The sequence below is a fragment of the Oncorhynchus keta genome, chromosome 35, assembly GCF_023373465.1.
Source record: "Oncorhynchus keta strain PuntledgeMale-10-30-2019 chromosome 35, Oket_V2, whole genome shotgun sequence".
Classification (NCBI taxonomy): Eukaryota; Metazoa; Chordata; class Actinopteri; order Salmoniformes; family Salmonidae; genus Oncorhynchus; species Oncorhynchus keta.
In genome coordinates, this window is record NC_068455.1 from 64,764,655 (window position 1) to 64,836,712 (window position 72,058).

A 72,058-nucleotide genomic window follows, 5' to 3' on the forward strand; every position below is an offset into this window, starting at 1 on the left:
CAGACCCCTTGACTTTCCTGATCAATCTACACACAATACCCCATAATGACAAACCAAAAATAGTTTTTATTTTTTGTATTTAGTAAAAATAAAAAACAGATATCTTATTTACATACAGTTGAAGTCGGAACTTTACGTACACCTTAGCCAAATGCATTTAAACTCAGTTTTTCACAATTCCTGACATTTAATCAAGAGTAAAAATACCCTGTCTTAGGTCAGTTAGGATCACCACTTTATTTTAAGAATGTGAAATGTCAGAATAATAGTAGAGAGAATTATTTATTTCAGCTTTTATTTCTTTCATCACATTCCCAGTGGGTCAGAAGTTGACATACACTCAGTTAGTATTTAGTAGCATTGCCTTTAAATTGTTTAACTTGGGTCAAACGTTTCGTGAAGCCTTCCACAAACTTCCCACAATAAGTTGGATGAATGTTGGCCCATTCCTCCTGACAGAGCTGGTGTAACAGAGTCAGGTTTGTAGACCTCTTTGCTCGCACACGCTTTTTAAGTTCTGCCCACACATTTTCTAGGTCAGGGCTTTGTGATGGCCACTCTAATACCTTGACTTTGTCGTCCTGAAACCATTTTGCCACAACTTTGGAAGTATTCTTGGGGTCATTGTCCATTTGGAAGACCCATTTGTGACCAAGCTTTAACTTCCTGACTGATGTCTTGAGATGTTGCTTCAATGTATGCACAGACTTTTCCAGCCTCATGAAGCCATCTATTTTGTGAAGTGCACCAGTCCCTCCTGCAGCAAAGCACCCCACAACATGATGCTACCACCCCCGTGCTTCACGGTTGGGATGGTGTTCTTCGACTTGCAAGCCTCCCTCTTTTTCCTTCAAACATTATGGCCAAACAGTTCTACTTTTGTTTCATCAGGCCAGAGGACATTTCTCCAAAAAGTACGATCTTTGTCCCCATGTGCAGTTGCAAACCGTAGTCTGGCTTTTTTATGGCAGTTTTGGAGCAGTGCCTTCTTCCTTGCTGAGTGGCCTTTCAGGTTATGTCGATATGGGACTCATTGTACTGTGGATATAGATACTTCTGTGCCTGTTTCCTCCAGCATCTTCATAAGGCCCTTTGCTGTTGTTGATTTGCACTTTTCGCACCAAAATACGTTTATCTCTAGGAGACAGAACGCGTTTCCTTCCTGAGTGGTATGACGACTGCGTGGTCCCATGGTGTTTATACTTGCGTACTATTGTTTGTACAGATGAACGTGGTACCTTCAGGCATTTGTAAATTGCTCCCAAGGATGAACCAGACTTGTAGAGGTCCACCATTTGTTTTCAGAGGTCTTGGCTGATTTCTTTAGATTTTCCCATGATGTCAAGTAAAGAGGCACTGAGTTTGAAGGTAGGCTGTGAAATACATCCACAGGTACACCTCCAATTGACTCAAATGATGTCAATTAGCCTATCAGAAGCTTCTAATGTTAAATAATCTGTCTGTAAACAATTGTTGGAACAATTACTTGTGTCATGCACAAAGTAGATGTCCTAACCAACTTGCCAAAACTATAGTTTGTTAATGTAAAGTTCCTGACTTCATCTTTAAGTATTCAGACCATTTGCTATGAGACTTGAAATTGAGCTCAGGGGCATCCTGTTTCCATTGATCACCCTTGAGATGTTTCTACAACTTGCCTACACACTTGTCTATATAAGGTCCCACAGTTGGCAGTGCATGTCAGAGCAAACACCAAGTAATGAGGTTGACGAAAGATTTCAGAGACAGGATTGTGTCGAGGCACAGATATGGGTAAGGGTACCAAAACATTTCTGCACCATTGAAGGTCCCCAAGAACACAGCGGCCTCCGTCATTCTTAAATGGAAGAAGTTTGGAACCACCAAGACTCTTCCTAGAGCTGGCCAACTGGCCAAACTGAGTAATTGGGGGTGAAGGGCCATGGTCAGGGAGGTGACCAAGAACCCGATTGTCACTCTGACAGAGCTCCAGAGTTCCTCTGTGGAGATGGGAGAACCTTCCAGAAGGACAACCATCTCTGCACCAATCCACCAGTCAGGTGTTTGTGGTAGAGTGGCCAGACGAAAGCCACTCTTCAGTAAAAATTCCCCGCTTGGAGTTCCCCAAAAGGCACATAAAGGACTCAGAATGCCAAGTTTCACATCTGGAGGAAACCTGGCACCATCCCTACTGTGAAGCATGATGGTGGCAGCATCATGCTGTGGGGATGTTTTCAGCTTCGGGACAAGTCTCTGAATGTCTTTGAGCCCAGACTTGAACCCGATCAAACATCTCTGGAGACCTGAAAACAGCAGTTCAGTGACGCTCCCCATCTAACCTGACAGAGCTTGAGAGGATCTGCAGAGAAGAATGGGAGAAACTCACCAAATACAGGTGTGCCAAGCTTGTTGCGTTATACCCAGAGAGATTCAAGGCTGTAATCACTGCCAAAGATGCTTCAACAAAGTACTGAATAAAGGGTCTGAATACTTATGTAAATGTGATGTCATGATGTTGCCCTCTTTGGGTATAGCAAGCCCCATCCCCCTCTCCCTGCCTCCCCCTTGCCTCCTTCAACTAGGCTGCTGTGGAGAGAGGTCGTAAATTCCTGAGAAGATCCTGCCACACTTGGCCGCATAGTATAAGAGGCAGAGTAAATTTTCATAGAGCACAAAGGAATTTCTTCCACCTCACAGAACTTAAAGTACGAACAAATGTCATGTTCCGGAGAAAGTATAAAAGATCGGTGAAGAATCCAGCTGCGGACTGGTCCGTTTGTTACAACTTGGGGAAGCTCATGGGAGACGGTGTGGCCACATTACCATAACGCTGTTTATATAATAGCCTCAGATATTAGGATTACATCTAATTGTTGTATAAGATGAATGAGTGAGTATGATACTGTTTGTAAAATTGTGTAATATGATTTTGGTGTTTAATGTCAATTCAATTCAATTTAATGATAGTAAAGACACGACAGTGATTTCAGTTTTTTTTCATAAGTTTGCAAATATGTCTAAACCTGTTTTTGGTTTGTCATTATGAGATATTGTGTGTAGATTGATGAGGGGGGGAAAACAATTTAATCCATTTTAGAATAAAGCTGTAAAGTAACAAAATGTGGAAAAAGTGAAGGGGTGTGAATACTTTCTAAATGTACTGTATAGGACCTTGAATAGAGAAATCACAGAATTTAAAATGTTCACATAATTGAGCCAGCATTTTAAGAGTATTGACAACAATTTGATTGGATGTGTATTGCGAAGCTGTAAGTGGAAATTGGAGGTGACTACAGCTGACGAAGAGGAAGAGAAACAGGAGTTGGCTTCTGGTTGACACCAGTCAGTTACTGGGGTGCGAAGCCAGTAAACAATCTTTTGTATATTCGCTGTCCATTAATAATACATGCAGTTATGAAGGTCTAGTCCTCCATGTGTTTTCTCTCTCTGGAGAATTGCTTTACGTATTCTTGGACTCCCACCGCCCCATAAAAGTCACACTTATCCACTAAAGTGATCAAAGACTTTGGTAGAAAAAGAGGAAGACATTGGAACAAATACAGAAATCTGGGCAATACATTCATCTTGACACAATTTATTAGCTAAAGTCAAATGGAGAATACTCCATCTCTGAAAGTCCAGTTTAAGTTTGCTTATCAGGGGAATAGTTATCCTCATGGAGAGAAGACATGGTACGGGTGATATTGATCCCTACATATTTAAAGCCAGACTTGGACATAGGAAATGGAATAGTTTCCCGTGGAATGTGTAAAGCTAATTCATTAATAGGAAAACATTAACCTTAAAACTAGAAAACACACCAAACCTACGCAGTAGGTCTACTATATCAGGGACACACACTTCAGGGTCTGAGATGTATAAAAGCAAGTCATCTGCGTACAAGAAAACGTTGTGTTCCAGTCCCCATCTGTAGATACCACGTATTGAGGGTGTGGCCTTTAGCATAATAAAAGGGGTGTCTATCGCCAGGGCAAATAACAGAGGGGACATTGGACATTATTGGCATCTGGCCCTTGATAATGAGAAATACTGTGAACAAAGTTTATTTTTAAGTACTGATGCCTTGGGTGATGAGTACAACAGTCGGACACAGGAAATGAAGTTTGCACCAAAGCCACATTTTCCCCGTACAGAGCATAAATATTCACATTCTACCCTGTCAAATGCCTTCTCCGCATCTAAAGAGATATTTACTGCAGGAGAGTGTATGACATTAAGCAGACGTTGAATGTTAGAAAAGGAGTGGTGACCCTTAATAGACCCATTCTGAGCCGTTGAGATGATGTCTGTCATAGTAAACTCTATTCGAGAGGTGAGCAATTTCACTCAAATTTGTACATCTGCATTTAACAGTGAGATCGGTCTGTATGAGGCAGACTCAGATGCATCTGTACCGGGTTTTAACAAAAGCGTGACCGACACCTCTGTCAGGGTTTGGGGTAAAACCACCCTGGTCCAGGGCGTTTTCAAACATTTCAAGCAGGAGGGGTGCCAGTTTGTAAGAAAACTCGATTGCGTAGCCATTTAGGCCAGGGGATTTCCCACTTTGCATTGCTGTAATATAATGAATAATCTCCTCTAACTGCAAAGGTTGATCAATTTCCTCTCTCTTCTCTATACTAAATGGTAGAAGTTTCCAAATTGTAAAAAAAATAATTCAAAATGGAATCGCCTTCAGGTGATTCTGATGTGTAAAAATAATTTCAATGGGACAACCTGGGGCGGCAGGGTAGCCTAGTGGTTAGAGCGTTGGACTAGTAATCTGAAGGTTGCAAGTTCAAACCCCTGACCTGACAGGGTCTCTGTCTTTCTGCCCCTGAACAGGAAGTTAACCCACTTTTCCTAGGCTGTCATTGAAAACAAGAATTTGTTCTTAACTGACTTGCCTAGTTAAATAAAGGTAAAAATAAAAACACCTGAGGTTTTGTGAATTTGAGGGAGTGAGGCAGATTTGCACTTGATTGATGAGTTAGAAGTCAACCAGCATTTTTTCCATGCTCGTAAACAAAACCGCGCTTGCGGAGGAGCTGCTGCTCAGCCTTATCTGTGGATAGTAAATTCTACTGAGTTTGAAGCCTATCTCTGTAAAGTCCTGGTGATGGAGAGGCGGAGTATTGGTAGTCTAATTCCAGAATGGCGTCGTTGTTTATTGAGAGTTTCCCAAAGTGTCAATGGAAAAATGTAATCTGTTATTTGTCTCAATAAAGACATCATTTGCATTCGATAGAACGGTGCAGAATGAATTGTTCAAAAGTGAAGATGTATTAAGTCTCCTCAGGGGGGAGCATGTTTATTAATCAGAAACAACTACAAAGTCCCTCCTCATCATGAGTCGCGACTGAGCTGAGCCAAACTACCTTTTGACGTCCCCTTGCCTGAGCCATGGAGGAAATAATAATATGGGGTGAAAACATACGGTTTTTTTTTACCAGAAATGTTTTGAGTTAGTCTGTATATATATATACATCAAGAAACTTGTGAGAACCTCTGTTTTTATATTACTTTGAGGTATTAACAGACACTGGTAAATATTCCTATAATATTATTAAGTACTACTTTCTTACAGAGAAACAAACAGACAAGCATACTTGAGTAAGTTTATTTTCATTAAATGAAATGTGTAAGTACGTTATAATCTAAGAGAACATTGCCATTTCAATGATGATCCTTTTCAACACTTGACTGAGTCACATCAGTAATAGGGTAACAATGTGTGGTTTGATCCGTAACAAAATTAAAGGAAAATGTTAACCCTATTCACCACATAAGAACCAAAATATATATATTTTGAAATATATATAGGAACATTTTGACTCCCAAAACGTATAAGGCATGAATAAAATGCAATGAACATGTACAATTGAAACTTGAATTATTTTTACTTACAGAAGTGAAGTTCTTAAGCATTTAAAAACAGATTTAGCCTCAGAGCCTAGTACCCTAGGTAGACTGATTCACAGTAGGATTCATTATTTAATCAATTGCTTTCCAGCAGAGCAAATAAAACCCACAATATGGCCAGACAAGTATCTAAGGCCAAGTGCAGGACAGATTACCACACCAGCCACAAAAGCCACATGGCTTCTTTTTTTATTGGTAGATTTCAAGGGCCCATGTCTTGACTGAAAACTAAGAACACTTGTTTGGTGTTTAATCTAAGAATGTTCCATGCAGTCTCTTGAGACGTATTGATGTGTCGGGACTCAGTCAAACCAAGTTAAGGCTATTGCTCTTTGAGGCAATTTAGAGAATCTCACTTGATGCTAAAAGACTCTTTTATGCTTCTTTCTGCCTGTTCCTTTGAGATCCATTTCCAGGCAGGGGGAATATCTGCAGGCAGTGCACCATACTCTTCGGCAAAGTGCTTGTTGAATTTTGCCATCACAAATTTCCAGTAGTCCGAGGCCTGTATGCTGGAATCCGCAGGAATAAGCCAGTCAGGGTAAATGTCCCGGTATTTCTTGTAAGGATGCCACTGTCCACGTGTTTCATAGCATCTGAAGGAGGTATCATTGAACACTGAAGAGGAGCAGATGTCCGTGACAAGATTTCTTGAGCCCTCAAACCTAACACGACCAAGTCCCTTTGGTCGATGTATTGAGGCACAGTGGTCTGTGTGGGCCTCTCCTCCTGCCTCGCACGGTGCCTTGCAGAATGGACACTGCTTCCCACAGCCAAACACTTTTGTGAACAACTCGTTCTGTGGCTTGATGTTCTGTCTTTCCAATTTCATTTTCACATCCTTTGCTCTTTGGAACTCTTCTCTCAGCGACTGTTCCATCTCCACTACAGATATTTTAAGCCAGTGGACAAACGATTCCTGGTTGGAATTGTTCAGGATCATGGTGGCTTCCAACGTATCTTGGGGAAGCACCAGCTTCTCTCCTAGGAGGCTGCATATGTCCTTAATGAATTCCTTTATGTTGCCCTTCTCATTCATCTGTGCTTTTGTGATTGCCTCAGTGATGACACTGATGATCCCTTTGAGTTGACAGTCTTCCAAATCAAACATTTTGTTTCCTTGTGAGAAGCGCTTCAAGATTTCATCCAAAATCCAATTCTTGACAAAGCCTTCGTAGTCACAAATGTAGCTCACATAGTTAGCAAAGTTGAATTCTGACAGTAGTTGCTTCAAGATAGAGGACTGGAAAAATGTCCGAGAGCTGAATTGAAAGGCATTCTGCCCCGTCAGCATTACATCAACAATTTCCAGACCCAGGGAACTGGCAACATAGGCTTTTACTGCTGGTTTAAGACACAGGGTGGTGAACTGCTCAGCTTTCTTCTGACACTGATCTTGTCCACTGATCAAGTCTTTGAAGTCTTCCAAGTATTTATCTTTGAACTGTTCAAGGCACAAACGAGGATTATTGTCAGTTATGAACTTTTCATGCAGATTCTGGAAGGTCCTGGCTGCAAACCCACAAATGTGCAATTTGATGTTCAGTTCAAATTTGAGGCTTGTGTCAAGTTCTTTGTTGGCATCCAGCTTCTCTTCAATCATGTGCAGAATCTCTTGTATGTATGTTTCATGGTAGTCTGTTTTCTTTTGGACCTTCTCGAACACAAACTCTTTGCATTTGGCTATCAGTTTGTCTGCCATGGCCTGGGTTTTTCTTGTGTGCTCATCCATGTAAAACTCCTTTACTAGTTTCTTGAAAAACCCCTCTGGAGTGACTATGAAGGGTTCTTCTCCATGATCTTTAAGTTTCACTTGGTTCAGCTTTTCATTCACTGAACCTCCCTTCTGCACCATGTTAGACCGAAGCTGGTTGAAAACATCACTCAAAACATCTCGTGGCCTCAATCCTTCAAAGTTGGATAGCTCATACACGGTTTCCTCCCATACCTTTTCAAATTCTCTATCAAGGTCCTGCTCAGACCACTGAGATTGACTCTTTCTGCAGTCCTCAAGCAACCCCAGCACTTTTTTCTCCATCACGGCTGTGTGGTTCTTCTTTATTGTGTCAAGCTTGATCATTCCTTTTCGAATCTCAAAAGCAGCTTCCAGTTTACTCATTATAGAGTTTTCCATCTCCCTTTTCATACCTTTGGTGCTGTTTGCAAAATCCTCTCTGTATCTCTCCACAAGATGGACATGGCCCTCTGTCTGTTCGAAGTACTTGGTCAGGTTGTCAAGAATGGTCTTCTCCCATTTGACAAGTTCCGTTGAGGCTTCCATTTTCAATTTGCTGTGAAAATCCCTCATGTTGTCCATCTGGTATTTCATTGCAACTGTCCCAAAGTTGGAGATCCTTGTTTCAGCATTTGTTGTCCATGTGTGCATGTGCTTTTTGAATGACCATTCCCACTTACTGAACTCAACGCACAACTTCATGTAGGCATCAGCCACCAGGCTGTTTCTGAAGCTGAAGATGAAGTTTTCATACTTCACAGCATTCCAAAGGCTTTTTGTCCACTCCAGAAAGTCCATGATGTTCCCAGGGGCCTTACAGTCCTGGAAAACCTTGATCATGTTCTTTTTGAACTCGTAGACGGACTCGCTGTACCCGGCGCTGACAGGTGCCATTGGAGGGTTACCATGCCAAAGTCCAGGGATGTACCAGTTACCAGACTCTGGGTTGTACTCCATCACATCTGTGAAGATCTTGTTCTCTTCCTTTTTTTCCATTCTGGCTGCTGCCTGGGTCATCTCGTTCAATTGCTCCAAGAGCATCTTCCGGTCTCTCATGTTCTTGTCGTGTGCTGAGACATCTGCCACATTCTGGTGGACGAACTGACACTTGGGCTTCTTTCCCACCTCTTTCATCCGGAGAAAAGCATGGACAACAATTTGAAGGATGTCCTTCATGTCGGTCGAATTCTCCATGGCAATATTGACAATTGTGACATCACTCAGCCCAACAACTAGAGTGGCTAGCTCATTGTCGTGCTCATAGCTGTCATTCAGCTGTGCCAGCTCTGGCGACTTCAGTCCTTCTGTGTCGATGATCACTAAAAAATCGCAGTTCAGCTCCTTTTTGAAGTCGTCTTTGACTTTGATGAGAAGCATGAAGGCTCCTCTTGTGCATCTGCCGCTACTGACTGCGAACTGCACTCCAAACATAGTGTTCAGTAGAGTGGACTTTCCTGTGCTCTGAACACCTAGAACAGTTACCACCAGGATCTTGTTCTTCGGCTGCACCAAGACATTGAGCTGATGCAGCACATCACTCACCCATCTCAGAGGTATGTTAGACGCGTCTCCGTCTACCAGCTCCAGAGGAAACCCATCCAGAAGCAGCTCAGCACATAGTCTGGGCAGGTGCTGCATTTGTTGCCGTGACACATCAGTTTCTCTGAGTAAGACAGAAGACTCATAAAGTTGACCCATTTCACGTAGGAAATGCTCGGTTCCCAAAGAACTGCTTGAAATCTGTCTGTCAAGGTCTGCAATTTCTTCTTTGTTTTCAGAAGAGTTCTGGCACTTCTCTTTGTACTGCTCTCTGAGGCCAGACAAGTTTCTACGAGACAGATTGTCCAGGTTCATTCGCATCCATTTCAAGAAGTAGGACCTTTCTAGCCCTGTCCTTGACATTGCATTTATGAAGCAAGACATTGCACCTGATATGTCATAGTTTCTCTGCTTTTTCCTGAGTTGTATCTTCTGTGATTGGAGATCACTTTTATACATCTCTATGTTCTGATTCCTAGCTTTCCGCAGTCTGCATTCCTCCTTCTCTAGACGTGCCAGCTCCTTCCAGACCTGTCCTTGCAAGGGAAGCTGACTTTCCTTATACTGTGGTATGTCATGTATGTTTGAAGTAATTGCATCAGCATTTTGCTTTGCACTTTGACATTCTTGGCAGTCCTCGTCAACCAAGATCCCAAGATTGTGTGCCACTTCAGCCATCTGATCCAATGGCATTTTGGACATTGAACTCTTGATCACCTGACCAACTGCGTTTTGCAGCTTCTTCACAAAGTCTGCATCATTCATCTGTTTGTTCTTCAGGATGACGTTGCTCGTCTTCAAGTTTAGCTCTTTGGCGGTTTTCTTCAAAGCATCAATGCTGAAGCTCTTGCTCTGTAGGTTACCCACTAAAAACAGCTGTGCCTTGGTGTTTTGGCTGGTCAGTAGCTTGTACTTGTTGTCCAGGTTGTCAAAGAACACAAAGACTGCTGCGGAAGTCTGACAAAGAAAGGAGTACTGGGTCTCAAACAAACTGATGTCCCCTCTCAGATTAGCTACAGCGACAGGTTCACCAAAGATGTCAATGTTCTTGTTCCCACAGGGAAGGTACCAGCTTATCTCAACTAATCCATTGGATATCCTCCTTGGACTATCACCACATTCCATGTCATGGTGGACAAACGTGTCGTGATACTGTTGGGGATTACTCAGAAGCTTGTTCAGAATCTGTGACTTGGACAGAGAGCACTCACCCAATCTAACAAAAGAGACCATGGGGAGGTCAGAGAGAACAATCCTGTCTTCAACAAATCCTCTTGGGTCTGACAATGAATGAGGTCTAAACTTCTTGACAATGTCTCGCATTGCCCAAAGCATCAGAATGCACTGTTTTGTGTCACAATTGGGTAGAAGTAGGGGCACAGAAAACTGACACATTGACATTTTCAAGACCATCTCTTGCTGCAGAAAACCATTAGAGCACAGAAAGAGAGCAGTAACAACGTCTAAGGGGTTTACAAAATTACTAGAATCCAGGTTATCAACAAGATTATCCAGATCTAGGTCTATGTTGCAAAATTAAGCATCGCAACTTTCCTCGCCTCCTGATGAGGTACATTTCACACTCCTAGCTGTTACATTAACCATCATTAACCTCTTCAAGAAAGTCCATGGTAGGGCTGAGAGAGTCTGAGCGGGTTCATCTGTGACGGTCTTCTCATCGATCTGCAGCACGGTGCTCAGGGCGAGCTTCTCTGTGTAGTGTTGCTCCAACCCCAGGTTCAGCAGCAAGCTCTCCAGGTGGGTTTCTGTGGGGGGAAAGATAGAGATATTTAATCAGGTGAATTTAATAAATCTTTTTTTTATTAAATCTGTGAAGCACAAACCTTATTTTATAGATGACATATCAGAACAGGCGTAGACTGGCCATCTGCCATTTCGAGAAAATGGCAGCTGGTCCATTTTGAGCTCAGTAGGCCGGTCTAATTATCATTATCTGGCTTATACTGTGAGCCTCAAAGAATTATGAAAAAGAAAACACTAATATATCTTAATTAGATAAGTATTCACCCCCGAGTAAATACCATGTTAGAAACACATTTGGCAGCATTTACAGCTGTGAGTCTTTTTGGATAAGTCTATGGGCTTTGCACACCTGGGTTGTACAATATTTGCCCATTCTTCAAGCTCTGTCAAGTTGGTTGTTGATAATTGCTAGACAGTCATTTTCAAGTATTGCCAATGATTTTCAAATAGATTTAAGTCAAAACTTTAAGTTGGCCATTTTGGAACATTCAACGTCGTCTTGACGTTGTCTTGATGTTGAATGTGGCCTTGTGTTTTAGATTATTGTCCTGCTGAAAGGTCTATTTGTCTCCCAGTGTCTGTTGGAAAGCAGACTGAACATGCTTTTCCTTTAGGATTTTGTACGTGCTTAGCTCCATTCTGTTTCTTTTTATCCTGAAAAACTCCCCAGTCCTAGCCGATGACAAGCATACCCAAACAGGATGCATGTTTTGGAATATTTGTCTTCTGTAAAGACTTCTTTCTTTTCACTTTGTCATTTAGTTGAGTATTGTGGAGTAACTAGAATGTTGTTGATCCATCCTCAGTAGTCTCCTATCACTGCCATTAAACTGTTTTAAAGTCACCATTGTCCTTATCGTGAAATCCCTGAGTGGTTCCCTTCTTCTCTGGCAACTAAGTTAGGAAGGACGCCTGTATCTGTGTAGTGACTGGGTGTATTGTACACCATCCAAAGCCAAATTAATAATTTTAGGCTCATGTTAACCACTATTATTGCACACAGAGTGAGTCCTAGTTAAAACTTTTATATGAAGAACAATTCTCATTTAGAAGGCTAACATCACGTAAAAAAAAAATCACAAATAGTTTAATATTTACTCATTCATTTTATCCAACATCTATATGTAAATCTGATCATTGAAAAGTGTACACAAACAGATACAGTAATGTGGGTTTCCTGTCCTTCATGAGATCACCAAATGAAACACTCATCATGACTGTCCTTTAAGTGTCCACACCACTCCCACATTCTCAAAAATAGAAATATTGTTTAATTATTCAAACTTTTGATGTCCAAAGTTCTCTCTGTGTTCCACAGTTTACACTCCAATCTCAAACACTACAGAGCATAGGGGCAGCGTATTTTACGACCGGCAACAGCCGACTTCCTGCTCTCCCCCTCTATGAGAGAGAGCACGCTGTAGAGCAGACCCACTGTAACCTGATCCTTCTAACAGTCACAGGAGAGTTATGACAAGTACCGACAGGATGCACTGTGTCACTGTGTGTAGACAGCCTGGTCTCATAAACTGGATTCACTGTGTCACTGTGTGTGACGAATGCAGAGAAGAGCTCAAACCAAGTTCTCACCCCACTGGATTCTGCATTTATATGCCATAGCTTGCACATAACCAACAATCATTTATATGTCAAGACAAGGTTTAGGGTGTGACTTCTCATAAATGTTCATCTGTTTCCCAGAACTGCCTGTTGGTCTATTGTTGAGCGGCTGGTAGCACCCCCCTCCATTATTGCTTAACACATTGCATTGGTGTCAACCATACTTTTATTCAGTCAAATCCAGCTGAACCCAGTTATATCTGTTGTAAATGTTTTTTTAATCGTAACAAACTGTGTCTGAAGTTTCATGACATGTATTTGAGACTTTAACAGTTAACATGGACATGGGAGGAGATCCTGGATGGTAAGAGACCCTGGAGGCAGGCTGGGGAGTATCGCCGTCCACGGGAGGAACTGGAGGCAGGCTGGGGAGTATCGCCGTCCACAGGAGGAACTGGAGGCAGGCTGGGGAGTATCGCCGTCCACGGGAGGAACTGGAGGCAGGCTGGGGAGTATCGCCGTCCACAGGAGGAACTGGAGGCAGGCTGGGGAGTATCGCCGTCCACGGGAGGAACTGGAGGCAGGCTGGGGAGTATCGCCGTCCACGGGAGGAACTGGAGGCAGGCTGGGGAGTATCGCCGTCCACGGGAGGAACTGGAGGCAGGCTGGGGAGTATCGCCGTCCACGGGAGGAACTGGAGGCAGGCTGGGGAGTATCGCCGTCCACGGGAGGAACTGGAGGCAGGCTGGGGAGTATCGCCGTCCACGGGAGGAACTGGAGGCAGGCTGGGGAGTATCGCTGTCCACGGGAGGAACTGGAGGCAGCTAAGGCGGAGCGGCAACAGTATGAGGGAACACGGCTGGCAAGGAATCCCGAGAGGCAGCCCCCAAAACATTTTTGGGGGGGCACACGGGGAGTGTGGCTGAGTCAGGGTGGAGACCTGAGCCAACTCTCTGTGCTTACCGAGCATTGACTGGTCCTTGGTTCTCCGGTACCCCGGTACCCCCTGTATATAGCCTCGCTGCTGTTATTTTACTGCTGCTCTTTAATGATTTGTTATTTACATTTTTTACTTTTCTATGTTTTACTTAACACTTATTTTTCTTAAAACTGCATTGTTGGTTAAGGTCTTGTAAGTAAGCATTTCAATGTAAGGTCTACACTTGTTGTATTCGGCGCATGTGACAAATACATTTTGCTTTGATACAAGAGACGAAGGCGAGCCTTGAAATTAGTGTTGAGAAAGCCGCAACAGTTGAAAAATAAACTAAAAAGTTTAAGGGTACAGGTAATGTTATCGAAGCTGACGATAATGAACCTAAAAAAAGAGAGCTGTTGTTAAGAGAACTTGTTATACAGACTAGATCAATGCACGAAAATCAGGTGAATTCATGATTAAAGCGGTGCAGATCCCAGGCGATACTGTTGACCAAATTTAGGGCATCGATACAAGTGCCAATCATTGCCAAATTCGCACCCATTAAAGATAAAATATTGGTTAAAAGCCGGGGCAAAAAACTTGCCGGCTTTCAAAAAGGCCTGAACGATCCGTTCCCAAAGGGAATAGCAGAACGACGCAAAGTACTGTACCCATCTTCAAGGACAATAGACTAAAAGGCAGACGAGTAGCTCTCATAGTCAACAAGCTATACATACATTGATAACTGTTTCAAGAAACCAAAACCACTCCATGGCTATTCAAAATGAAATGGAAATCAAAACCTATCAATGGTAGGGATTGTAATATAGAAAAATAAATATTTAAAAAATACAATTTATAAAGAAACTACACAGTGCATTCAGAAAGTATTCAGGCCCCTTCACTTTTTCCATATTTTGTTAAGTTACAGCTTTATTCTAAAATGGATTAAATAGTTTTTTCTCCCTCATCAATCTACACACAATAACACATAATGAAAAAGCAAAAACAGGTTCATTTTTATACATTCACAAATGTAAAAAATGAAATAGCACATTTACATTCAGTCCCTTTACTCGGTACGTTGTTAAAGGCACACCTGTATTTGGTGTGCCTTTATCACTGCAGATCCTCACAAGCTCTGTCAGGGTGGATGGGGGGGCATCGCTGCAGAGCTTTTTTCAGGTCTCTCCAGAGATGGGCCATTCAAGGATATTCAGAGACTTGTCATGAAGCCACTCCCGTGTTGTCTCGGCTGTATAATTATGGTCGCTATCCTGTTGGAAGGTGAACATTGGCCCCAGTCTGAGGTCCTGAGCGCAGAGGAGCAGATGTTCATCAAGGATCTCTCTGTACTTTGCTCTGTTCATCTTTGCCTTGATCCTGACTAGTCTCCCAGTCTATGCCACTGAAAAACATGCCCACAGCATGATGCTGCCACCACCATGCTTCACCGTAGGGATGGTGCCAGATTTCCTCCAGACATGAAGCTTGGCATTCAGGCCAAAGAGTTCAATCTTGGTTTTATCAGACCAGAGAATCTTGTTTTTCATGGTTTGAGAGTATTTAGGTGCCTTTTGACAAACCCCAAGTGAGCGGTCATGTGCCTTTTACTGAGGAGTGGCTTCAGCCTGGCCGCTCCACCATAATGGCCTCATTGGTGGAAAGCTGCAGAGGAACTCTAGAGCTCTGTCAGAGTGAACATCGGGGTTCTTGGCCACATCCCTGACCATGACCCTTCTCCCCCGATTGTTCAGTTTGGCTGGGGAGCCAGCTCTAGGATGATTCTTGGTGGTTCCAAACTTCTTCCATTTCAGAATGATGGAGGCCTCTGTGTTCTTGGGGAAATTCAATGCTGCAGAATTCTTTTTGGTACCGTTCCCCAGATCTGTGCCTTGACACAATCCTGTCTCGTAGCTCTGTGGACAATTCCTTCGACCTCATGGCTTGGTTTTTGCTTTGACATGCACTGTCAACGGTGGGACTTTTTATAGACAGGTGTGTGCCTTTCCCCCAAAAAATTATGGAAACCCAAAGGAATCATACCTATCTGCCCCAGTGACTTTCCATGTCACCTTTACACATACAGTTGAAGTCGGAAGTTTACATACACTTAGGTTGGAGTCATTAAAACACGTTTTTCAACCACTCCACAAATGTCTTGTTAATAAACTATAGTTTTGGCAAGTTAGGACATCTACTTTATTTTCCAACAATTGTTTAATGACAGATAATTTCATTTATAATTCACTGTATCACAATTCCAGTGGGTCAGAAGTTTACATACACTAAGTTGAATGTGCCTTTAAACAGCTTGGAAAATTCCAGAAAATTATGGCATGGCTTTAGAAGCATCTGATAGGCTAATTGACATAATTTGAGTCAATTGGAGGTGTGTGACTTGCTATAGACCACCCTCTGCCCCCAGCTGTACCCTGGACACCATATGTGAATTGATTGCCCCTATCTATCTTCAGAGCTTGTGCTGCTACATGACCTAAACTGGGACATGCTTAACACCCCGGCCATTCATCAATCTAATCTTGATGTCCTCAATCTCACACAAATTATCAATGAACCTACCAGGTACAACCCCAAATCCGTAAACATGGGCACCCTCATAGATATCATCCCAACCAATTTGCCCTCCAAATACACCTCTGCTGTTTTCAACCAAGATCTCAGCGATTACTGCCTCATTGCCTGCTTCCATAATGGGTCTGCAGTCAAACTACCACCCCTTATCACTGTCAAACTCTCCCTAAAACACTTCAGCGAGCGGGCCTTTCTAATCGACCTGGCCCGGGTATCCTGGAAGGATATTGACCTCATCCCGTCAGTAGAGGATGCCTGGTTATTCTTTAAATGTGCCTTCATCACCATCTTAAATAAACATGCCCCATTCAAAAAATGTAGAACCCTTCATTCACTCCAGACCTGACTGCCCTTGACCAGCACAAAAACATCCTGTGGCGTACTGCATTAGCATCGAATAGCCCCTGTGATATGGAACTTTTCAGGGAGGTTAGGAACCAATATGCACAGGCACTTAGGAAAGCACAGGCTAGCCTTTTCAAACAGAAATTTGCAGCCTGTAGCACAAACTCAAAAGAGTTCTGGGACACTAAAGTCCATGGAGAAAAAGAGCACCTCCTCCCAGCTGCCCACAGCTCTGAGAGTAGGAAACACTGTCATTTATCTACAATAATTGAGCATTTCAATAAGCATTTTTCTACGGCTGGCCATGCCTTCCACCTGGCTACCCCTACCCCGGTCAACTGCGCTGCACCCCCCACAGCAACTCGCCCAAGCATTTTACATTTACATTTAAGTCATTTAGCAGACGCTCTTATCCAGAGCGACTTACAAATTGGTGCATTCACCTTATGACATCCAGTGGAACAGCCACTTTACAATAGTGCAGCCACTTTACAATAGTGCAATAATAATAATAATAGTGCAATAATAATACAAGCCTCACCCATTTCTCCTTCACCCAAATCCAGTTAGCTGATGTTCTGAAAGAGCTGCAAAATCTGGACCCCTACAAATCAGCTGGACTAGACAATCTGGACCCTCTCTTTCTAAAATGATCTGCCGAAATTGTTGCAACCCCTATTACTAGCCTGTTCAACCTCTCTTTCGTATTGTCTGAGATTCCCAAAGATTGGAAAGCTGCCGTGATCATCCCCAGCTTCAATTCCATACAACTCTCTTTCCGTGGCCTCCAACTGCTCTTAAATGCAAGTAAAACTAAATGCATGATCTTCAACCGATCGGGGCCGCACCTGCCCGCCCGTCCAGCATCACGACTCTGGATTGTTCTGACTAAGAAAATGCGGACAACTACAAATACCTAAGTGTCTGGTTAGACTGTAAACTCTCCTTCCAGACTCACATTAAGCATCTCCAATCCTAAATTAAATCTAGAATCGGCTTCCTATTTCATAACAAAGTCTCCTTCACTAATGCTGCCAAACATACCCTCGTAAAAATGACCATCCTACCAATCCTCGACTTCGGCGATGTCATTTGCAAAATAGCCCCCAACACGCTACTCAACAAATTTGATGCAGTCTATCACAGTGCCATCCGTTTTGTCAGCAAAGCCCCATATACTACACACCACTGTGACCTGTACGCTCTCGTTGGCTGGCCCTCGCTTCATACTCGTTGCCAAATCCACTGGCTCCAGGTCATCTACAAGTCTTTGCTAAGTAAAGCTCCGCCTTATTTCAGCTCACTGGTCACCATAGCAGCACCCAGCACACGCTCCAGCAGGTATATCTTACTGGTCACCCCCAAAGCTATTTCCTACTTTGGTCGCCTTTCCTCCCAGTTCTCTGCTGCCAATGACTGGAACGAACTGCAAAAATCACTGAAGCTGGAGACTCATATCTCCCTCATTAGTTTAAGCACCAGCTGTCAGAGCAGCTCACAGATCACTGCACCTGAACATAGCCCATCTGTAAATAGCCCATCCAACTATCTCATCCCCTTACTGTATTTATTTATTTATTTATCTTGCTCCATTGCACCCCAGTATCTCTACTTGCACATTCATCTTCTGCACATCAACCACTCGTGTTTAATTGGTATATTGTAATTACTTCGCCAACATGGCCTATTTATTGCCTTACTCCCTTATCCTACTTCATTTGCACACACTGTATATAGACTTTTTCTACTGTATTATTGACTGTATGTTTGTTTATTCCATGTGTAACTCTGTGTTGTTGTATGTGTCAAACTGCTTTGCTTTATCTTGGCCAGGCCGCAGTTGTAAATGAGAACTTGTTCTCAACTAGCCTACCTGGTTAAATAAAGGTGAAATTAAACAAATGTAAAAATAAAAGTACCTTCCTTCAAACTCAGTGCCTCTTTGCTTGACATCATGGGAAAATCAGCCAAGACCTCAGGAAAATAATTTGTAGACCTCCACAAATCTGGTTCATCCTTGGGAGCAATTTCCAAACGCTTGAAGGTACAATGCTCATCTGTACAAACAATAGTACGCAAGTATAAACACCATGGGACCACGCAGCCGTCATACCGCTCAGGAAGGAGACTCATTCTGTCTGCTAGAGATGAATGTACTTTGGTGCGAAAAGTGCCAATCAATCCCAGAACAACAGCGAAGGACCTTGTGAAGATGGAGGAAACAGGTACAAAGGTATCTATATCCACAGTAAAACGAGTACTATATCAACATAACCTGAAAGGCTGCTCAGCAAGGAAGATGCCACTGCTCCCAAACCGCCATTAAAAAAAATCTAGAATATGGTTTGCAACTGCACATGGGGACAAAGATCGTACTTTTTGGAGAAATGTCCTCTGGTCTGATGAAACAAAAATAGAACTGTTTGGCCATAACGACCATCGTTATGTTTGGAGGAAAAAGGGGGTGGTTTGCAAGCCGAAGAACACCACCCCAAATGTGAAGCACGTGGGTGGCAGCAGCATATTGTGGGGGTGCTTTGCTGCAGGAGGGACTGGTGCATGTCACAAAATAGATGCATCATGAGGATGGAAAATTATGTGGATATATTGAAGCAACATCTCACGACATCAGTCAGGAAGTTAAAGCTTGGTGGCAAATTGGTCTTCCAAATGGACAATGACCCCAAGCATACTTCCAAAGTTGTGGCAAAATGGCTTTAGGACAACAAAGTCAAGGTATTGGAGTGGCCATCACAAAGCCTTGACCTCAATCCTATCGAAAATGTGTGGGCAGAACTGAAAAAGCGTGTACTTGCAAGGATGCCTACAAACCTGACTCAGTTACAGCAGCTCTGTCAGGACGAATGAGCCAAAATTCACCCAACTTATCGTGGGAAGCTTGTGGAAGGCTACCCAAAACGTTTGACCAGAGTTAAACAATTTAAAGGCAATGCTACCAAATACTAATTGAGTGTATGTAAACTTCTGACCCACTGGGAATGTGATGAAAGAAATAAAATATTAAATAAATAGTTGTCTACTTTTATTCTGACATTTCACATTTTTCAAATAAAGTGTTGATCCTAACTGACCTAAGACTGGGTATTTTTACTAGGATTAAATGTCAGGAATTGTGAAAAACTGAGTTTAAATGTATTTGGCTAAGGTGTATGTAAACTTCCGACTTTAACTGTACCCCTGCGTGCTCTGTCATTGTGCTGAGACAGCGCAGCGGAGATACAGATTTTGCGCCAACCTGTCACTCAATCATTTGGATCTTTTTGCTCTATATATAGGAACATAAAACTAAAACTGAGGGGGCACAAGTTTCAACAGAGGGGGCTAAGCCCCCTTTTGCCCCCTTGTGGAGCCGGGTAAGGTTCACACATTATTGCAGGAATCATACTTGAGTAAAAGTAAATATAGCTTACCTTATAGCCTACCCAGTAAAATACTACTTGAGTAAATGTCTAAAAGTATTTGGTATTAAATATAATTATCAAAAGTAAATTAAATTGCTCAAATAATATACTTAAGTATCAAAAATATTAATAATTTCACATTCCTTATATTAAGCAAACCAGACAGCACAATATTCTTGTTTTTTAAATTTATGGATAGCCAGGGGCACACTCCAACACTGGCATAATTTACAAAATAAATCCGCCAGATGAGAGGCAGTACGGATTACCTGGGACATTCTCTTGGCAAGTGTGTGAATTGGACCATTTTCCTGTCCTGCTAAGCATTCGAAATCCAAAGGACTTTTTGGTGTATGGAGTAAAAGGGAAATGTATGGAGTAAAAGGGAAATGTATGGAGTAAAAGGGAAATGTATGGAGTAAAAGGGAAATGTATGGAGTAAAAGGGAAATGTATGGAGTAAAAGGGAAATGTATGGAGTAAAAAGTACATCATTTTCTTTTTAACCTTTATTTAACTAGGCAAGTCAGTTAAGAACAAATTCTTATTTACAGTGACGGCCTACCCCGGCCAAACCCTAGCGACACTGGGCCAATTGTGCGCCGCCCTATGGGACACCCAATCATGGCCGGTTGTGAAACAGCCTGGAAACGAACCAGGGTCTGTAGTGACGCCTCTAGCACTGAGATGAAGTTCCTTAGACTGCTGCGTCACTCGGGAGCCCTATAAGAATGTTGTGGAGTAAAAGTGAAAGTAGTCAAATATAAAAATAGGAAAGTACAGATACCCCCCAAAACGACTTAAGTAGTAATTGAAAGTATTTTAGTTCAGTACTTTATACCACTGCATTCTAGTCAACACAATGCGCCACGCCAATCTCGACACAGTGCAGACCTTTATGTAGGCCCTCGGATCTTTATTTCTATTATTTGCTTGTGCATTAGAAATTTTATTTTTTTATGTCAGTCACTGACAGTCACTGAATTAGTCCATGTCAGCTAAACATTTTTAGATTGGTAAAGCCCCGGGATACCCAGGGATGGGCAACTGGCGGCCCTCCGTTCTGTAGCCCTGCGGATCAATTTCCCAAAAGAATAATAACAACAACAACAAAATAAAAAATTAATTGGGGGGGAAACTTAGTCAATGTCTTAACTTACTTAGTCGATGTCTTAACTTACTTAGTCGATGTCTTAACTTACTTAGTCGATGTCTTAACTTACTTAGTCGATGTCTTAACTTACTTAGTCGATGTCTTAACTTACTTAGTCGATGTCTTAACTTACTTAGTCGATGTCTTAACTTACTTAGTTACAATACGCAAACGATGTGGGAGGATGCAGATAGAAATGCCATGAATAGAGTTGTCGTGATTCCTTATTCTACATCCCAGAGAGGAATGTTTCTTACACAAAATAAATGTCTATCTGAAACCTGGCCAACGTTGTGTCCTGCTGAACATGGCCCTGTTTAGATGTCTGTTTAATACCTGCTACGGCAGCATCCATTGATTGAGTTGGCTCAGACTTTAGACCGTCAGTTTGTGCTCTGTGAGATGGATCCTCTTCTTCCCCAAGGTATAAATCACATTCCTGCAAATTAAGAAAAATAATCCAAGATTTAACAAGTTCAAATAAATGGGAGTTCATCAGCCAATCGAATAATTTCAGAATTTCACACAGGGGGCTCTTTGAGACTTCAAAACTGTTCGCTGCTCTGGCCCCCCAATGGTGGAACAAACTCCCTCACGACGCCAGGACAGCGGAGTCAATCACCACCTTCCGGAGACACATGAAACCCCACCTCTTTAAGGAATACCTAGGATAGGATAAGTAATCCTTCTCACCCCCCTAAAAGATTTAGATGCACTATTGTAAAGTGGCTGATCCACTGGATGTCATAAGGTGAATGCACCAATTTGTAAGTCGCTCTGGATAAGAGCGTCTGCTAAATGACTTAAATGTAAATGTAAATGAGACAAAAACAGGGAGACTTTGTTCAGCTGGAAATGCAATCTAGTTTGTATTGTCACATGCTATTCCCACCTGGAAGTGGGAACTATGGAATTTTCATCCCAAATTGCCCCACTCACTCTTTAACAGCGACATTACTGCCCCTCGAGCCAGGTCTAACTCTTGAGGACTTCTTGTTCGGTCATTTTGTGGGCTGAGAGAGGAGATAGCTTTTCCTTCTAACACAAATAATACTTTATAAAATATTTAAAGTCATTTTAAAATAGTAATTACCATCAGAGTGATACAAATACAGCAGTTCGGTCAATAGTCTTAAATGTTAAATGTTAATAGTCCAACTGTCACGACTCCTACCGAAGGTGGCCCCTCTTCCTCTTCGGGTGGCGCTCGGCGGTCGTCGTCACCGGCCTACTAGCTGCCACCGATCCCTTTTCCCTTTTCTGTTTTTTTCATCTGATTAGTAACACCTGTTTCTTGTTTAGGTTTAGTTGGACTATTTAAGCCGGTAGGCCCGCCTGCTCTTTGTGCGGGCTCATTTCATTTCCAACTGTGTATTTTGTGTGGTAGTGCTGGTTGTTTTGGATTTTCCCTCCGGACTGGTGTGGTCCTGGTTTTGGGCGATTGTTTATGTGCGGCCAGTTTCTTGGCGAGTACATTTTTCCCGGTGCGTAATAAAGCGCTACTCCACCACGCCCAATGCGTTACAGAAGCCTGCACCCCAAATGGAGTCAGCAGGAGCAACCCCCGAGGGAGTACGATGGAGCGGCAGCTGGGTGTCAGGGGTTTCTACTCCAGCTCAAGTTGTACCTGGCTACCGTGAGGCCGACTCCCTCGGGGGAGGAGAGTGTGAGCGTCCTCATCTCCTGCCTGACGCGTATAGCTCTGGAGTGGGCCAACGCGGTGTAGAATGGCCCAGACTCGGCGAGGGAGCACTATCCGGAGTTCACCCGCCGTTTCCGGGCTGTATTCGACAACCCTCCGGAGGGCCGAGCAGCGGCTGAGCAACTAATCCACCTCAGGCAGGAGACGAGGAGCGCGCAGGACTTTGCGTTGGGGTTCCGGACCTTGGCCGCTGTGGCCCGGGTGGAACGATGTGGCCCTGATGGACTACTATGGTGCAGCCTCGGGGAGGACGTCCGAGGGGGCTAGCGTGTCGGGCCACTCTCTCCCTCGATGAACTTATAGACATGTCAATCCGGGTGGACAATCTGCTAGCTGCCCGCTGGCGTTCAGAAAGGGTTCTGTCAGTTCCACCTCCTAGCCTTCTCACTCCCATTCCTATGGAGTTGGGGGGGGGGGCATGTCGAGGCTCCTCCTGCACCAGCTGTTGTCGGAGAGGACACACGGCCGACTGGTGCTGGAGGAGCTTGGCAGGGAGTCGAGAGGGCAGGCAGAACACTTCTCGGTCACCCCAGGTGAGTCAGCATCAAACTCACCCAGAGCCCACTGTTGGTCACATGTTTGCGTTAATTTTTTCCCTTGATTTTTCTCCCTCTTCCCAGCATAGGGCGCTAGTCGATTCAGGCGCAGCTGGGAACTTTATGGATCGCGGACTTGCCCTCAAGCTGGGATTCAGCTGGTGCCGATAGATCCCCCCTTTCCGTGCACTCCCTAGATAGCCGGCTATTGGGGTCAGGGCTGTTCAGGGAGGCCAGAGTTCCACTGGACATGGTAACGCAGGGGAATCACAAGGAGCGGATTAGTCTCTTCCTTATTGATTCACCTGCGTTTCCAGTGGTGCTAGGAATTCCCTGGCTGGCTAATCACAATCCTGAGATTTCATGGAGACGGGGATCTCCGAGGGTGGTCAGAGGAGTGTTCAGGTAGGTGTATGGGAGTTTCCACCGGTGCCACGTCGGTGGAGAGTCCAGACCAGGTTTCCACTGTGCGCATTCCCTCTGAGTATGCTGATTTGGCTATCGCCTTCTGTAAGAAGAGGGCGACCAAATTACCACCTCATCGACAGGGGGATTGTGCGATAAACCTCCAGGTAAACGCTGCGCTTCCCAGGAGTCACGTGTACCCATTGTCACAGGAGTAGACGTTGGCTATGGAGACGTATGTCATGGAATCTCTGGAACAGGGGTACATTCGGCCCTCCATTTCACCCGTCTCCTTGAGTTTCTTTTTTGTGAAGAAAAAGGAGGGAGGTCAGCGTCTGTGCATTGATTATAGAGGTCTCAATTCCATCAAAGTGGGGTTTAGTTACCCGCTACCTGTCATCGCTACGGCGGTGGAATCATTTCGCGGTTTTTCACAAAACTGGACCTCAGGGGGGATTGTGCGATTGTGCGTATTTGGGAGGGAGACGAGTGGAAACCTGCGTTTAGTACCACATCGGGCCGCTATGAGTACCTCGTCATGCCGTATGGGTTAAAGAATGCTCCAGCCGTCTTCCAATCCTTTGTAGACAAGATTCTCAGGGACCTGTGCAGACAGGGCGTGGTTGTATATATCGATGATATCCTGATCTATTCCGCCACACATGCCGCGCATGTGTCTCTGGTGCGCAGGGTGCTTGGTAGACTGCTGGAGCATGACCTATACGTCAAACGAGCCGTCTCCTTCCTGGGTTATCGCATTTCCATCTCGGGGGTGGTGATGGGAGTGTGACCGCTTTAAGGCCATGCGGAATTGGCCGACTCCAACCACGGTGAAGGAGGTGCAGCGGTTTTTAGGGTTTGCCAAGTACTACCGGAGGTTTATCCGGGGTTTTGGCCAGGTAGCGGCCCCCATTACCTCACTGCTGAAGGGGGGGCCGGTGCATTTCGATGGTCGGCAGAGGCGGACAGAGCTTTCAATAGGTTGAAGGCGCTGTTCACTGATGCGCCCGTGTTGGCACACCTGGACCCCTCTTTAGCGTTCATAGTGGAGGTGGACACGTCCAAGGCTGGGGTGGGTGCCGTGCTATCACAGCGCTCAGGTACGCCACCGAAACGCAGCCCCTGCGCTTTCTTTTCAAGGAAGCTCGGTCTGGCGGAGCATAACTATGATGTGGGAGACCGGGAGTTGTTAGCTGTGGTAAAGGCCCTGGTGGTGTGGAGACACCGGCTTGAGGGGGCTAAGCACCCTTTCCTCATCTAGAGATTTAGGTTTACTATCTCGTATAGACCATTATTTTTCCCACAATAGTATTTTGATCTTTGAAAGCTGTATTTTTCCCACATCTCTCCCTCATACGTGCGGACAGTGGGGACAGGGAGTGAGAGTCAGCAGCAGACAGCGTAACAGGGACAGGCAGATACTTTCATAGCAGGAATTAACATAATGCAGAGGCTATTAAAGCTGACCAAATAATGGATTTTTTAACAATTTACGGGAGCGTTGTGTATATTTTCTTTCTTTAAATCACAGAAAATTACTGATGTAAGCTAAATGCTTAGGTAAGAGGAAGGCAATGTCGGTGCTGGTAATTTTCGGTTTATCTTCCCAGGTCTACTATAACACTAACCACACCACAACAATGCAATAAGGCACAGGGGCATGTGGTATATCGCCAATATACAAAGGCTACGGGCTGTTCAAACGCACAACGCAGCGCGGAGTGCCTGGATTCAGCCCTTAGCCGTGGTATATTGGCCATATACCACAAACCCCCGAGGTGCCTTATTGCTATTATAAACTGGTTACAAATGTAATTACAACAAGAAAAATAAAGGTTTTGTCATACTCGTGGTATACGGTCTTGTATACCACAGCTCTCAGGCAATCAGCATTCAGGGCTCAAAACCTCCAGCGTAAAACTACATTTTAGTCATTTAGCAGACTTACAGAAGCAATTAGGGTTAAGTGCCTTGCTCAAGAGCACATCAACACATTGTTCATCTCGTCGGCTCACGGATTTAAGCCCACAACCTTCCGGTTACTGGCCCAACACTCTTAACCTCTAGGCTAAGATGTAATCGTTTAACCATCAGTTACCTATAAACAGGTGTTAAGAACATGTCAAAACAGAACAGCTCAAACCAAGCTACAACTTTAGCTCATCAGGTTCAAACAAGGTAACAAGACACTTGTCAAGCTCGGTCTAAATTCACTCTCTATTAGCAACGTTCAGCTTCAAAATAGTCAAAGGCAGGAAGCGGTATAGCTCATTTCAACAGGAAGTTACACGTACACAGGCTCAGCTCGCCTCCACGCTATTGCGCTCCTTTTCAGCCTTAGCAGAGTTGCAAAAATGGTGTAACAGAAAGGTGCAGATGATGATGGCACCAAAACAGCCTCTCTTTTTCTCTGCCCATCATCTGTCTATCTTCACCAACATGGTCAGACGACCAAGTTAACCAGCAGTGAGGCCTCTCCTTACTGCTTCTCAAGACATTTCCAGTCCCTTTTCTCTCCACCCTCCTCTCAGTCTCTGGGCAATAGACAACTTTAGCCTCTGCTCCGTCTGCCTGAAGGGGTATCTTCGGTGGTGCTATAGTTACACAATCTTGACATTATGCAAAGCATCTAGCAATCTAAACAAATATGAATGCCCTCCAATCTGGACACTGTCCTCCTGTACCGATGTAAAAGCATCAAAAGTCTTTCCTTGAATTCTATCTCCTTTCCTCCTTTCTCAAAACGCATCAGAGATCCATTGCATTGCATTTAAGGAAGGGGGTGAGGAGAGAGGACGTGAGGAATTGAGAAAAGATTTAAGGTTCAACCCCAAGTGTCACAACCTACCTCTTCATTTATATCCATTAGCAGGGTGTTTTCAGCCACGCCACTCTTACCCCCGGTCAAAGGTCAAAAACTTTCAGATAATAATATAATAATAATAATATATGCCATTTAGCAGACGCTTTAATCCAAAGCGACTTACAGTCATGTGTGCATACATTCTACGTATGGGTGGTCCCGGGGATCGAACCCACTACCCTGGCGTTACAAGCGCCATGCTCTACCAACTGAGCTACAGATGGCCTGGATCTGAAATAAGTATGGGATAATAGATAAGTTAACCAATGTAACAATGCTAATTAAATAACCTTATGATTTAAAAAAAACAGCATAAACTTCCATTACAAGTGTTGGTAAAAACATTAATAGATGCTTTATTGTAAATGGTCACTGGGGCGGCAGGGTAGCCTTGTGGTTAGAGCTTTGCACTAGTATCCGAAAGTTTGCAAGTCCCCAAAATGACATGGTAAAGGAGAACCAGTATTATCAAATGAATTAATGATCTAGAAATGGTATGTTATTGTGGCACTCACTAACCTTTTTGCCAGAATTTACTTCACTGACAGGTAGCAGTATGACAAAATACCCAGGCAGCACATTTGGATCCTTCGAAGTTGAGGGACCATACATTTTTGCTTTTTCATTGGTTCTGGGAACGAAGCCATTTTGGAGGCTTTTTCTAAGATAAAAATAGACCGATAAAACTGAACGTTTGTAAAGCTTCCGAGAACGAAAGTAAACATTTAGCCTGTTCTGGGAACACACATTGTTTGGTTGCAGTGAGGCTCTGAAAATGTTTTACTATGGTTCTCTGAAAGTTTTCCAGGGAGGTTTCATTAACATTCTGAGAATTAAAATTATAGGTTATTATTTGAAAATAATTAATAATGTTATGAGAACATGTTTCAATAAGGCTTTTAATAACACTGCTAGCTTAGTGTAATGGATGTGAAATGGCTAGCTAGTTAGCGGTGGTGCGCGCTAATAGCATTTCAATCGTTGACGTCACTTGCTCTGAGACCTTGAAGTAGTGGTTCCCCTTGCTCTGCAAGGGCCGCGGCTTTTGTGGAGGGATGGGTAACGATGCTTCGAGGGTGACTATTGATGTGTGCAGAGCATGGGCGAGGGGACGGATTAAAGTCATACTGTTACATTAGTTTGGGTTAACTGTTTTGAACTCCAAGCACAGATAGAACACATGGAACTTCATTTAGTTAGGCATTAATAATGCAAAAAAAAAGTTGTATTGTAGCACATGGTCAGTGAGATTCAAACCTATGATCTTCTGTTCCCTATTCATGGGATTATTCCACTGTGCCACCAGGATGTAGTTTTAGGCAGTTAAGAACAAATTCTTATTTTCAATGACGGCCTAGGAACAGTGGGTTAACTGCCTGTTCAGGGGCAGAATGACAAATTTGTACCTTGTCAGCTCGGGGGTTTGAACTTGCAACCTTCCGGTTACTAGTCCAACGCTCTAACCACTAGGCTTCCCTGCCGTTAGCATGCCATCTTTTTTTTTAAATTTATACAATCCATTCATTTTATTCTATTCAAACATACCCTATTTCAGAGGAAACAAGTACTCATTAAGATCAGGTGTGGCCAATAATTGGAGGAAGCCAACACACCTGAACACACTTAACAAGATCGAGGCTAGAGAGTTTTATTGAAGCTGAGAAAGGAATGTAAGTTTTTAAATAACATTCTTATAACGTTACCAATGTTTTCTTGTGGTTTATGGTAAGTTTCTTAATGTCCTGAGAACATGACTTTAAATAGAACCACAAGGAAACCTACAGAAAATGTTATGCTGAAGTAATGAAATTCCCACAGAAAAACGGTTGGTTCTTAACCTTCTCGGAATAATTTGAGAAGATTACTTCAAATAGAACCATGAAGAAACCTGTAGGAAGCATTTTGCTAAAGTAAAAATATGTCCACTTTAGAAACACATGGTTCTCAGAACGTTATGTGCTAGCTGGGTATTCTGCACTATTCCCAGAATATTGTGGGAAGGTTGTATGCAAAATAACCATAGGTCAACCATGGCTCTCACCAAACTCGAATAAGCATATGGTTCTTGGATTGTTAACGTTATGTGCTAGCTGGGTACATATTTAGTTTTCACTCATAAAACAGCCATGACTCGTCTCTTCCTCCATTGCATTTCAAGCAAAACGGATGTCCCTCACAAAGCGTGAGACATCGAGGACACTTCATTTACAGCAAATAACCTGCCACACAACAAGAAGTACGCTACTACATCTCAAGCTGAAACTCGTTTGCATTGCATGTGTAACTCTAGGCCACGTAGCATATTATGAATATTTACATTCGCCATCATGCATGTGTGCACACGTGCAATCACTGAGTTAAATCATAAAATATGACTGTTGGAATTGATGATGCAGAGCGCACCGATTATGCTAATGATAGCCTAACAACAAGCCTCACAATTTATTTTAAAGGCTTCTATTGACGTTATTAAAACACAAAACAAACAACTTGTCTATTGCCTTGATTATTTAAACTATTATTTGAAAGTTTAATTTATTCTTACCAGCATATCACATACTTTCCGCGAACCAGCTCACCTCAATACATCTTCCAGAGAGTTCAGCAATCTAATAAAAATGTGTTTCATTTTCACCATAAAATGCTCTCGGAGTGAGGTGGTGGGAGGAACCATATGAAACGAGAAAGACTATCCTTCATGACTGACTGTTTCTGATCAAATATGGTGTTCACGATCACATTGCCGAAGTTTGATTTTGTAATGAACATTTTAAAAGCAAGGATAAAGTTTTGGTTCAGTCCGTCCAATATTCTTTCAGTTTCGTGTTTCTGTAAATTGGAAGCAAGCAGTTTTGTTTCGACCAACAGTTTACAGATAAGGAAAGAAGGATTAGAAGTTAGAAACAGATCACGTTAATGGATATATAGGCTTGTATCTGTACAGTGTGTTCTGATCACAGCTCAGGGAGGCGATGGTGACCATAATCCCCCTATTTCACCAGGAAGGCCCTACAGTGGCATGTGTTCATTGATGTCAAAGGAAGGCGATAAAATATTTTGACAATTAAAAAAAATACACAGATATACACATTAGCAGTCAAAGGTTTGGACACACGTAGTTGTAAAGTTGCTAAAAAGTAGTAAGTAGTTGCAAAGTTGCTAATTAGTTCAAATTGTCTGGGATGAGATTTGAACATGCAACTTTAGAGTTGGTAGCTGTTCAGGTTGCAACACATTCATGCCCATCCAGCCATCCAGCCATTCTTCTGAACTTTTATTTCCCTCACCAACTTTAAACATCAGCTATCTGAGCAGCTAACCGATCACTTCAGCTGTACATAGTCTATCTGGAAATAGCCCACCCAATCTGCCTACCTCATCCCCATACTGTTTTTATTTACTTTCCTGCTCTTTTGCACACCAGGGGCCTGTTGCACAAAACTAGGATAAGGGATTAAGCCAGGATATCTTGGTGATCCTGGCTCAATTGATCCGTAATCCGGTTGCACTAAAGATGGATAGGGGGCAGGAGGATATGTTATGGTATAAATTACCATGGAGATTTATTCTGTGGAGCTAGCCTGCTCCAGACCAGGCTAAATTCCAGGATCTATTTAATCTCATCCCTAATGTCAGTCAGCAGTCACCACAAATGGAAACCAATAGTTATTTCACTGCTCACTATACATTGTTATCACATATAACTAGACCCACTGTCATTATTTAAACATTTGTGATCATTAATTTCAATGATTTTGGATTTAAAAAAATGATTTTTAGATGTTGCTATCATTAGATAATTTACAGTTTCCCATAGACTATATATAAAATGATAGAATATTAGGGCCACAGAGGGAAAAAAGACAAGTCATAATATTGTAACCAGTTGTTTTAAAGGAGGACAGTTGTTAAAATGACAGATGCGGGGCATTTCGTGAAATTGTACTTCAGTATGGTTTCATAAACAAAGACATGCTGATGTGCCAGAATATTAAGTATCACATTGTCATAAGTATCAAAACTGTAAAAACAATATGTAGCTTTTCTGCAGAAAGAACCAGCCTCATAAATGTATGACTTTATCCTTTTTCTTCAGTGTGGCCCTAGTACTCTGTCATATAAACAAATACACATTCCATATGAATATAAAAACACAATGTGTAACATTATGTTCCTTTATTGAATAAGGACAAAACAAAGCAGGTAAACCATCAGCTCCTTTCGAAACTGAAGTCACAGTGACTCTACAAGATGGAAAGCACAGAATCCAAGCATATTATACAAAATGATACATACACATTCAAAGGTCTCTATATAACACACCCTGCATGTCTGCACACTAAAATAAATGCAGGACAAATCCATACACATCAACTGAACAGACAAATGAATGGATGCAGTAGCCTCCCTGCAGCCTTGGATTACACACAGTATACCGCACAAACATCATAAGAGGCCAAATTCGTAAAAAACGAACCCAAAAAAACCCAAATTCCTCTGCCACCGCAGGACATATTTAACCAAAATTGAAAGCACACATACTAACTAAAATAATTCAACACATATTGGTCCCTCAGCAGCCGACCACTGTCGTCATCAGGGAAGATTGCCGGATTGTCCCAGTCCATGGCTGGTGGCACTCTGGGGGCCCTCTCCTTCCTCAGGCAGGCCACATTGTGGAGGACAGCACAAGCCACAGTAATATCACATGCCCTAACAGGGCTGACCCTTAATTTGTGAAGGCAGTGAAAGCGTGCCTTCAGGAGGCCAAAGGTCATTTCAACTCTGGCCCTGGTCCTGGCATGGGCATGGTTGTAGGCCTGCTGTGCTTCCTGGGGGTCTGTGAAAGGTGTCAGGAGAAAAGGCTGGCAGCCATACCCCCTGTCTCCCAGCAACACACCAGAGAATTCACCTGTCAACACAAAATCTCATCATTACTACCTCATAAACACAGTGATATTCTTGACACAGCCATGATGGTTATAAATAGGGGTTGTGTGGCTTACCTTGTGATAGGCACTGAGATTTCAGAGGCCCGAAAGATTCTGGAGTCATGGACTGAGCCAGGCCATTTTGCCACAACATTGCTGATCACACAGTCAGCATTGCAGACCATCTGAAATCATAAGATGAGGAATATTACACCAATCAATGCACATCACTGGCAATGCAGTGTTCGTCAATGGACAATATCAAAAAGTTATGTTCACCTGAACATTAATGCTGTGAAAGGATTTCCTATTCACAAAATCGGCCTCATGGGCACCTGAGGGGGCTTTTATCCTTATGTGTGTGCAGTCCACTGCACCAATGACATTGGGGAAACCTGTCACACAAAGTAATGAGTATCCTACTATGTGTTAATTTTTATTTTGAGCTGTGTCATCTTCTTGGAGCTGGGGGAGGAAATACAAATAATGATTAATACATTTGTGTTACAGTTAGCATACAGTGTACATTGAAGGCATATCTCACCTCCCTCTCAAGTTTTTTTATTTCAAGGTCCAGTTTCCTAATTGTCCTCTTTTTTATTTCGGACTCCAGTGCAAGATTTTCCATCTTTTTCTTCTTGTACTGAATGTCTATGTCTGCCAGTTCTATTTGGCGCCGGAGGTGGTTGCCATACAACTTTCTGATAGCTTGTGAGCTCTGTGAACACAATACAAGCTGGATACAGCTGGAATTTGGCAGGATGTGGTGTCCTTTTATTAATACGCACTATGTTGCCAGGCTGGTTTTCCCACTGTATAGCATCTGGGTCCTGTAAAAGAAATTAGATTTTTTGATTTTGATGAGGACTCCTCACCATTGTAGAGTAAATAGTACTTTCACAGTCTTACCATGATACCTCATGCCTTCTGGAATCCAGAGAGATGGTCTCCTCCTCATCATCATCATCATCGTCTCAATCATGTGCTGTTGCTGCTGCACTGGGGCCTTCACCCTATCACATTTAATCGGATTCATATTGAAGCTAGTAGACAAGACATGCCAGGCCTACAGTATGCCTTTGATGGAGTACTCACTGGATAAGCATCGTCTGGTGCTTGTGCTGGTGGCTCTAACAGGAACACAGTGCTGCCAGACACTGCAAGGCAATAGGTAAACCAAAGTCAGACAGTCCAAATTGATTCAATATGAATGTGGTTGTATCCCATGTAGAGATGGAAGGACATACCTTGAATGAAGCGGGTGGCATCTTGGGAGGAACCTATGCTCGTCTCTTTCCCCCCAGGGATCCCCTCTAAGACGGGCCTGCTTTTATTTAGCTCCAAGGCCATGTCCTCTGCTGGGGTAAGGTCAGCCTTTGGTGACCCACCACCCGTGCCTTGTCTGTGGGTATTCTTTTTCACTGCTAAAACAGTACAGACAATGTGTGAGCAGGCACCTTCTGGGTACAATATATGCTTGTGCTTTGTTAAATATTAGTCAGGGACCATACCATTCTGCAGAATGTTCTTGTATTTGATTTTGACCTGCTGCCATGTCCGTTTTGGCCCGTTCATGTTTAATCTACACACACACACACACATTTAATGGAGTCACACTGCAAAAATTACTTGGTATTTTTGTCTTGTTTTCAGTAAAAATATATATTTTTTTAAACTTAAATAAAGATGTATTTTCTTGATTTGCTAAATGACCTAGCAAAATAAGTATAGTTTAGACAAAAAATATAAACTTTAAGTAAATGTGTGCTTAAAACAAGCAAATAAAAAATCTGTCAATATAATAAAAATTCTCTTGAAATAAGTTTACTTTTTCCATAAACACTTAATTTTAGAAAAGTTCTCGTTTCACTGGCAGATTTTTTTGCTTATTTTCCTAGGTAATTTTGCTCAAGAAAATATTCAAGATGTTTTTTTTTTACTGAAAACAAGACAAAAATACTAAGTAAGAAAGACATTTTTGCAGTGCAGTGAGCAACCGACCTTGGGTCCTTTGAAAGGCGCTATATAAATTAAAGTGATTATTATAGCTCATCTATTTATTCAATTAAATTGTATTTATATAGCACTTTTCACAATTGTTTCATTCTGTCAAAGCAGCTTTACATTAATGAAAGCAGGAGAAACACAAAAAAACGGTGGACAACATAAGAAGCAGAGTACAACGGCTAAAATTAATCCGTACTGAGCGTAGTAACGTTAAATAATAATGTAAGGCTTTAATAATAATTTATCATAGCTTTATACAGTGTGATGGACTTACTTTACACAATTTCACTCATATCTGCAGTGCATTTCAATTAAAAATGTAACCGTTTCATAATTACAGTACAACTGCGTTTTTGGAGATGTGAATTAAATATTTGAATTGTAATTGTGATGTTTCAGCGGAGCGGTGAGTGTGTAATTGTGCACTACTTACGCATTCAGGCGGTCTGCAATACTTTGCCACGCTTTTTCTCTTTGCTTTATCACTGTGGCGGTGTTGCCTTTCTTCTTAATTATATCTTTTACCTCCTCGTATGCCTCCATGAGGATTTGTGCTTCCGACGGGGAAAAGTACGCGGCTCTAGTTGCCATGGTAAATCAGTTAATCTGTGATCTGTGGCGGGGTCTATTTGAGTGAGCCGTGAGCGCGCACCTATGCAGGATTGGTTTCACCTGGCTTAATGAATCCGTGTCTGCTCATCCTGGCTTGGTCTTTGTGCAACCAATTAAGCCTGGACGCACATGTTTTGGCTTCATTGAGCTCAGCTGAGTCATTTATCCCGGATGTCTTAATTCTACTTTTGTGCAACAGGCCCCAGTATTTCTACTTGCACATCATCATCTGCTCATTTATCACTCCAGTGTTAATTTGCTAAATTGTAATTACTTCGCCCCTATGGCCTATTTATTGCCTCCCTCCTCATGCCTTTTGCACACAATGTATATAGACTTGATTTTTTCTACTGTGTCATTGACTTGTTTATTGTGTTATTGGCTTGTTTATTGTTTACTCCATGTGTAACTCTGTGTTGCTGTCTGTGTCACACTGCTTTGCTTTATCTTGGCCAGGTCACAGTTGTAAATGAGAACTTGTTCTCAACTAGCCCACCTGGTTAAATAAAGGTGAAATAAAAATCAAATAAATGTAAAGAACAAACCACCCTCCTTTCGTTTCTGTCTTAAGTAACCTATCTATCTTTTTATTTTTTTTATTTCACCTTTATTTAACCAGGTAGGCTAGTTGAGAACAAGTTCTCATTTGCAACTGCGACCTGGCCAAGATAAAGCATAGCAGTGTGAACAGACAACAGAGTTACACATGGAGTAAACAATTAGCAAGTCAATAACACAGTAGAAAAAAATGGGCAGTCTATATACAATGTGTGCAAAAGGCATGAGGAGGTAGGCGAATAATACAATTTTGCAGATTAACACTGGAGTGATAAATGATCAGATGGGCATGTACAGGTAGAGATACAGCTGCACCATCGAGAGCATCCCGACAGGTTGCACCACCGCTTGGTAAGGCAACTGCTCGGCATCCGACTGTAAGGCGCTTCAGAGGGTTGTGCGTACAGCCCAATACATCACTGGGGCCAAGCTTCCAGCCATCCAGGACCTATATACTAGGTGGTGTCAGAAGAAGGCCCAAAAAATTGTCAAAAACTCCAGTCACCCAAGTCATAGACTGTTCTCTCTGCTACCGCATGGCAAGCGGTACCGGAGTGCCAAGTCCAAAAGGCTCCTTAGCAGCTTCTACCCCCAAGCTATAACGCTGCTAGACAATTAATAAAATGGCCACTCGGACTGTTTACATTGACCCCCACCCCCTTCTTGTTTCTACATTGCTGCTACTCACTGTTTAATATCTATGCATGCTCACTTTACCCCTACCTACATGTACAAATTACCTCGACTAACCTGTACTAGGTACCAATACCCCCTGTATATAGCCTCGTTATTGTTATGTAATTTTATTGTGTTACTTTATTGCATTTTTTAATTTAGTTTATTTGGTAAATATTTCCTTAACTCTATTTCTAGAAGCGCATTGTTGGTTAACGGCCTGTAAAGTAAGCATTTCAAGGTAAGGTCTACATACACCTGTTGTATTCAGCGCATCTGACAAATAAAATCTATTTGATTTGACAGTAAACGTTTACATTAGTTTACAAGACCTGTCTGGGCTGCCATGATACATGTGACACAGACCCAGCTACAACGGTCTGGACACTGCACTCTCCCTGGAGGTAATTCTACACTTTACTGTAAAACAATACAATTAAACATGGCTGCGTCTGACACCCTATTTCTTCTATAGTGCACTACTTTTGAGCCCTAGTTTTAAAAGTTTGTTGGCTACGTAGAGAACATTTGCCATTTAATTTTTTTGGACCAAGCAGACTTTGAAGGGAAAGTGTTCAATGGCTCGGATTCAAGCCACACACATTTGAACCAGTACACCAATTAGTCTGGTAAATGTTCATTCATGTTCAAGACCATTCTTCATTACGTGCCATTGAAAACGTTCTGCAGTCTGCCTTGTCAAAACGAAACTCAACCTAGTCTATTATATTCTATCCCCTTACCATTTGAGTGAAATGAAACTGAAATAAAAGTATAGACGGACTGAACCAAATGATAACAAAATCAGGCTATATATATTTCTTTTTTCACGTTAACTACATTCTAATAAAGTGTAGGCTAAAATGATACGTGAATACAGTGAACTTCTGAACATTTTCAAAATGTGATGGCATGAATGTTGTCAGTCTGGCACAGTAGACAGTTTCATTCTTACACATGGTTCATCCCAGTGGCATTTAGTGCTGTAGCTGGAACGTTTGATTATGCGTTGTCAATGAGCTGCGGTGTGATATGCAGGTGAGTCGTGTCTCGTAAAGTGTTGCTTATCAAACTGTCTAATAGCTTAAATCACAGGGCCACTTATGTTTTTATCCGAACGAAGTGAAAGATAATACAACCTGTAAGCCAACGAAATTGTACATCTAATATCACATTAGCTGATTATAAACCAAGGTTGCTGTAAGCCAATACTTCTTACGAATGCAAATGTTTGAAAGGGTAGCCTAATATATGTCCTTTTTCCCCAACATTCTTATGATCTGATTATGCGGCATTGATAAACAATTTTATTCATTCTATGGGGTGTCTAAATTAGTACAACATTTCACTTTACTGTTAGGCACATATTTTTATTGAGTTGTGTTCCAGACATTTTCAGAAAATGAAGTGTCCTCGATGTAACACCCTTTGTGAGGAGGGACAGCAGTTTTGCTTGAGATGCAACGCAATCGTCGAAGAAGAGATAGGTAAGTAGCGTCGGGCCTTTTCTAGACGAGTGATGAGTCCTGTCGACTGGTGGCCTATTTCTTCAATTCAATCTTATCCTGTATCAGTGTCAATAGTGGTGCTCCAGCTCAGTTGGTAGGCTATGGCGATTGCAATAGGATAGTGGGTTTAATTCCTGGGAACACCCATATGTATACACGCACGACTGCGTCTCTTTAGATAAAATAGTCTGCTCGATTATCATATTACATACATTTAACCCTTTTCCGATAAACTTTTGGCCCATTGTCTGTATACAGTATGTAGTTATTATGGATGCCCATTAGTACCTTCCAAGGCAGCAGCTACTCTTCCTGGGGTCCAGCAAAATTAAGGCAGCTATATACAATTAAAAAACATTACATTACATTAAGTGTGTGAACATAGCCACTACTCTACTACCAAATACACTATTGTTCAAAAGTTTGGTATCACTTAGAAATGTCCTTGTTTTTAAAAGGAAAGCACATTTTTTGTCCTTTAAAATAACATCAAATTGATCAGAAATACAGTGTAGACATTGTTCATGTTGTAAATGACTATTGTAGCTGGAAATGGCAGATTTTTAATGGAATATCTACATAGGTGTACAGAGGCCCTTTATCAGCAACCATCACTCCTGTGTTCCAATGGCAAGTTGTGTTAGATATACAAGTTCATCATTTTGGGGGGTGGCAGGGTAGCCTAGTGGTTAGAGATCTGTCGTTCTGCCCCTGAACAGGTAGTTAACTCACTAGGCTGTCATTGAAAATAAGAATTTGTTCTTAATTTACTTGTCTAGTTAAATAAAGGTAAAACATTTAGAAGGATAATTGATCTTTAGAAAACCCTTTTGCAATTAAGCACAGCTGAAACTGTTGTTTTAATTAAAGAAGCAATAAAACTGGCCTTCTTCAGACTAGTTGAGTATCTGGAGCAACAGCATTTGTAGGTTTGATTACAGGCTCAAAATGGCCAGAAACAAAGTACTTTCTTCTGAAACTCGTCAGTCTATTGTTCTGAGAAATGAAGGCTATTCCATGCAAAAAATTGCCAAGAAACTGAAGATCTTGTACAACGCTGTGTACTACTCCCTTTACAGAACAGCGCAAACTGGCTCTAACCAGAATAGAAAGAGGAGTGAGGAGTGGGAGGCCCTGGTGCACAACTGAGCAAGAGGACAAGTACATTAGGGTTTGAGAAACAGACTCCTCACAAGTCCTCAACTGGAAGCTTCATTAAGTAATACCCGCAAAACACCAGTCTCAAGATCAACAGTGAATAAGCGGGTACTATTTAATGAAGCTGCCAGTTGAGGACTTTTGAGGCGTCTGTTTCTCAAACTTGACACTCTAATGTACTTATCCTCTTGCTCAGTTGTGCACCGGGGCCTCCCACTCATTCAGAAGAAAGTACTTTGTTTCTGGCCATTTTGTTTCTGGCTTTATTCAGAACCGTTTTCAGCTGCGCTAACATAATTGCAAAAGGGTTTTCTATTGATCAATTACCCTTTTAAAATGATACACTTGGATTAGCTAACACAGGGCGGCAGGTAGCCTAGTGGTTAGAGCATTGGACTAGTAACCAGAAGGTTGCAAGCTTGAATCCCTGACCTGACAAGGTCCACAGTTAACTGGCTGTGCCTAGGCCATCATTGAAATTAAGAATTTGTTCTTAACTGACTTGCCTAGTTAAATAAAGGTAAAATAAAAAAACTGTGCCATTGAAACACATAAGTAATGGTTGCTATCTGCCAGCTACGATTAAGAATGTCTACACTTTATTTCTGATCAATTTGATGTTATTTTAATGGACAAAAACTTTTATTTTCTTTCAAAAACAGGGACATTTCTAAGTGACCCCAAACTTTTGAACGTTAGTGTATCTGCAAAACAAAATCCATGTGTATGTGTGTGAGTGTATTTTATAGTGTGCGTGTGTATGCTGTGCATGAGGATGAGGGACTGGGAGGGCTGTATCATGAACAGTTGTCACATTGAGGACGGTCAGTTTAGTGCTTTTTGTCACTGGTGTTACAGTGGGGAGAACAAGTATTTGATACACTGCCGATTTTGCAGGTTTTCCTACTTACAAAGCATGTAGAGGTCTGTAATTTATCATATGTACACTTCAACTGTGAGAGACGTAATCTAAAACAAAAATCCAGAAGATCACATTGTATGATTTTTAAGTAATTAATTAGCATTTTATTGCATGACATAAGTATTTGATCACCTACCAACCAGTAAGAATTCCGGCTCTCACAGACCTGTTAGTTTTTCTTTAAGAATCCCACATGTTCTCCACTCATTACCTGAATTAACTGCACCTGTTTGAACTCATGACCTGTATAAAAGACACCTGTCCACACACTTAATCAAACAGACTCCACCCTCTCCACAATGGCCAAGACCAGAGAGCTGTGTAAGTTCAAGATGACGGTCAATCACTCTCGGTCTGAGGCTCCATGCAAGATCTCACCTCGTGGGGCATCAATGACCATGAGGAAGGTGAGGGATCAGCCCAGAACTACACGGCAGGACCTGGTCAATGACCTAAAGAGAGTTGGGACCACAGTCTCAAAGAAAACCATTAGTAACACACTACACCGTCATGGATTAAAATCCTGCAGCACACGCAAGGTCCCCCTGCTCAAGCCAGCGCATGTCCAGGCCCATCTGAAGTTTGCCAATGACCATCTGGATGATCCAGAGGAGGAATGGGAGACGGTCATGTGGTCTGATGAAGACAAAAATAGAGCTTTTTGGTCTAAACTCCACTCGCCGTGTTTGGAGGAAAAAGAAGGATGAGTACAACCCCAAGAACACCATCCCAACCGTGAAGCATGGAGGTGGAAACATCATTCTTTGGGGATGCTTTTCTGCAAAGGGGACAGGACGACTGCACCGTATTGAGGGGAGGATGGATGGGGCCATGTATCACGAGATCTTGGCCAACAACCTCCTTCCCTCAGTAAGAGCATTGAAGATGGGTCGAGGCTGGGTCTTCCAGCATGACAACGACCCGAAACACACAGCCAGGGCAACTAAGGAGTGGCTCCGTAAGAAGCATCTCAATGTCCTGGAGTGGCCTAGCCAGTCTCCAGACTTGAACCCAATAGAAAATCTTTGGAGGGAGCTGAAAGTCCTTATTGCCCAGCGACAACCCCGAAACCTGAAGGATCTGTAGAAGATCTGTATGGAGGAGTGGGCCAAAATCCCTGCTTCAGTGTGTGCAAACCTGGTCAAGAACTACAGGAAACGAATTATCTCTGTAATTGTGAAGATTTCCAAATATTAAGTTCTGCTTTTCTCATGTGTCAAATACTTATGTCATGCAATAAAATGCTAATTAATTACGTAAAACTCATACAATGTGATTTTATGGATTTTTGTTTTAGATTCCGCCTCTCACAGTTGAAGTTTACCTATGATAAAAATAACAGACCTCTACATGCTTTGTAAGTAGGAAAACCTGCAAAATCGGCAGTGTATCAAATACTTGTTCTCCCCACTGTATATCATTATATAATAAGGGCCAAGGGGGTGTGGTACATGGCCAGTATACCACAATCCCCTGAGGTGCCTTATTGCTATTATAAACTGGTTACCAACCTCATTAGAGCAGTAAAAATACATGTTTTCTCGTCCCTGTGGTATATGGTCTGATATACCACAGCTGTCAGCCATTCAGGGCTCAAACCACCCAGTTTATAATGGAAAATAAAGCATCTTATAATGTTTTGATGTGCTGCAACATGAGCTCATCTATTATCCCAAACGTATTGCAGAGCCAGGCAGTCTGAAAGATGTGACCTATGACCTGGGTAGGAGTGGGGCGGCTGAAGACACCTTGCCAATGGACAGTTCCTCAGATGAAGAGGTAAGGTTTTCTGTTCCTCTTTCACCAAAAGGTTTTTGAAGATAGATATGTATTGTATAACTTATACAGAATCAAAAACTTTGTCAGTTCAATATACAGTACCAGTCAGAAGTTTGGACACACCTTCTCATTCCAGGGTTTTTCTTTCTTTTTACTATTTTCTACATCTATGAAATAACACATATGGAATCATGTAGTAACCAAAAAAGTGTAAAACAAATCAAAATATACCTTCTTTTTTAAATTATTCAAAGTAGCCACCCTTTGCCTTGATGACAGCACACTCTTGGCATTCTCTCAACCAGCTTCTTGAGGTAGTCAACTAGAATGCATTTCAATGAACGGGTGTGCCTTGAAAATGTCTTTCCTTAATGCAAATGAACCAATCAGTTGTGTTGTGACAAGGTAGGGTTGGTATACAGAAGATAGCCCTGTTTGGTAAAAGACCATGCACATATTATAGCAAGAACAGCTCAAATAAGCAAATAGAAACAACAGTCCATCATTACTTTAAGACGTGAAGGTGAGTCAATGCGGAACATTTCAAGAACTTTTAACGTTTCTTCAAGTGCAGTCGCAAAAACCATCAAGCATTATGATGAAACTGCCTCTCTTGAGGACCACCACAGGAAAGGAAGACCCAGAGTTTCCTCTGCTGCAGAGGATAAGTTCACTGCACCTCAGATTGCAGCCCAAATAAATGCTTCACAGACACAGAGTTCAAGTAACAGACATCATAACATCAACTGTTCAGAGGAGACTGCGTGAAATCGGGCCTTCATAAACGAATTGCTGCAAAGAAACCACTTCTAATGGACACCAATAATAAAGAAGAGACTTGCCTGGGCCAAGAAACACCAGCAATGGACATTAGAAAGGTGGAAATCAGTCCTTTTATTTGATGAGTCCAAATTTGAGATTGTTGGTTCTAACCACCATGTCTTTGTGAGAGGCAGTGTAGGTGAACAGATGATCTCCGCATGTGTGGTTCCCACCGTGAAGCATGGAGGAGTGATGGTGTGGGGGTGCTTTGCTGGTGACAATGTCTGTGATTTATTTAGAATTCAAGGCACACTTAACCAGCATGGCTACCACAGCATCCTGCAGCGATACACCATTCCATCTGGTTTGCGCTTAGTGAGGCTATCATTTGTTTTTCAACAGGACAATGACTCAACACACCTCCAGGCTGTGTAATGGCTATTTGACCAAGAAGAAGAGTTATGGAGTGCTGCATCAAATGACCTTGCCTCCACAATCACCTGACCTCAAACCAATTGAGGTGGTGTTTAGATGAGTTGGACCGCAGATTGAAGGAAAAGCAGCCAACAAGTGCTCAGCATATGTGGGAACTCCTTCAAGACTGTTGCAAAAGCATTCTAGGTGAAGCTGGTTGAGAGAATGCCAAGAGTGTGCAAAGCTGTCATCAAGGCAAAGGGTTGGTATATGTGGGTGGCTATATTTTGATTTGTTTAACACTTTCTTGGTTACTACATGATTCCATGTGTTATTTCATAGTTGTGATGTCTTCGCTATTATTCTACAATGTAGAAAGTAGTAAAAATAAAGAAAAATCCTTGCATGAGTAGGTGTGTCCAAACCTTTGACTGGTACTGTATATACAGTGCCTTGCATAAGCATTCATACCCCTTCGATTTCTTCACATTTTATTGTGTTACAAAGTGGGATTTACATGGATTTAATTGTACGTTTTTGTCTACTCAAAATACTATGTAAAGTCAAAGTGGAAGAACATATCACATTAAAAAAAAATATTCACGAAAATGTGATAACAAAAATGTAGTCGTTGCTTAGTTATTTCTTAGCCTAAATAAGTTCAAGAGTAAATTTGGCTTAACAAATAACATAATAAGTTGCATGGACTTTGTGTGAAATAATAGGGGTGGACATTATTTTGGAACGACTAACCCTTCATCTGTCCCCCATACATGCAACAGCTGTACGGTCCCCCAGTCAAGTACTGAATTTCAAGCACAGATTCAACTACAAAGCCTGTTTCAAAAGCCTCATAAAGAAGGGCAGAGATTGGTGGATGGGTAGCAATAACAAATCAGGGATTGAATATCTCTTTAAGCATGTTCAAGTTAATATGCTGTAAGATTATGAATTATGAAATTGCTCAAGGACGTTACCATGAGACCATTGGTGATTTTAAAACAGTTGCAGTACAGAGTTCAATGGCTGTGATGGGAGAATACTGAGGATGGGTCAAAAACATTGTAGTGACTCCACAATAATGACTGATGATTTGAAAAGAAGAATACAAAATATACAAAAATATTCCAAAACATGGATATTATTGCAACAAGCCACTGAAGTGAACTGAACAAAAGTATAAATGCAACATGTAAAGTGTTGGTCAAGTTTCATGAGCTGAAATAAAAGATCCCAGAAATGTTCCATAAGATTATTTCTCTCAAATGTTGTGCACAAATTTGTTTAAGACCCTGTTAGTGAGCATTTCTCCTTTCCAAGAAAGTCCATCCACCTGACCGGTGTGGCATATCAAGAAGCTGATTAAACAGCATGACCAACGTCGTTTTAGAGAATTTGGCAGCATGTCCAACTGACCTCCCAATCTCAGAACACATGTATGTTTTTGTGTGGGCGAGCGGTTTGCTGATGTCAAAGTTGTGAACAGAGTGCCCCATGGTGGCGGTGGGGTTATGGAATAGGCTACGGACAATGAACACAATTGCGTTTTATCGATGGCAATTTGAATACACAGAGATACCGTGACGAGATCCTGATGCCCATTGTCGTGTCATTCATCCACCGCCATCATCTCAGCATGATAAAGCATGAACATTTCCAAATTCTTCCATGGCTTGCATACTCACCATGTCACCCTTTGAGCATGTTTGGGATGCTCGGGATCGACAACCCTACATTGTGGTCCAGTTCCCGCCCATTTCCAGAAACTTCGCACAGCCATTGAAGAGGAGTGTGACAACATTCCTCAGGCCACAATCAATAGCCTCATCAACTCTATCCGAAGGGGATGTGTCACGCTGCATGAGGCAAATGGTGGTCACACCAGATACTGACTGGTTTTCTGATCCACGCCTCTATCTTTCTCTTAAAGTATCTGTGACCAATAGATGCATATCTGTATTCCCAGTCATGTGATATCCATAGATTAGTACCTAATCAATTTATTTAAATTGAACGATTTCTTTACATGAACTGTAACTCAGTAAAGTCTTTGAAATTTTTGCATGTTGCATTTATATTTTTGTTCATTATAATGCTGCAATAAAACACAGCACAGAAATACACTTTTTGTCCTAAAATGCAAAGCCTTATGTTTGGGCCAAATCCAACTCAACACATCACTTATTTTCAAGCATGGTAGTCGCTGCATCATGGTATGGGTATGCTTGACATCGGCAAATACTCTGGCATTTTTCAGGATAAAGAAAAATGGGGTGGCACTAAACACATCAACATCCTAGAGGAAAACCTGGTTCAGTCTGCTTTACACCAGACACTGGGAGAGGAATTCACCTTTCAGCAGGTCAATAACCTAAAACACAAGGCCAAATCTACACTAGAGTTGCTTACCAAGAAGACAGTGAATGTCCCTGAGTGGTTACAGTTTTGACTTAAATCTGCTTCAAAATCTATGGCAAGACTTGAACATTTTAACATTTTTGTTTTGATTGTTGACAAAAACATACAATTAATTACATTTTATTCCCACTTTGTAACAGAGTAAAATGTGAAGAAGTCCAAGGGGTGTGAATGCTTTAGCAAGGCACAGTATACACACAGTGTATTCGGAAAGTATTCAGACCCCTTGATTTGTTCCCACACTTTGTTACGTTACAGCCTTATTCTAAAATTGATTCAATCGTTTTTTTTTCTCATCAATCTACACACACTACCCCATAATGACAAAGCAAAAACATTTTTTTTTAAATATATCATATTTACATAAGTATTCAGACCTTTTACTCAGTACTTTGTTGAATTACCTTTGGCAGCGATTACAGCCTCGAGTCTTGGGTATGACACTACAAGCTTGGCACACCTGTATTTGGGGAGTTTCTCCCGTTCTTCTCTGCAAATCCTCTCAAGCTCTGTCAGGTTGGATGGGTGCACAGCTATTTCCAGGTCTCTCCAGAGATGTATGATTGGGTTGAATTCTGGGCTCTGGCTATTCCACTTAAGGACATTCAGAGACTTGTCCCGAAGCCACTACTGCATTGTCTTGGTTGTGTGCTTAGGGTTGTTGTCCTGTTGGAAGGTGAACCTTCACACCAGTCTGAGGTCCTGAGCACTCTGGAGCAGGTTTTCATCAAGGATCTCTCTGTACTTTGCTCCGTTCATCTATGCCTCGATCCTGACTAGTCTCCCGTTCCCTGCCTCTGAAAAACATCCCCACAGTATGATGCTGCCACCGCCATGCTTCACCGTTTGGATGGTGCCAGGTTTCCTCCAAACTTGACGCTTGGCATTCAGGCCAAATAGTTCAATCTTGGTTTCATCAGACCAGAGAATCTTGTTTCTCATGGTCTGAGAATCTTTAGGTGCCTTTTGGCAAACTCCAAGCGGGCTGTCATGTGCCTTTTACTGAGGAGTGGCTTCCTTCTGGCCACTCAACCATAAAAGCCTGATTGGTGGGTTGCTGCAGAGATGGTTGTCCTTCTGGAAGGTTCTCCCATCTCCACAGAGGAACTCTAGAGCTCTGTCAGAGTGGCCATCGGCTTCTTGGTCACCTCCCTGACCAAGGCCCTTCTCCCCCGGTTGTTCAGTTTGGCTCTAGGAAAATTCTAGGAAGAGTCTTGGTGGTTCCAAACTTCTTCCATGTAAGAATGATGGAGGCCAATGTGTTCTCGGGGACCTTCAATGCTACAGAATTGTTTTGGTACCTTTCCCCAGATCTGTGCCTCGACACAAACCTGTCTTGGAGCTCCACAGACAATAACTTTGACCTCATGGCTTGGTTTTTGCCCTGACATGCACTGTCAACTCTGGGACCCTATATAGACAGCCTTTCCAAATCATGTAAAATCAAATGAATTTACTATAGGTGGACTACAATGAAGTTGTAGAAACATCTCAAGGATGATCAATCAAAACAGGATGCACCTGAGCTCAATATCAAGTCTCATTGCAAAGGGTCTGAATACTTATGTAAATAAGGTATTTCATATTATTATTTTTATATACATTTGAAAAACTTCAAAAACCTGTTTTTGCTTTGTCATTATGGGGTATTGTGTGTAGAATGATTTGATTTTTTAAAATACATTTTTGTAAAAGGCTATAACGTAACAAAATGTGGAAAAGGTAAAGGGGTCTGAATACTTTCCAAATGCACTGTATATAATCTTATTATTTTTATATTTTTAATATTTTGTATGTTTTACAAATATTTAAATGTTTCTTCCACTTTGACATTACAGAGTATGTTGTGTAAATCATTGACAGAAAATGACAATTAAATTCATTACAATCTCAATTTGTATCACAAAAAAAATGTGGGAAAAATCATGGGGTGTGAATACTTTATGTAGTTGTCCTTAAAATGTGCCCTCTTTCATCAATTAATTTGCTTTGCAATTTGCAATGTGGGGACATGTTTTAATCATTACATTGACAGAAATGTGAAAGTGTAAAACCTTCCATTCTAGCTGTGAACGTTTTTCTATTCATTTGAAGGACTTTCATGATTCAAGTGATCAATTCCTTGACTTAAAACTTGGGGAAGATGAGGACGCATGTCAGAGAGCACAAGTGGACGGTCTGGAGGTAGAGCCAGCTCAACAGATGGAGGCTGCTGTAGAAGGTGCTTCAGTAATATTAGAGAAAATTATATAATTTACAAAATACTGTATCTATGAATTATTGTCAATTACATTTACATTTACATTTAAGTCATTTAGCAGACGCTCTTATCCAGAGCGACTTATTCTTTATCATTTCATAAAATGAATATCAGTTTCTTTCCATTCACATGAAAACACTGCATCTGTATGCATATTATGGAGTTGTAGTGATATTATGTTGTAACCAGTGGTGTAGTGGTATGTTGTAACCAGTGGTGTAGTGGTATGTTGTAACCAGTGGTGTAGTGGTATGTTGTAACCAGTGGTGTAGTGGTATGTTGTAACCAGTGGTGTAGTGGTATGTTGTAACCAGTGGTATGTTGTAACCAGTGGTGTAGTGGTATGTTGTAACCAGTGGTGTAGTTGTATGTTGTAACCAGTGGTGTAGTGGTATGTTGTAACCAGTGGTGTAGTGATATTATGTTGTAACCAGTGGTGTAGTGATATTATGTTGTAACCAGTGGTGTAGTGATATTATGTTGTAACCAGTGGTGTAGTGGTATGTTGTAACCAGTGGTGTAGTGGTATGTTGTAACCAGTGGTGTAGTGGTATGTTGTAACCAGTGGTGTAGTGATATTATGTTGTAACCAGTGGTGTAGTGGTATGTTGTAACCAGTGGTGTAGTGATATTATGTTGTAACCAGTGGTATGTTGTAACCAGTGGTGTAGTGATATTATGTTGTAACCAGTGGTGTAGTGGTATGTTGTAACCAGTGGTGTAGTGATATTATGTTGTAACCAGTGGTATGTTGTAACCAGTGGTGTAGTGATATTATGTTGTAACCAGTGGTATGTTGTAACCAGTGGTGTAGTGATATTATGTTGTAACCAGTGGTATGTTGTAACCAGTGGTGTAGTGATATTATGTTGTAACCAGTGGTGTAGTGGTATGTTGTAACCAGTGGTGTAGTGGTATTATGTTGTAACCAGTGGTGTAGTGATATTATGTTGTAACCAGTGGTATGTTGTAACCAGTGGTGTAGTGGTATGTTGTAACCAGTGGTGTAGTGGTATTATGTTGTAACCAGTGGTGTAGTGATATTATGTTGTAACCAGTGGTGTAGTGATATTATGTTGTAACCAGTGGTATGTTGTAACCAGTGGTGTAGTGATATTATGTTGTAACCAGTGGTGTAGTGGTATGTTGTAACCAGTGGTGTAGTGATATTATGTTGTAACCAGTGGTATGTTGTAACCAGTGGTGTAGTGGTATGTTGTAACCAGTGGTGTAGTGATATTATGTTGTAACCAGTGGTATGTTGTAACCAGTGGTGTAGTGATATTATGTTGTAACCAGTGGTGTAGTGATATTATGTTGTAACCAGTGGTGTAGTGATATTATGTTGTAACCAGTGGTGTAGTGATATTATGTTGTAACCAGTGGTGTAGTGATATTATGTTGTAACCAGTGGTGTAGTGGTATGTTGTAACCAGTGGTTTAGTGGTATGTTGTAACCAGTGGTGTAGTGATATTATGTTGTAACCAGTGGTGTAGTGATATTATGTTGTAACCAGTGGTATGTTGTAACCAGTGGTGTAGTGGTATGTTGTAACCAGTGGTGTAGTGATATGTTGTAACCAGTGGTGTAGTGATATTATGTTGTAACCAGTGGTATGTTGTAACCAGTGGTGTAGTGATATTATGTTGTAACCAGTGGTGTAGTGGTATGTTGTAACCAGTGGTGTAGTGATATTATGTTGTAACCAGTGGTATGTTGTAACCAGTGGTGTAGTGATATTATGTTGTAACCAGTGGTATGTTGTAACCAGTGGTGTAGTGATATTATGTTGTAACCAGTGGTGTAGTGGTATGTTGTAACCAGTGGTGTAGTGGTATTATGTTGTAACCAGTGGTGTAGTGTTATTATGTTGTAACCAGTGGTATGTTGTAACCAGTGGTGTAGTGGTATGTTGTAACCAGTGGTGTAGTGGTATTATGTTGTAACCAGTGGTGTAGTGATATTATGTTGTAACCAGTGGTGTAGTGATATTATGTTGTAACCAGTGGTATGTTGTAACCAGTGGTGTAGTGATATTATGTTGTAACCAGTGGTGTAGTGGTATGTTGTAACCAGTGGTGTAGTGATATTATGTTGTAACCAGTGGTATGTTGTAACCAGTGGTGTAGTGGTATGTTGTAACCAGTGGTATGTTGTAACCAGTGGTGTAGTGATATTATGTTGTAACCAGTGGTGTAGTGATATTATGTTGTAACCAGTGGTGTAGTGATATTATGTTGTAACCAGTGGTGTAGTGATATTATGTTGTAACCAGTGGTGTAGTGGTATGTTGTAACCAGTGGTGTAGTGGTATGTTGTAACCAGTGGTGTAGTGATATTATGTTGTAACCAGTGGTGTAGTGATATTATGTTGTAACCAGTGGTATGTTGTAACCAGTGGTGTAGTGATATTATGTTGTAACCAGTGGTATGTTGTAACCAGTGGTGTAGTGGTATGTTGTAACCAGTGGTGTAGTGATATTATGTTGTAACCAGTGGTATGTTGTAACCAGTGGTGTAGTGGTATGTTGTAACCAGTGGTGTAGTGATATTATGTTGTAACCAGTGGTATGTTGTAACCAGTGGTGTAGTGATATTATGTTGTAACCAGTGGTGTAGTGGTATGTTGTAACCAGTGGTGTAGTGATATTATGTTGTAACCAGTGGTGTAGTGATATTATGTTGTAACCAGTGGTATGTTGTAACCAGTGGTGTAGTGATATTATGTTGTAACCAGTGGTGTAGTGGTATGTTGTAACCAGTGGTGTAGTGATATTATGTTGTAACCAGTGGTATGTTGTAACCAGTGGTGTAGTGGTATGTTGTAACCAGTGGTGTAGTGATATTATGTTGTAACCAGTGGTATGTTGTAACCAGTGGTGTAGTGATATTATGTTGTAACCAGTGGTGTAGTGATATTATGTTGTAACCAGTGGTGTAGTGATATTATGTTGTAACCAGTGGTGTAGTGATATTATGTTGTAACCAGTGGTGTAGTGGTATGTTGTAACCAGTGGTGTAGTGATATTATGTTGTAACCAGTGGTATGTTGTAACCAGTGGTGTAGTGATATTATGTTGTAACCAGTGGTGTAGTGGTATGTTGTAACCAGTGGTGTAGTGATATTATGTTGTAACCAGTGGTGTAGTGATATTATGTTGTAACCAGTGGTGTAGTGATATTATGTTGTAACCAGTGGTGTAGTGATATTATGTTGTAACCAGTGGTGTAGTGATATTATGTTGTAACCAGTGGTGTAGTGATATTATGTTGTAACCAGTGGTGTAGTGATATTATGTTGTAACCAGTGGTGTAGTGGTATGTTGTAACCAGTGGTGTAGTGATATTATGTTGTAACCAGTGGTGTAGTGATATTATGTTGTAACCAGTGGTGTAGTGATATTATGTTGTAACCAGTGGTATGTTGTAACCAGTGGTGTAGTGGTATGTTGTAACCAGTGGTGTAGTGGTATGTTGTAACCAGTGGTGTAGTGATATTATGTTGTAACCAGTGGTGTAGTGGTATGTTGTAACCAGTGGTGTAGTGGTATGTTGTAACCAGTGGTGTAGTGGTATGTTGTAACCAGTGGTATGTTGTAACCAGTGGTGTAGTGGTATGTTGTAACCAGTGGTGTAGTGATATTATGTTGTAACCAGTGGTGTAGTGGTATTATGTTGTAACCAGTGGTGTAGTGATATTATGTTGTAACCAGTGGTGTAGTGATATTATGTTGTAACCAGTGGTGTAGTGGTATTATGTTGTAACCAGTGGTGTAGTGATATTATGTTGTAACCAGTGGTGTAGTGGTATTATGTTGTAACCAGTGGTGTAGTGGTATTATGTTGTAACCAGTGGTGTAGTGGTATGTTGTAACCAGTGGTGTAGTGGTATTATGTTGTAACCAGTGGTGTAGTGGTATTATGTTTTAACCAGTGGTGTAGTGGTATTATGTTGTAACCAGTGGTGTAGTGGTATTATGTTGTAACCAGTGGTGTAGTGGTATTATGTTGTAACCAGTGGTGTAGTGATATTATGTTGTAACCAGTGGTGTAGTGGTATTATGTTGTAACCAGTGGTGTAGTGGTATGTTGTAACCAGTGGTGTAGTGGTATGTTGTAACCAGTGGTGTAGTGGTATTATGTTGTAACCAGTGGTGTAGTGGTATTATGTTGTAACCAGTGGTGTAGTGGTATTATGTTGTAACCAGTGGTGTAGTGATATTATGTTGTAACCAGTGGTGTAGTGATATTATGTTGTAACCAGTGGTGTAGTGGTATGTTGTAACCAGTGGTGTAGTGGTATGTTGTAACCAGTGGTGTAGTGGTATGTTGTAACCAGTGGTGTAGTGATATTATGTTGTAACCAGTGGTGTAGTGGTATGTTGTAACCAGTGGTGTAGTGGTATGTTGTAACCAGTGGTGTAGTGGTATGTTGTAACCAGTGGTGTAGTGATATTATGTTGTAACCAGTGGTGTAGTGGTATTATGTTGTAACCAGTGGTGTAGTGATATTATGTTGTAACCAGTGGTGTAGTGGTATGTTGTAACCAGTGGTGTAGTGGTATGTTGTAACCAGTGGTGTAGTGGTATGTTGTAACCAGTGGTGTAGTGGTATGTTGTAACCAGTGGTGTAGTGGTATTATGTTGTAACCAGTGGTATGTTGTAACCAGTGGTATGTTGTAACCAGTGGTATGTTGTAACCAGTGGTATGTTGTAACCAGTGGTGTAGTGGTATGTTGTAACCAGTGGTGTAGTGGTATGTTGTAACCAGTGGTGTAGTGGTATGTTGTAACCAGTGGTGTAGTGGTATGTTGTAACCAGTGGTGTAGTGGTATGTTGTAACCAGTGGTGTAGTGATATTATGTTGTAACCAGTGGTGTAGTGGTATGTTGTAACCAGTGGTGTAGTGGTATGTTGTAACCAGTGGTGTAGTGATATTATGTTGTAACCAGTGGTGTAGTGGTATGTTGTAACCAGTGGTGTAGTGATATTATGTTGTAACCAGTGGTGTAGTGGTATGTTGTAACCAGTGGTGTAGTGATATTATGTTGTAACCAGTGGTGTAGTGGTATGTTGTAACCAGTGGTGTAGTGGTATTATGTTGTAACCAGTGGTATGTTGTAACCAGTGGTATGTTGTAACCAGTGGTATGTTGTAACCAGTGGTGTAGTGGTATGTTGTAACCAGTGGTATGTTGTAACCAGTGGTATGTTGTAACCAGTGGTGTAGTGGTATGTTGTAACCAGTGGTATGTTGTAACCAGTGGTATGTTGTAACCAGTGGTGTAGTGGTATGTTGTAACCAGTGGTATGTTGTAACCAGTGGTGTAGTGGGGGGAAAACACACGTCAATTATTTGTATTATGTTCAAGAGTTTACTCGCATATCATGGAAAAGTGCATAAAATATAGGGAGCATTACTTTATTCACTGTGAACAATCATAAGCAGTTACCCACCAATTTGTTTTACCACTACATCAGTTGTAGTTGTTAATAACCGTCGCCGGTTGTATCTGTTTTTCACTGCTAGCATAACAACAGTAGCGATAATACAGTATACAGACAAAGCATTTATTTATAACCTTTTCATACCATCATCATAAAAACTTGTTTTATTAAATCAAGAATTTCAACTGTCATGGTATATCCCTGTGTGTAACAATGTCACAATGATAATATAATTTAATAACACAAGCTTTTCATTGTTATAATAGGCCTAATATTCATTTTCTGATAAAATGAACATTCACACAAGTAATCGAATACTAACCTCCATTCGGATATTCAAATAACTGTGCCCATCCTTAGCTGCTACAACTCTTTCCCAGAGATGAACATTATTTATAACTTTACTTTTTACTCTCTTTCACAGAGCTGTCCTCCCCCGGAGAAATAACAGTTCGCTATGTTGGCAGTGACTCTGTTTCTCTGAGCTGGCCTCCTTTTGACCCGGCATGGAGGTACAAATTGACCTACTCCTGCTACACCCAGAGAGAGATCCTGCCCATCCAAGGATCCAACAGCACTGACGTGGAAGGCTTGTACCCGGGGACAGAGTACACTTTCAGCGTCTCATCGGTCACTGACGATAGGAATCAGAGAGCATCGGTCACAATGTCCATCCATACAAGTAAGTGCTTTGATTCAAACATGGCCTCTTGCATTACAGGGAGAATTATGTTTAACTTGTGTTTTCATTAGTTCAGTGTTAAAATTGTATTGGGTCCTTTGTCCTTTTTGCAGAACCTGTGCCACCTGAAAAGATAAAGATAGATCATGTAAGCAGTGAATCAGTGTCTCTGAGTTGGGACAAACGTGTTGGTGTTCCTGAGGCATTTCTCGTGACCTGTTCCTGTGATGGAGAGGATGTGCAGAAGATAACAACAGAATCCAACACCCTGACGTTCTGCAGTCTGAGTCCAGGTGTCAAATACTCCTTCCACGTCTCTACGGTGCTGAAAAACGGGACACAAAGCAAGTCTGCTGTGACATATGTACGCACAAGTGAGTGTATTAAGATTTTTCACCGTGTTACTTTTGACAGGAGGATGTTTTCTAATGGAATGATTGTCAACCAAGGCGCTCAGATCTGAAACCCTTCTCGATCCCTCACAGAAACCCACCTGGAGAGCTTGCTGTTGGACCTGGGGTTGGAGCAACACTACACAGAGAAGCTCGCCCTGAGCACCGTGCTGCAGATCGATGAGAAGACCGTCACAGATGAACCCGCTCAGACTCTCTCAGCCTTACCATGGACTTTCTTGAAGAGGTTAATGATGGTTAATGTAACAGCTAGGAGTGTGAAATGTACCTCATCAGGAGGCGAGGCAAGTTGTGATGCTTCATTTTGCAACATAGACCTAGATCTGGAGAGTCTGGTTGATAACATGGAATCTAGTAATGTTGTAAACCCCTTAGACGTGGTTACTGCTCTCTTTCTGTGCTCTAACAGTTTTCTGCAGCAAGAGATGGTCTTGAAAATGTCAATGTGTCAGTTTTCTGTGCCCCTACTTCTCCCCAATTGTGACACAAAACAGTGCATGCTGATGCTTTGGGCAATGCGAGACATTGTCAAGAAGTTTAGACCTCATTCATTGTCAGACCCAAGAGGATTTGTTGAAGACAGGATTGTTCTCTCTGACCTCCCCATGGTCTCTTTTGTTAGATTGGGTGAGTGCTCTCTGTCCAAGTCACAGATTCTGAACAAGCTTCTGAGTAATCCCCAACAGTATCACGACATGTTTGTCCACCATGACATGGAATGTGGTGATAGTCCAAGGAGGATATCCAATGGATTAGTTGAGATAAGCTGGTACCTTCCCTGTGGGAACAAGAACATTGATATTTTTGGTGAAGCTGTTGCTGTAACCAATCTGAGAGGGGACATCAGTTCCTTTGAGACCCAGTACTCCTTTCTTTGTTCAACCTCTGCAGCAGTCTTTGTGTTCTTTGACAACCTGGACAACAAGTACAAGCTACTGACCAGCCAACACACCAAGGCACAGCTGTTTCTGGTGGGTAACCCACAGAGCAAGAGCTTCAGCATTGATGCTTTGAAGAAAACAGCAGCAGAGTTGAACTTGAAGAAAAGCAACATCATCCTGAAAACCAAACAGATGAATGATGCAGACTTTGTGAAGAACCTGAGAAACACAGTTGGTGAGGTGATCAAGAGTTCATATTCTAAAATGCCATTGGAGCAGATGGCTGAAGTGGCACATGAGCTTGGGATCTTGGTTGACGAGGACTGCCAAGAATGTCAGATTGCCAAGCAAAATGCTGATGCAATCACGTCAAAAATTAATGACACCCCACAGTATAAGGAAAGTCAGCTTCCCTTGCAAGGACAGATCTGGAAGGAGCTGGCACGTCTAGAGAAGGAGGAATGCAGACTGCGGAAAGCTGGGGAGATGAACATTGAGACGTACAAAAGTGAACTGCAAGCAGAGAAAAGACAACTTAGGGAACAGCAAAGGAGGTATGACATGTCAGATGCAATGACCTGCTTCATACATGCAATTTCAAGCACAGGGCTAGAAAGGTCCTACTTCTTGAAATGGATGCGAATGAACCTGGACAATCTGTCTCGTAAAAACCTTTCAGGCCTTAGGGAGCTGTACAAAGAAAAGTCTCAGAACTCATCTGAAACCAAAGAAGAAATTGCATACCTTGATAGACAGATTTCAAACAGTTCTTTAGGAACTGAACATTTCCTACGGGAAATGGGTCAACTGTACGAATCTGCGGTCTTACTGAGCGAAACTAAAGAGTCACGGCAACAACTGCAGCACCTGCCCAGACTATGTGCTGAGTTACTTCTGGATGGGTTTCCTCTGGAGTTGGTGGACGGAGACGCGTCTAACATACCTCTGAGATGGGTGAGTGATGTGCTGCATCAGCTCAATGTCTTGGTGAAGCCGAAGAACAAGATCCTGGTGGTAACTGTTCTAGGTGTTCAGAGCACAGGAAAGTCCACCCTACTGAATACAATGTTTGGAGTGCAGTTCGCAGTCAGTAGCGGCAGATGCACAAGAGGGGCCTTCATGCTTCTCATCAAAGTCAAAGAAGACTTCAAGAAAGAGCTGAACTGCGACTTTGTAGTGATCATCGACACAGAAGGGCTGAAGTCGCCAGAGCTGGCACAGTTAGATGACAGCTTTGAACACGACAACGAGCTAGCCACTCTAGTTGTTGGGCTGAGTGATGTCACAATAATCAATATTGCCATGGAGAACTCAACCGAGATGAAGGACATCCTTCAAATTGTTGTCCATGCTTTTCTCCGGATGAAAGAGGTGGGAAAGAAGCCCAAGTGTCAGTTCGTCCACCAGAATGTGGCAGATGTCTCAGCACACGACAAGAACATGAGAGACCGGAAAATGCTCTTGGAGCAATTGAACGAGATGACCCAGGCAGCAGCCAGCATGGAAAACAAAGAAGAGAACAAGATCTTCACAGATGTGATGGAGTACAACCCAGAGACTGGTAACTGGTACATCCCTGGACTTTGGCATGGAAACCCTCCAATGGCACCTGTCAACGCTGGGTACAGTGAGTCCGTCTACGAGTTTAAAAAAAACATGATTGAAGTCTTGGAGAAATGTGAGGCCTCTGGAAACAACATAACAGAGTTTCTGGAGTGGACAAAAAGCTTGTGGAATGCTGTGAAGTATGAAAACTTCATTTTTAGCTTCAGAAACAGCCTGGTGGCTGATGCCTACATGAAGTTGTGCACTGAGTTCCACAAATGGGAATGGTCATTCAAAAAGCACATGTATACTTGGGTAACAAATGCTGAAACAAGGATCTCCAACTTTGGTACAATCACTGTGAAATCTGAGGCATCAGACATGAATGACTTGATTGGCAAATTGAAAAACAAAGCTTTGCTTGAGCTTTCCAAATGGGAGAAGACCATTCTTGACAACTTGACCAAGTATTATGAACAGACAGAAGGAAATGTGCATCTAGTGGAGGGGTACAGAGAGGTCTTCTCCAACAGTGCAAAAAGCCTTCGACGAGAAATGGAGAACTCTGTGCTGAATCAACTGGAAGCAGCTGCTGAGATCAGACAGGGAATGAACAATTTGGACACAATAAAGAAGACCCACACAGCAAGACTGGAAGAGAGTGTTCTGGGATTAATTGATAAATGCAGGAAGAGCAAATCTGAGAAGTCAGATCAGGAACTCGAGAGAGATTTCGATCAGATGTGGAATGAAACTGTGCAGAAGTTGTCCTTCCCAGGATTGAAGAAGAAAAACATTTTTGGAAAGATTTTTCGCCAGCTCCGTTCAAACATGTACCAAAAGGGAAGTTCTGTGAATGAAATGATAGCTAGAGTAAATCTGGAACATTCAGGAAAAGAGCCATTCAAAGTGGCTTCAAATTGGTTTCTAAGGAAAGTAAAACAATGGCTTCACATTGATCAACACACACAGAAAACCCAGTTGATGGCTGACAACCTCATAGAGACTTGCAGACAATTTGTGATGGAGAAGGTGGAAAGGGAAACAGATTACCATGAGAATTATATTCTGGAGATCCTACACATGATTGATGAAAGATTAAAAGCCAGCAAAGATCTTGAGACTGATGTCCTATTTGAAGTCTCACTAAAACAACATATCTGTGGAGCTGCAGCCAGGGCATTTCAGCAAATGCATGACCATTTCATAGAAGTCAATGACCCACGCCGATGCCTTGATCTGAACAAAGACAAGTTCTGCTCTGACTTCAAGGACTTGTTCAATGAACGAGACCAGTGTCAGAAAAAAGCTGAAGAATTCACATACCTCTGCCTCAGACCTGCAGTGGAAGAAAGTGTTGCCCATTCATTGGGTCCAGATATCGTTGATGAAATGCTGACAGGAAAAAATGCCCTTCAATTCAGCACTCGTGCATTTTTCCAGTACTCAATCTTGAAACATTTGCTTTCAGAATTGAACTTTGAGAGCTATGACAGCTACATTTGTTCGTATGAAGAGTTTGTCAAGAATTGGATATTTGATCAAATCAGGGCGCGCTTTTCAAAGGGGCAAAAAATGTTTCAGTTGGAAGATAAACATCTGAAAGCAATCGTCAAGAAAATAATGGATGCCATTACAAAGGCCCAAACCAAGAAAAACAGCAACTTTGTGAAATTAATTCAGGACATTTGCACAGAGCTTGGAGATACACTGGTCATTCCCAAGGATGCTCTGAGTGCCTTCATGATTCTCAATAATGCTGAACAAGAGCAGTTTGCCCATTGTCTCAAAACATCTGTTGAAGAAATGGAACAATCCCTGAGGAACAAGTTCCAAGAGGGAGTGGATGCACAGAGGAAACTGGAACAATTGAGGATTAAACCACAGAATGTTCTTTTCAAAAGAGTATTTGGCTGTGGGAAGCAATGTCCATTCTGCAAGGCACCATGCGAGGCAGGAGGAGAGGCCCACACAGACCACTGTGCCTCAATACACAGACCACAGGGTCTGGGTCAGTACAGGTTTGTGTACTCAAGGAAACTCGTGACTGATATCTGCTCCTCCTCTGTGTTCAGTGAGCAACAATTCCAATGCTACGAGACAAATCAAAAATACCATCCTTACAAAAAGTACAGAGACATTTTCCCCAACTGGCATATCCCGGCTGATCCCAGCATCGAGGCCTCAGACTACTGGAAATATGTAATGGTAAAATTCAACAATGAATTTGCCAAAAAGTATGACGCACTCCCAGCAATAACACCACCTGCCTGGAAATTGATCACAAAGGAACAGGCAGAAAAAAGCCTCAAAGAGTCTTTTAGCATCAAGTGAGAGCCTCTACCTCAAAGAGGAATTGTAATATAATGAACAATGGTGTCGGGCCGTAGTCTAATAAAATACATTACCTGCAGGAATAAATGTCAGATTTAATGTCAGATTTCAAATATTAATTTTTCTGAATCTGTTTATGCACGTTTTCATACTCAAATCATGGTCCTTGCCATCTGCTTCATGAGCAGTATGTTCTCTAAATTTAAGAGCCTTGGAATGGGGGCTGGAATGATAATCTGTTATACACCACTGTGCCACAACTACTTGTCACTTACTCTGTTTTGCATTGCTTGAAAGCAGTTCGCAAAAGATACATCAGTCTTTGACCTTGATGTGTTTACTTGGTAGGCACTGACAACGATCATTGAGGAATCTGTTTTCCAATGCTTTAAAGTGGCAATCAGCAGTTGGTATATCCACTTTTGGACTTATAAATGAATCATCATATGTACCCATTGATTCTTGAAGAATATACAGTAACTTATGCCTCATGGGTTTAGTTCAACTGTCGTATCCCATCAGAAACCAAAATATAAGCTTGTTTTACTCCAACGTTTGTAAACCAAGAACATTTGAACAAACACTATATAGCCTCAAACATCCACAGCTCTGTCTATAAATAGCAGCCATTTAATGTTTGGGTTCTTACAGTATGTAAGTGGTGAATGGGATTCATATTTCATTCTTCTGTAACATTCATTGGGTTTGGTAAAATCAAGCATTGGTCTGACCTTTTTCTTTTACTTACACTTTTAGGTGATTCAGGAAAGTGTTGAGAAACAATTACATTTGAAAATGGTGGTGTTCTCTGAGACTATAATTATAGTCTATTGCGTTATTGTATTGTCCCCATGAAATATCAGTACTATTGTAGTAGCTTAATATTTGGATTAGATTGTATAGTTGCTTACAATACTGTAACTGAAGTACACACATAATCATCTTGATGCCTCTTACTGTATAAGTAGTTCCCACCAAATATATTCCATAATCAACTAATCACTTTCTTGTAAAATATATCAATGAAAAATAATCTTAACAGTTTGTCATTGAACTGGTCCAGTTTGTTGTTGTTGGTTTGTTTCTTTTAATGACAAAAGTAAAATGCTTTCTGATTCAGAGCAAGAGGTTAGAAATGGTATGCATTAATGTTAGATAGGCAGGCTTAGGTTTAGAATATGCCAAGATTTACAGTGCATATGTTTTGATCACGGCTCACTGAGGGCAGGGAGACAAAGGGTGACCATTATTACTCTGCTTCACCATAAAGGCCAAGGGGTCTCCTAGGGGCCCGGCCCATCCGGATTTGAGCTATATTGAGGTTGTTGTTGGAGGTATAGAGGTCAGAGTTCATCCCAAAGGAGACATACTCCAGTCCTGGGGCACAGTGTATCTTGTAGGGGCAGTTTTTTAAATTTAACTCGGCAAGTCAGATTCTTATTTACAATGACAGCCTAGGAACAGTGAGTTAACTGCCTTATTCAGGGGCAGAACGACAGATGTTTACCTTGTCAGCTCGGGGATCTAGCAACCTTTCGGTTACTGGCCCAATGCTCTAAGCACTAGGCTACCTGCTACCCAAACGGTAGTACACTGTTAAAATGAAGTGTTTTGTAACACTAAAACTAGTGCCAACTTAGCTGTCACCACCTTAAAGACGACGAAACCTCAACTTGGCTTGAGTATTGAAACACATGGTTGTGAGGGTATTGGGGCAGATTTAAGATGGACTGAAACATTCATCCTGAGGTGTTCTCAAACATGACATGGTGTGTGGTTGTTAGAATAATTATGAATAAACAATATCCTCATTTGAAATGGAACTGTAACTTAGTAAACATATACTCTGTTTTATTATATCTGATTAACAATATGAGTTCATAAGGTGGGATTGTGTGACACAGACAAGGAGTAATTCAAGTTAATGAACACCATTCCAACTAGGAAGAAAGAAATGGGTTGTGGATTAAGTAAACAGATAAGGTAGTTAACCTATGGTTGAACCGACGAAACTGAGCTCTGGGGTGTTTTAGATAAGGCTGTGAGTACATTCCTATGTTCTCTGTTAATTAGAACTGTCAGCGAAGTGGTGATCGATAATGTTGGGGGGTCAAAAGTGAATTCAGTTATGTTGTGTGAGTGTGTTAGTGAGTTTTAACCTCACTTTGTCCCGGAAGAGAGGAGGGGATTCTGTTAACCTCTTGCTCCTACCTGAAACGCAGGCGTCCCATCTAGACATCTGGAAATGCAAATGCACTACGCTAAATGCTAATAGTACTAGTTAAAACTCAAACGTTCATTAAAATACACATGCACATATTGAATTAAAGCTACACTCGTTGTGAATCCAGGCAACAAGTCAAATTTTTAAAATGCTTTTCGGCGAAAGCATGAGAAGCTATTATCTGATAGCATGTAACACCCCAAAAGACCTGCAGGGGACGTAAACAAAATAATTAGCATAGTCGGCGCTACACAAACCGCACAAATAAAATATAAAACATTCATTACCTTTGACCATCTTCTTTGTTGGCACTCCTAGATGTCCCATAATCACTATTGGGTCTTTTTTTTCGATTAAATCGGTCCATATATAGCCTAGATATCGATCTATGAAGACTGTGTGATAAACGGAAAAAAATAGCGTCTTATAACGTAACGTCATTTTTTTAAATTAAAAAAGTCGACGATAAACTTTCACAAAACACTTTCACGAAATACTTTTGTAATGCAACTTTAGGTATTAGTAAACGTTAATAAGCGATCAAATTAATCACGAGACGAAGTGTATCCTATAGGGGTACGTCTGGAAATAATGTCCGGGTAAATCTCAACCAAAATATCCGGTCGGAGACCTGAAGAAAAAGCCTGTCTCTTGTTCGTTTGACCAAGAAACAAAGACTAGGCAAATGACAAGACTGTTGACATTGTGTGGAAGCTGTAGGTATTGCAACCTCAGCCCCATTTAATTGTGGTTCGCCTTTAACAATGGGTTGACATGGCGGATGGATATATTTTTCCATTTTCAGTGATCAGATTTTCCTGCGCTTTTCGATGAAACGCACGTTTTGTTATAGTCACAGCCGTGATTTAACCAGTTTTATAAACGTCTGAGTGTTTTCTATCCACACATACTAATCATATGCATATACTATATTCCTGGCATGAGTAGCAGGGCGCTGAAATGTTGCGCGATTTTTAACAGAATGTTCGAAAAAGTAGGGGGTAGGAGTAACAGGTTAACCTCTGCTGAGACGCATTGCAGGAACATGTCGAACAATGCTTCCGGGTTCCATGCACTCTCCACTGCCAACGTGAGGAAATCCACCGCATAGTAGGCCACTGTGCGGGCTGGATTATCTTCCGGGCAGCTTCTCTCCCGGAGAGCGGGGCATCAAAAACCTTCCTTTCTTCTCCCACGAACCCCTCCAGGCTCATGCATATGGTCAGCTGCTGTTCCCATACAGTGGTAGCCCGGGTGAGAGCACTTCCAGACATCAGCGTGATGAGGTAGGCTATTCTGGAACAATCCAAGGGGAAGGAGGAGGTCTGAACCTCGAAAATGAGGGCACACTGAGCTAAAAACACCCTACATCTGTCACATCAGGACCTGTTTACCCTGTTCTACTCAGCTAACTCCAACCTCAGTCTCCACATCTGTTTTTTCAGTCACTCATCTAAGCTTCCCCGGATCTGCACTCCATATCTCCATGTGTAACAATAAATATTTTGGTTCATTCATCCCTGTTTCCTCATCTGAGTCTGCTCTTGGGTTTCCCTGTGTCTCTTTGCTTAACAGTACAATCTGGCCAAGAGATGAACCCACTAGACTCCACAACATGACAAAGCCTTGAAAGCCCTGCTGGAGAACATCAAGGAGTTTTCACGGAGCCTGTCTGACCTACAGGTCCGAACCTCCGCCCAGAGTTCATAACCGGTCTCAAGTCCCTCTTCTCCGCCCCGGGAGCCTTTTGTTCCGACTCCTGAGCACTTTGATGGTAATCTTGGCGTTTGCAGAGCCTTTCTTGTGCAATGTTCACTAGTATTTGAGCAACAGCCCTACTCTTATGCTAGTGAATGAGCCAAGATTTATTTCTTGATTGGCTGCCTTCGTGGAGCAGCGCTTTCCTGGGCCACTGAGTTGTGGGAGAGACGGTCACCTATCTGCTTCTCCTACGGTGGATTCACGATGAGATGAGTAAGGTCTTCGACCACCCGGTCCGCGGAAAGGATGCCGCTAAACAACTTCTGTCCCTTCATCAAGGCTCCCAGAGTGTGGCTGAAATGGCATGGGAGTTCCGCACCCTCGCTGCAGAGAGTGGCTGGAATGACGAGGCTCTTCAGGGAGCATTCCGGAACGCACTCACTGAGACCCTCTCTGTTGTCCAGAGAGGAGCCTGACGGATTTGATGTACTCATTTCTCTCACTATCCACATTGACAACTGTCTTCCTTGAGCATCGGAGGGAGAGGGTAGGTAGGGTTGCATGCCCCATAACATCTGCTTCAGTGCCTTGCTCTCCTTCTCCGACTGCATCACATCTCCAGGCATGTTCTAATCCTGAACCCATATAGCTCAGCCAGACCAGTACTAGGAGCTGTCTATATTGTGGCCAGGTTGGTCACCTGCTCTCCACTTGTTCCCTGTGTCCAGCAAAAGAGGGGGCTCAGCAGTAGTGGGGGTTATACTGTTGAGCCAAATCGCCTGCCCATCATATCCCAGACCCCTGCTTGAGGCCAACCTTGTGTGGCAGAGCCAGGCTTTTCCTCTGCCTGCTCTCATCGATTCAGGCGCCGACTAGCTCTTTCTGGACCGAGGGGTTGTTAATGACTCCCAACCTAAGTGTATGTAAACTTCCGACTTCAACTGTAAATAACTTCATTTGAGTAAGGAAATGTTCAGCCTATAATTAGCTAACTAGAAAATGTATATTTAAAACACATTTAATTAGCTAGCTAATTTCAAGCTGCTAAAGTTATTAGCTGGCTGGCTTTGGGCTTAACATTTCTAGCTATGCTTAGCTGACATTAGTTGCTACTTGCTAGCCACAAGATTGGAACGTTTTTCAGGTTGCAGTTGTCTGATATGTCACTCGTATATATTTTTTACAAATACATTTTAAAAAACAGGACAAATCTAACAGGGCACATGCCCTTGTACCCGCTATGGGCATGACACCTCTGGGTGAGAGCACACCAAACACACAGATGAAACTCTCCAAAACAATCCAAGAAAAAAACATTGTGTTCTCACGTTTATCACATTAAAGAAGGAAAAAGAAAAAGGAATTCACTCAACAAGAGTGTTTTGTTTTGTGTAGCATTTCGGCCGTTAATGCTAATAGTCCGAGCCAAACAGCCATTTTGGTTCATTTATCAATTTTCATGATGCTACATGTAATTGACACGTTATTGTTTGCCCCTTTCGAGCACTTGTTTTTATGCAAATCAAGGCCTGCTTTAGTTAATACTGCTGGCTTGTTTGCCTACTAGCTTTGAAAATAAAAGAGAGTCACACACTCTAGGAGCTCAGATGCAAAAATGTAATTACCGACGTTTCGACAGCCAAGCTGTCTTCATCAGGGTATAATCACAAACACTGCGGGATGACTCGTTTATGTAGTGTCAAAAGACACAGGTGACTGTAATCATGGCCAAGAGTGGCCTAATATCATTGGTTAATTATCAAATATTAAAATGTCATACAAAGAACAGCATACGAACAACAAATGAATAGCATAAGATCATAAATTAATTTGACTACACAAGCTTACAAACAATTACAATGGCAAAGTCACAATAATCACAAAAATGGCTTCAGATCAAAGTCTACGTTGAGACCGAAGGGAGCAAGGGTCTTTAAGTTAAAGATCCAGGCAGCCTCTCGTTTTAACAATAAATGATCAAGGTCACCCCCTCTCCTAGGTAGGGTGACATGTTTGATGCCAATATAACGCAGAGACGAAATCGAGTGGCCTGCCTCCAAGAAGTGGGCCACAACTGGGTAAGTAAAGTTTTTACACCTAATGGTGCTACGATGCTCTGAGATACGTACTTTTAATTCACGCTTTGTTTTACCCACATAATGTTTACCACAAGGACAAGTAAAAAGGTAAATAACTGTTAATAACACCTTTGATTGGGATCGATTTCCCTGTTTGTGGGTGTTTGAAGGATCTACATTTATAAGTGCCCTTGCATTGAGCACAGCCATTACATTTGTCATTTCCATCCAGTAGGGGCGCAAATAGACGTTGTTCAGGAATATCTTGGGGTGGTAAATCAGAGTGTACCAATTGGTCTCTGAGATATCTGCCCCACGAGAATACGACCAAGAGAAGGTCCGAAAACACATTACCGATACTATCATTGTTTTTTGCTAATTATTTTGATTCGACAGAATTGGCTGAAGGGCAAACTACTTTTCAAGGGAAGTGGGTGACAACTATCAGCCCTCAACAAACTGTTACGATCAGTAGGCTTCCTGTAAAGATCAGTGTATAGAACATTATCTTCACGCAAGATCAGAAGATCAAGAAAACTGATTTGTCGTGTGTCAGATTGCATAGTAAATCTCAGATGATCAGAACAGGAGTTAAGAAAAGCATCAAATCTAATCAAACTTCCATCCACTTCATTATGTCTGAAACACAGGCTTCTAGCGAGGGCAGTTTTGGGGCTTCACCATGTTTCATTGAAATGTACAGCTGTGTGTCATCCGCATAGCAGTGAAAGTTAACATTATGTTTTCGAATGACATCCCCAAGAGGTAAAATATATAGTGAAAACAATAGTGGTCCTAAAACGGAACCTTGAGGAATACCGAAATTTACAGATGATTTGTCGGAGGACAAACCATTCACAGAGACAAACTGATATCTTTCCGACAGATAAGATCTAAACCAGGCCAGAACTTGTCCGTGTAGACCAATTTGGGTTTCCAATCTCTCCAAAAGAATGTGGTGATCGATGGTATCAAAAGCAGCACTAAGGTCTAGGAGCACAAGGACAGATGCAGAGCCTCGGTCTGATGCCATTAAAAGGTCATTTACCACCAGACTGAAGCATTTCGTACACATTGTTTGTCTTCAGGAAGGCAGTGAGTTGCTGCGCAACAGCCTTTTCTAAAAATCTTGAGAGGAATGGAAGATTCGATATAGGCCGATAGTTTTTTATTATTTCTGGGTCAAGGTTTGGCTTTTTCAAGAGAGGCTTTATTACTGCCACTTTTAGTGAGTTTGGTACACATCCGGTGGATAGAGAGCCGTTTATTATGTTCAACATTGGAAGGCCATGCACAGGAAGCAGCTCTTTCAGTAGTTTAGTTGGAATAGGGTCCAGTATGCAGCTTGAAGGTTTAGAGGCCATGATTATTTTCATCATTGTGTCAAGAGATATAGTACTAAAACACTTGAGTGTCTCTCTTGATCCTAGGTCCTGCCAGAGTTGTGCAGACTCAGGACAAAAGCATGGAATGCCTGGAGCTGTTTTGCATCACCCCTCCATAGAACAAAAATATAATCAATATACCGTTTCCAAATAATGATGTGAGGCAAGAATTTTTTTTTGAGAGGATTGAAAATGTAACCCACATACAAATTAGCATAGTTAGGAGCCATGGGGGATCCCATAGCAGTACCCTTTGTCTGAATAAAGAAATCATTTAGAAACATGAAATAGTTATGCGTGAGTACTATTTCAGCCAATATTATACTGCATGGACTGGAAGGGAGCTCATTAGGGTCATGCTTGTTTGTTTTATCTGTCGACCCAGTTGCCTAGTCAACGCCATTTTACCTGCTGTTTGTTGTGCTAGCTGATTAGCCTCGCCTACTGTTTTTAGCTAGCTTTCCCAATTCAACACCTGTGATTACTGTATACCTCGCTGTATGTCTCTCCCAAATGTCAATATGCCTTGTATACTGTTGTTCAGGTTAGTTATCATTGTTTTAGTTCACAATGGAGCCCCTAGATCCACTCTGCATACCCCTGTTACCTCCTTTGTCCCACCCCCCACACATGCGGTGACCTCACCCATTACAACCAGCATGTCCAGAGATACAACCTCTCTCATCATCACCCAGTGCCTGGGCTTACCTCCGCTGTACCCGCACCCCACCATACCCCCTGTCTGCGCATTATGCCCTGAATATATTCTACCATGCCCAGAAACCTGCTCCTCTTATCCTCTGCCCCCAACGCTCTAGGCGACCAGTTTTGATAGCCTTTAGCCGCACCCTCATACTACTCCTTCTCTGTTCCGCGGGTGATGTGGAGGTAAACCCAGGCCCTGCATGTCCCCAGGTACCCTCATTTGTTGACTTCTGTGATCGAAAAAGTCTTGGTTTTATGCATGTCAACATCAGAAGCCTCCTCCCTAAGTTTGTTTTACTCACTGCTTTAGCACACTCTGCTAACCCTGATGTCCTTGCCGTGTCTGAATCCTGGCTCAGGAAGGCCACCAAAAATTCAGAGATTTCCATACCCAACTATAACATCTTCCGTCAAGATAGAACTGCCAAAGGGGGCGGAGTCGCAGTCTACTGCAGAGATAGCCTGCAAAGTAATGTCATACTTTCCAGGTCCATACCCAAACAGTTTGAACTACTAATTTTGAAAATTACTCTCTCCAGAAACAAGTCTCTCACTGTTGCCGCCTGCTACCGACCCCGTCAGCTCCCAGCTGTGCCCTGGACACCATTTGTGAATTGATCGCCCCCATCTAGCTTCAGAGTTTGTCCTGTTAGGTGACCTAAACTGGGATATGCTTAACACCCCGGCAGTCCTACAATCTAAGCTAGATGCCCTCAATCTCACGCAAATCATCAAGGAACCCACCAGGTACAACCCTAACTCTGTAAACAAGGGCACCCTCATAGACGTCATCCTGACCAACTGGCCCTCCAAATATACCTCCGCTGTCTTCAACCAGGATCTCAGCGATCACTGCCTCATCGCCTGTATCCGCCACGGAGCCGCAGTCAAACGACCACCCCTCATCACTGTCAAACGCTCCCTAAAACACTTCTGTGAGCAGGCCTTTCTAATCGACCTGGCCCGTGTATCCTGGAAGGACATTGACCTCATCCCGTCAGTTGAGGATGCCTGGTCATTCTTTAAAAGTAACTTCCTCACCATTTTGGATAAGCATGCTCCGTTCAAAAAATGCAGAACCAAGAACAGATACAGCCCTTGGTTCACCCCAGACCTGACTGCCCTCGACCAGCACAAAAACATCCTGTGGCGGACTGCAATAGCATCGAATAGCCCCGTGATATGCAACTGTTCAGGGAAGTCAGGAACCAATACACGCAGTCAGTCAGGAAAGCTAAGGCCAGCTTCTTCAGGCAAAAGTTTGCATCCTGTAGCTCCAACTCCAAAAGTTCTGGGACACTGTGAAGTCCATGGAGAACAAGAGCACCTCCTCTCAGCTGCCCACTGCACTGAGGCTAGGAAACACGGTCTCCACCGATAAATCCATGATTATCGAAAACTTCAATAAGCACTTCTCAACGGCTGGCCATGCCTTCCGCCTGGCTACTCAACCTCGGCCAACAGCTCCGCCCCCCGTAGTTCCTCACCCAAGCCTCTCCAGGTTCTCCTTTACCCAAATCCAGATAGCAGATGTTCTGAAAGAGCTGCAAAACCTGGACCCGTACAAATCAGCTGGGCTTGACAATCTGGACCCGCTATTTCTGAAACTATCTGCCGCCATTGTCGCAACCCCTATCACCAGCCTGTTCAACCTCTCTTTCATATCGTCTGAGATCCCCAAGGATTGAAAGCTGCCGCAGTCATCCCCCTCTTCAAAGGAGGAGACACCCTGGACCCAAACTGCTATAGACCTATATCCATCCTGCCCTGCCTATCTAAGGTCTTGAAAGCCAAGTCAACAAACAGGTCACTGACCATCTCGAATCCCACCGTACCTTCTCCGCTGTGCAATCTGGTTTCGAGCCGGTCAGGTGCACCTCAGCCACACTCAAGGTACTAAATGATATCATAACCGCCATCGATAAAAGACAGTACTGTGCAGCCGTCTTCATCGACCTCGCCAAGGCTTTCGACTCTGTCAATCACCAAATTCTTATCGGCAGACTCAACAGCCTCGGTTTTTCGGATGACTGCCTTGCCTGGTTCACCAATTACTTTGCAGACAGAGTTCAGTGTGTCAAATCAGAGGGCATGCTGTCCGGTCCTCTGGCAGTCTCTATGGGGGTGCCACAGGGTTCAATTCTCAGGCCGACTCTTTTCTCTGTATATATCAATGATGTTGCTCTTGCTGCGGGCGATTCCCTGATCCACCTCTACGCAGACGACACCATTCTATATACTTTCGGCCCGTCATTGGACACTGTGCTATCAAACCTCCAAACGAGCTTCAATGCCATACAGCACTCCTTCCGTGGCCTCCAACTGCTCTTAAACGCGAGTAAAACCAAATGCATGCTTTTCAACCGATCGCTGCCTGCACCTGCATGCCCGACTAGCATCACCACCCTGGATGGTTCCAACCTTGAATATGTGGACATCTATAAGTACCTAGGTGTCTGGCTAGACTGCAAACTCTCCTTCCAGACTCACATCAAACATCTCCAATCAAAAATCAAATCCAGAGTCGGCTTTCTATTCCGCAACAAAGCCTCCTTCACTCACGCTGCCAAGCTTACCCTAGTAAAACTGACTATCCTACCGATCCTCGACTTCGGCGATGTCATCTACAAAATGGCTTCCAACACTCTACTCAGCAAACTGGATGCAGTCTATCACAGTGCCATCCGTTTTGTCACTAAAGCACCTTATACCACCCACCACTGCGACTTGTATGCTCTAGTCGGCTGGCCCTCACTACATATTCGTCGCCAGACCCGCTGGCTCCAGGTCATTTACAAGTCCATGCTAGGTAAAGCTCCGCCTTATCTCAGTTCACTGGTCACGATGGCAACACCCATCCGTAGCACGCGCTCCAGCAGGTGTATCTCACTGATCATCCCTAAAGCCAACACCTCATTTGGCCGCCTTTCGTTCCAGTACTCTGCTGCCTGTGACTGGAACAATTGCAAAAATCGCTGAAGTTGGAGACTTTTATCTCCCTCACCAACTTCAAACATCAGCTATCCGAGCAGCTAACCGATCGCTGCAGCTGTACATAGTCTATAGGTAAATAGCTCACCCTTTTTCACCTACCTCATTCCCATACTGTTTTTATACTGTTTTTATTTATTTACTTTTCTGCTCTTTTGCACCAATATCACCAATATCTCTACCTGTACATGCCCATCTGATCATTTATCACTCCAGTGTTAATCTGCAAAATTGTATTATTCGCCTACCTCCTCATGCCTTTTTGCACACATTGTATATAGATTGCCCATTTTTTTCTACTGTGTTATTGACTAGTTAATTGTTTACTCCATGTAACTCTGTGTTGTCTGTTCACACTGCTATGCTTTATCTTGGCCAGGTCGCAGTTGCAAATGAGAACTTGTTCTCAACTAGCCTACCTGGTTAAATAAAGGTGAAATAAATAAAATAAAAATGTTGCAGAAGAAAATGTTCCATAGCTTCAATACCGCCCTCATGTGGAATGTTTGTGTATAACGACTCAACATCAAAAAGTAACTAACAAGGTATTCTCAGGGAGAGGATCAAGAGATTCAATGATAGAGATCATACTGCTGGTGTCCTTTACAAAGGAGAGGAGCTGTTCTGCAGAGTGGTCTAATAAAAAAGTCAACACAAGTAGATAGAGGGGCCGTTACTGCATCAATGCCCGCTCCAATAGGGCGCCCTGGAGGTTTTGTAACATTCTTGTGTCATTTCGGCAAAGTATAGAAAGTGGCAATTTTAGTGTGTTGAATAGCCAAAAAATCATGTTATTTTTTGGTTATCTGACCAGAACTTAAATACCCATCTAGGACATTAAAGATAGTATTCTGAAATTGGGAAGTAGGGTCACTTCTGAGTTTCTTGTAAAAGGTGTTGTCAAGCAGCTGTCTATGACACTGTCCTACCCATGAGTACAACCGACCCACCCGTATCAGCAGGACGAATAAGGACTGACATATCGTATTGTAAATCAAGGAAAGCTTATTTTTCATCCTTAGGTAAATTATGGAAAGCTTTGGACCCCTTTTTTCCACAAGTCTGCAATACGTCTCGATCGAGTGATTGCGATTGGCTGGAGGAATAAAATAACTCTTGCTTCTAAAAGGAGTCGGAGTATGTGCAGGAGAGCAACCTACTGGTTCAATAGAAGTGTCAGAATTAGGGGAGCTAAAGTATTCCCTTAAACGGATGTTTCTGAAAAACTTAAACATGTCTACCTTAACATCAAAATCATTGCACTGGGTTGTAGGCACAAAAGATAACCCTTTATTAAGCAAAGAGACATGGGCAGGGCTCAATATCTTGCTTGATAAATTAAAGACACTCAGTCCCGTGGGTTCTGGGACCGTGTGAACGGTCTCCTCTGCCTCTGATAGTCGTTTCTTATTACCCCGTCGGGTGCGACATCTCGTGACCCAGATGAACACTAAAATCTGTACCTCTTGTGGTCTGCCACACCTCAAATAAATACAATAAATACTAGCTTTACATACTGTTTGATGATACCCACATGTAAATAAAACCACTTCCAATTTAGCCTGTTCTAGCATTGGTCTGCCACACCATATGTTATATGATACAATAAATACAATAAATACCACTTCCAATTTAGCCTGTTCTAGCATTGGCCTGCCACACCATATGTTATATGATACAATAAATACCACTTCCAATGTAGCCTGTTCTAGCATTGGTCTGCCACCATATGTTATATGATACACTTCATATGTTATATGATACAATAAATACCACTTCCAATTTAGCCTGTTCTAGCATTGGTCTGCCACACCATATGTTATATGATACAATAAATACCACTTCCAATTTAGCCTGTTCTAGCATTGGTCTGCCACCATATGTTATTTAGCCTGTTCTAGCATTGGTCTGCCACACCATATGTTATATGATACAATAAATACCACTTCCAATTTAGCCTGTTCTAGCATTGGTCTGCCACACCATATGTTATATGATACAATAAATACCACTTCCAATTTAGCCTGTTCTAGCATTGGTCTGCCACACCATATGTTATATGATACAATAAATACCACTTCCAATGTAGCCTGTTCTAGCATTGGTCTGCCACACCATATGTTATATGATACAATAAATACCACTTCCAATGTAGCATGTTCTAGCATTGGTCTGCCACACCATATGTTATAGTACAATACAATAAATACCACTTCCAATTTAGCATGTTCTAGCATTGGTCTGCCACACCATATGTTATATGATACAATAAATACCACTTCCAATGTAGCAAGCATTGGTCTAAATACCACTTCCAATTTAGCCTGTTCTAGCATTGGTCTGCCACACCATATGTTATATGATACAATAAATACCACTTCCAATGTAGCATGTTCTAGCATTGGTCTGCCACACCATATGTTATATGATACAATAAATACAATAAATACCACTTCCAATTTAGCAGCCTGTTCTAGCATTGGTCTGCCACACCATATGTTATATGATACAATAAATACCACTTCCAATGTAGCATGTTCTAGCATTGGCCTGCCACACCATATGTTATATGTTTTTAATAAATACAATAAATACCACTTCCAATGTAGCATGTTCTAGCATTGGTCTGCCACACCATATGTTATATGATACAATAAATACCACTTCAATGTAGCATGTTCTAGCATTGGTCTGCCACACCATATGTTATATGATACAATAAAATACCACTTCAATGTAGCATGTTCTAGCATTGGTCTGCCACACCATATGTTATATGATACAATATACCATGATACAATAAATACCACATAGCCTTCTAGCAATGTAGCATGTTCTAGCATTGGTTCTAGCATTGTGCCACCATATGTTATATGATACAATAAATACAATAAATACCACTTCCAATGTAGCATGTTCTAGCATTGGTCTACCATATGTTATATGATACAATAAATACCACTTCAATTTAGCCTGTTCTAGCATTGGTAGCTGTTCTAGCACACCATATGTTATATGATACAATAAATACAATAAATACCACTTCCAATGTAGCATGTTCTAGCATTGGTCTGCCACACCATATGTTATATGATACAATAAATACAATAGCCTGTTCTAGCATACCACTTCCAATGTAGCATGTTCTAGCATTGGCCTGCCACACCATATGTTATATGCATACAATAAATACAATAAATACCACTTCCAATTTGTAATAATACGTAA

General features: G+C 42.1%; 2 protein-coding genes and 1 long non-coding RNA gene across 8 annotated transcripts; 1 reads left to right on the forward strand and 2 right to left on the reverse strand.

The window, feature by feature from the left end:
* Nucleotides 1-5,583: 5,583 nt before the first annotated feature.
* On the reverse strand, nt 5,584-29,337 carry LOC118369168 (interferon-induced very large GTPase 1-like). 6 transcript variants are annotated; one of them, XM_052497266.1, is made up of 3 exons: nt 28,984-29,336; nt 21,269-21,371; nt 5,584-10,941 (listed from the first exon to the last, which is right to left on the reverse strand). In XM_052497266.1, the coding sequence occupies exon 3, from the start codon at nt 10,586-10,588 to the stop codon at nt 6,254-6,256; it is 4,335 nt and encodes a 1,444-aa protein (XP_052353226.1). In that variant the 5' UTR covers nt 10,589-10,941; nt 21,269-21,371; nt 28,984-29,336; the 3' UTR covers nt 5,584-6,253. The 6 variants fall into 6 exon arrangements, 3 of the variants coding, with proteins under 3 accessions (XP_052353226.1, XP_035609526.2, XP_052353227.1); XM_035753633.2 differs by lacking the exon at nt 28,984-29,336 and adding an exon at nt 26,424-26,502; XM_052497267.1 differs by lacking the exon at nt 28,984-29,336 and adding an exon at nt 22,107-22,143.
* A 965-nt stretch (nt 29,338-30,302) lies between these two features.
* Nucleotides 30,303-32,370, reverse strand: LOC118383081 (uncharacterized). Its single transcript, XR_008093245.1, has 4 exons — nt 32,158-32,370; nt 31,649-32,087; nt 31,445-31,554; nt 30,303-31,350 (listed from the first exon to the last, which is right to left on the reverse strand). It is a non-coding gene; the product is annotated as an uncharacterized LOC118383081 (long non-coding RNA).
* A 3,823-nt stretch (nt 32,371-36,193) lies between these two features.
* On the forward strand, nt 36,194-58,808 carry LOC118368846 (interferon-induced very large GTPase 1-like). Its single transcript, XM_035753277.2, has 7 exons — nt 36,194-36,259; nt 36,611-36,708; nt 40,497-40,588; nt 46,277-46,403; nt 52,316-52,573; nt 52,687-52,947; nt 53,059-58,808. The coding sequence occupies exons 1-7, from the start codon at nt 36,237-36,239 to the stop codon at nt 57,744-57,746; spliced, it is 5,547 nt and encodes a 1,848-aa protein (XP_035609170.2). The 5' UTR covers nt 36,194-36,236; the 3' UTR covers nt 57,747-58,808.
* The last annotated feature ends 13,250 nt before the right edge of the window (nt 58,809-72,058 follow it).

Bases quoted from the DNA above. Each gene is read 5' to 3' on its own strand.
- LOC118369168 (XM_052497266.1), bottom strand. From the start codon at position 10,588: ATGGTCTTGAAAATGTCAATGTGTCAGTTTTCTGTGCCCCTACTTCTA.
- LOC118368846 (XM_035753277.2), top strand. From the start codon at position 36,237: ATGAGCTGCGGTGTGATATGCAG. The intron at 36,709-40,496 runs GTAAGTAGCGTC...AACGTATTGCAG, and splicing joins AATCGTCGAAGAAGAGATAG to AGCCAGGCAGTCTGAAAGAT. The intron at 46,404-52,315 runs GTGCTTCAGTAA...TCTCTTTCACAG, and splicing joins GATGGAGGCTGCTGTAGAAG to AGCTGTCCTCCCCCGGAGAA.